The sequence below is a fragment of the Condylura cristata genome, unplaced genomic scaffold (assembly GCF_000260355.1).
Source record: "Condylura cristata isolate star-nosed mole 26May11 unplaced genomic scaffold, ConCri1.0 scaffold00015, whole genome shotgun sequence".
Lineage (NCBI taxonomy): Eukaryota > Metazoa > Chordata > Mammalia > Eulipotyphla > Talpidae > Condylura > Condylura cristata.
In genome coordinates this window covers 6987361-7054866 of record NW_004567116.1, presented here as the reverse complement: position 1 = coordinate 7054866, position 67506 = coordinate 6987361, and the positions used below count along the sequence as shown (strand labels likewise).

Genomic DNA, 67506 nt, shown 5'->3' with positions numbered 1-67506 from the left:
CCTCCGGGGCAGGCGGGAATAGAACTCATGTGGAAGTGGCTTTAGCTTCTCAGTGCTGTGCTTTAACCTGCTGTGCCACCAGGGAGGGCCTCAGATTGTCTTTCAATGTCATTTCAAGACAAATTTTTTTACACATCCCATTAATTTGGGTACCATCTAAGATGGTTCTAGAAAATCATAATTAATTTTAAAGTGTTGGTTTCCTGTGACATTTCCAAAGTCTTATTTATGTTTGATATTCTGCACAGGCTGTTTTATGATCAAAATTGTGTAATGAACACTAAATATTATGGTGTTTTTCAAGGAAAGGTCCATGAAACCAGCAGTCCACTTATTCATTCAGAATTCGCTGTGGATATTAAAGAAACTCCAAAATAATCTTCCTGTTTAATCAAAACTGAAAAGCAGAGGTGAGTTCATCAACATCTGTGTTCAAGAAAACATTTCTAATACATGAAGCCTCAACCACTGAGCTTTGATAATGCCTGGAGTCACCCAACCTCACCTACTGACAGTATTCAGTAGACCTCATTCATTTCAGTCATTGTTTGCACACGTGCTTTTTTATGCTCATTCACACAGTATGTCCCATGCTATGGCCAATCTTTCTTGAAAAAATGAAAAGTGAGTCAGTTCTTTCTTTAAAATATTCCTCAATATGGAAACGCTGATTCCTACCCAAAATATAGACCATTCCTCCTCTTCCTGCCTGGTGTAGCCTTTCTTTCTCTCTCTCAGAAATTTATTCTTTTCTTCCTGAACATCTTCTTGACTTTTAATAGGACAACAAAATGATAATTTACTTTACCATGTACAGCATTTCAGTCTACATATTAAAATACTACAAATATTTAAACCATGCCTCATAATTCCAGAATTTATCCAGTATAAGTTTGATTATTGGAATTGCAAAAATGTTCTGAGTCTCCAGAACGATCAGAAACTAGCGACTAATAGTCAAGATTACTAAAATACTATTTCAAGTGTAAAATACTATAATCAGTGCTCTTTTATTTTAACATTGCACCATTTTACACATGTTTAATGATGTTGGAATTTGCCTCTTAACTCAATCGAATACTGGATACAATCTAATGCTGAATGTATCGCCACATCATCCAAATGCAACTGCCTCATTCACCTTTAATAAGTGACTCCTGCCCTCAGAAACTGACAACTTTATTATTCTGTTTAGGAAATATCTCCACTCATTTTCCCATCCCCTCTCTGCATTGTCCTTACTCTTTAAGTAGGGCATATATTTGAAATACAAGCTGAAACTGAGGTCCAAAAGAACTTATAAAAAAGCAACAATATATAGAACTAACATCAAGACTGTAGTGTTCTAACCTAAAAATGTTACTTTTCCTGACTCAACTGTTAATTTGCAAAATGGAACAAACTTCTTAGGAGCATTCAACAGAATGCTCAATGTAAACCCATTTGAAAGGTGAAACATATTTCAAATCCTTTCCAAAGAATTTGGATTTTTTTCTGAAAAAAATCTCATCAAGAATAATTGTAATCTTTTACTGGTTGATTTTATTATAAGGTATTATACATTTTTATCTGTGATATAGTAACGAGAGGCAGAAAATGACAAAGACTAGTGTTTTGAGATTAGAAAAAAGACAACATTAAGGATTTTTTTAAGGAAACATACACTAACCCAATACAGATATTACTGTAAATGACAGTTTTCTGCTGATGCTATAGACTTAATTATTTATATCAAATCAATTTGAGATTGACAAAAATAATTCAATTATTACCTGAAAATGACCTTCTCGGAGCAAAATTAAGTACAATGCTTACCTTTATTATTGAGTTAAAGATATGAAATGAAACAGAGTGGTTTGCTTTGAGACTGGACAATTTACTTTTATTGAAACAGAGATTAAAAACTTGTATGTAGGTCCTATGGTGGTAATCAAGCCTGCTCTTTAAATAAAAATGTACGCTACCCTGGGGATCAGCCCCTCTCCCAGGTCACTTTCTAATGGAACTAAACCTTGCCTGCCACTCAATGACTTGAACACAAGCAAAACTGCCTGAACTTACCATGAAATAATGAACAGCTAGTACTTTTTGTCATCACTAAACATGTCAGCATAAAGATCAGAAGGAAATCAATTGAACAACTGTCTAAAACTTTGAACAGACATTGCAATAAACAGTCATATAATAATTTATACGTGGTTCTTACTTTCATCCAATTTAAAAACACTCTTTGTCCACTGGGAACTCTACTTCAAAGGTCAGCCTTCACTATTATGTGTGTGTGTGTGTGTGTGTGTGTGTGTGTGTGGTAATGCAGATTTGCAGAGTTGCTTGTATTTTTTCATGTAAATGACGGGTAAGACAGGGGGTAGTTTCTAGAGGCTGCCTCATGGTGAATGAACGCATTAGGAAGGCAAGGGGACAATCAATCCCAAACCTCTTATAAAATTATAAAGGTCGATGTAATTTGACATTTAATTGGCATACATTCATAGTAACATAAATGTTAGTTAATAATTTCTTTGGATATTACAAAGATTTAAGACCACATATTCTTTTTACATGAGGAAAGATTTGAGGAGCACATTTTTAAAAATGTAAACATATTACAAAGGTGAAAAGAAAAGAATACTTTTTTAGAAGCAAGTCAGTTTCCCAGCTCTCTATAAAATACTGAAGAAAGTCCTTTCCTTCAACAATAGTACTATATATTGTCTATTAATTTATATAACAAGTGCAGCAAAGTTTAAACTGCCAACACTTTAATTTTTGATGCTTTAAACTTTTCCAACACTTTTTTTAATGCCAGATAAATATCTGAGTCTTACAAGAACCTTACATGAAATAGTGTGTTTTTACCATTTCTTCATTGTAAAACATCAAGAATAAGATGCTAAAGAGGTACAAAATGGTGGAATTGCTTGTATTAAACCCACTGTTACCAAGCTGAATCTTCTGTTGGCTCTTTCAGAAAGTCAATCTTAAATCATTCAGTCAGATATTAGTTAAGTCATGTGCCTGACAAACACTGGCCATCCTCATAAAGGAAATTAGCATTGTAAAATCAGTTTATTTTTGTCTAGTATTATTTCTGGTCCCTCCTCTCTTTTCTCTATAATTCATACCTCTTGCCTTGTACAACTCTTCACATCATAATCACCACCATGGTCATCACCATCATTATGAAGTTCATCAGAGACCATGTGCACAATTCATTTAATATAAAAGTTGAAATGAGGGAGATATGCACACATATACTCCCATGAATAAAGTGCATAAGCCATTATCCCATAATATATAATGTTTGATGGTGCAGGGTTTCAAGGGTGTTATGGGTTTGTGAAGTAAATCATAGCTATGTATAGGACAACAGTAAGATAATTGGTAAAATACAGGATAACAGAATTTTTGAAACAACTGCTAACAGCAGATTTCAGAAATAGATCAAGCAATCTCTTTAAGAGTTGCTGATTCAAGGATCTGGAGTTGGGAGGGAAGAAGTGGTTCTATAACACATACAAACTATTTTTGAAAATACCAGTTCAAAGGTTTAATAATGCTAAACACTTTAGAAAGGGCCAAGTGCAAAAAAGACTAATTACATCACACTTTTTAAGACTGTGTGCATATAAGGTGATTCTGAAAATAATTTCCAACATTTCCTTCTGTGTAAAACTCACATGTGATAGTGTTTTTTAACCATGAATCAGTACATGATCAGCTGTTTGGAGTGTCATGGAGAATAGATGAAGTAATTCCAAGCAAATACTTTGGAGCTGGAGTTTCTACATGGGACATATAAATATATGCAGAGTAAACAGGTTGACCTGGGTAGGTGTTCTCTGTGCATCATGTGCTTTGTCAAAAGTTAATAGGATGAAAACTGTAACCTGATTAGAAATATTTCATAGAGGTACACAGCATGTTGAATGAATATGCTGAAATGTTAATTGATGCCCTAAGATCTCTCATTTTGCAGAAATCTCTAGGTTTTGCTAGGAATCTATCATAGGTCATAGAGACATTTATTTATGCATTCACACAATCAATTACTCACTCAACAAATATTCCTCTTAAACTGTTCTTGTCAGTGCCAGTGTGACAGAATCAAAGTGCTAAAAATATAACAAAGGTATTTCAAATATATAGGTAAATAATCTCACATTCTTTGTATATTTTCAAAATATTTAACAGATTGAATTCTATTTTTATTATGTTCAATTTGTATATGGACTATGTGATGTATATTATTTTATTTAGGAAGCAAGTAGTTCTGTAGGTGTGGATCATTGAAGACAGGTTGACTTATCTGGTATCAAAGCAGAATAGACTAGCATTGAAGTGTGTCTGAAAGTACATCACAAGCCGAAATGATTAAGTTCATAAAGGGGATTGTGGAAAGTGTGATCTATGAGATCTATCTATGAGATCTGTTTGGCAAGCAGAGAAAACACCACACTATTTTTTAAGGAATATTTTTTTCAGGGCTGCAATCACATCCTTGTTCCGAAGGCTGTAGATCAAGGGGTTAAACATCGGAGTTACTATGGTGTAGAAAAGAGAGAACAGTTTGTCAGTTAACGCAGAATGAGTGGAATTGGGCATGAAGTAGGTAATAGAAGCAGACCCAAAGAATAAAACCACAACTATGAGATGGGAAGAGCAGGTGGAGAAGGCTTTAGCCCGTCCGCTGGCTGTTGGCAATTTCAGAATCGTGGCGATGATTTTGCCATAAGAGAAAAGAATCAGTGTGAAAGGGATGGCAACGATCACTAGAGCTGCTACGTAAACATAGATCTCATGCAGGGAAGTGTCCCCGCAGGCCACCTTGATCACTGGGGGGATGTCACAGAAGAAGTGGTTAATTTTGTTAGAATTACAGAAATGCAGAGAGAAGATGAGGCTTGTTTGTCCAATCTGGATTGGGATTCCCGTGACCCAGGCACCCACAGCCAACTGGACACAGAACTTGTGATTCATGACCAGAGGGTAGTGCAGGGGGTTACAGATGGCCACGTAGCGGTCATAGGACATCACGGCCAGCAGGAAGCACTCAGTGGTCCCCAACATAAGGAAGAAGCACATTTGGGTAGCACACTCCACCTTTGACATGCTTCTGTCCTGAGTCCACAGGTTCTTCAGAATCCTAGGGAGGGTCACTGACACATAACAGATCTCCAGTGAGGAAAAGTTAGCCAGGAAAAAATACATGGGTTTCTGCAGTGCAGGGTCAATCCTGGTTACTGTGATGATGAGGCTATTTCCTATTAAGATAATTATGTAAATCATTGCAAATACCCCAAATAATAACCCTTGTAGTTTGGGAAGGTCATAAAACCCCATGAGTATGAATTGTGTCACAGAGGAAACATTGTCTTCTGATTTCATCTTGTCATAAGACATCTGTAGGAACAGCATAATAATAATAAGTGCAAGTTAGGTTACTTTCTATAGATTAGGTCTTTTATGTAACTAAGGATAGCGTAACACCAAAAACCTATAAAAATACCTGTAACAGACAGATGAGGTGATTTTGAACTGTTATTAAATGCTAACATGAGGAGAATATCCCCCTATTTTTTTCTTCTATGGGTCATCATATTTCTTTGTTTATAAGATGAAATACTAATGTAATTTTTTATTCATCTGGAACCTCAACCTTTTTTTGTGAATTTAAGTTCAGTCGTAACATTTCCAAACTCTCAACATTCATTTATCACTGACTTATATACTAAAGATCATTTCCATTCTTTGAGTTGATATAATTTTTTCTCACCCCTCATGTTTTTATTATTAATTCAAACCCAAATTTTATTACATTATTAGATACTCATCTAAAGTGATTTTTAGAAATGCATATTAGAAATTTTAAAATTGTTGACATTCTGCTAATATTTAAAGTTTTAATTATCTTTGTTCTTTTTAAAGATTTATGGGTACAAGAACTGAGGTACAGGCCAGAGATACCGAGGGGTGAAAAGATTTACCAGAGACAGAATGGGGAGCACAACAGGTTGACTGACTGAAATACGCCGCTGAGGGGAGCAGCAAATGAGACAGGAGAGGTCTGCTGTGCCATGTGGGTCAGCCCCTGACTGGGATTGAACTTGTGTTACAGTGGCATCCTATAGCTTCATAGTACTGCATTTTAACCTCTTGTACCACGAGGGAGGTTCTGAGTCTTTATTGTCTTTGAATTCTGTGTAGATTATACTAAAAATCAATGACCACTAAATATGATGGGATTTAATAAATCTTTAAAGCTGTTTATTTCAAAGAATGGTACATGAAATCAACAGTCATAACTTTTTTTCTGAGTCTGCTGTGGGGAGAATGTTCTAAATTAATCTTCCTGTTCAAAAAAGAAATTCAAAGCAAAGAGGCAGATTCATCACATTTATGTTCAAGAGAGCATTTCACACTAGCATTGCAGCCTCACTCACCGGGAAAAGGAGACACCCACAACCATGGAGCGTTGGTAATACCTGTTCCCCACATCACACCTATTGACCCAGTTCTGCAGACCTCATTTACCTCAGTCATCGTTGGCACATATGCTGTGTGTGTGCTCTCACACAGTGTGTTCTAGGTGTGGTGGCCAATCTTTCCCTAGTAAATAGAGTCACATTGTTCCTTTGGAATAGTTCCCAGTGTGGAAGCTGGAGTTCCTACCCAAATGTAGACCATGACTCTTCCTCCTCCTGCCTGTTGTCGACTAGAATCTACAACTCTCTCTCTTTCTCTGTCTCTCTCTTTCTCTCTCTCCCCCATCCTTTCTCTATCCCTTTTTTGTTCAGGATTTGTACTTTTATTCATTCAGAAAAATAACAGTGGTTTTCAGTGTGTGCTAGGAAATGTCCATCTTTGTGTTCACTGATTGAAAGGCAGTAGAGACTAACTTGTAGCAAAGAGAAGTGCCTAAAATTATTTTCTAGGAGTGTAAAATGGGGACCTTGGTAAGTATTTCTCTGCAAAACAGTGGACATCCTTAGTATTTTTAATGACTTACAGTAAGGAAATTAAGCAAGATTTTTTTTTTAACCATCAATAATATTTCAGTCTATGTCTTAAAGGGCTAAAGTCATTTAAAGCCTACTCCATAATTACACAAATCTCCCATTTGTAGAAATTTTAAAATTATTCTGTCTCTAAAATTGTCAGATGCTAGTGGCTACTACTAAGTAGCACAAAAATATGACTTTAATAATGTGACTTTAATATGATTTTAATAATATGACTTTAATTACATAAAGCCATACAGCCAGTGGTGGGTTGTTTTTTTTTTTTAACTTTATTACATCTTAACATGCTTAACCATGTTATTCTCTTAATTCAATATAAAATAAAGACTGGTATTTGGAAGTGATTACTTTTTTGAGTGAATCGATGTATCTGCCAGAGTGACCTCCACATGCACCCACCACTGACAAGCAGGCCATTGTCCTCAGAAACTGCCAATTTCTTATTCTCTTATGTTCTTTATAAAAGGCTTCCACTCATTCTCCCAGCCCCTCTCTCCATCTTTTCCTACTGTTTAAGTAGGCTGTACTATTGGAAAACACCCTGAAGTTAAGGTAAAAGAAATTGCAGCAAAGCAGCAAGAGCAGAACTAGTGATCTAAACTGTGTAGTGCTTCTTTTTTTTTTTTCCCTGACTCAAAAATTTTTCTTTTAAATGAACAAATATCTTTATGAACAATCAATGGAATGAACAAAAATAAAGCCATTTGGAAGTTGAGAAATAATTGTTTTCAAAACCTATTCAAATTACGTGTTTATCTTCTAAACAAATTTTCACAAAGATATTACTTCCTCAGATCTTGCCACATAGCCATTTTTTTTTTGTTATATGCTTTTAATTCATTAAATGTGGATAGTACATAAATTCCATTTATAGAACTCTGGAAGAAAAAATATGTGGTTCTGATAAAGATAGTGACTTATATTTTTATTCAAATATTTCCTGTTTATTTTTCTGGCCATCCCATAAAAGTAGTGACCTCATCTAATGTGATGAATATGCTACCAATTATAGCTGTTATTCTTCTGTTTATTGGATAATTTTCATATATTCTTGAATGAAGAAAAAAATAACTATATAAAAAATTGGCATATATAATGCAGAAGATTTTTCTCTCCCCAAATAACTCTCTAAATATAAAAATAGAATCATACCATAATCATGTAAGAATTTTTAGATCTCTCTTTATATATGTACATAACTTAATTCTCAACAAAGAATCCTTTTCATCCTAACAGGAAGCAAAGCATTTCAACAAGTCATTATCTTACTCTCCTTATTTATATAAATGGTCTTTTATGACATATGATTCTTAAATTCATGATAGTGATATATTTAAACATATACTTAACACACAGTAACCACTAAATTAATGTTAAAACATAAAATGATGATAACTGTAATGATAAAGAATATACACTGTATTGATTGATTGACTTTAATGTAAGGAATTTAGCATTTATATCTTTGAATGTAAGGACAGTACAAAAATTACAAAGACTAAGTTTTTGAAATTGAAAAATGACCACAAAAATTAAGATCATTTTTAAGGAAACATCTGCTTCCAAAATACAGCTACTTATGAAAATAACTTATCTGCTGATGCTAAGTAAAGACAAGTATGTGAAAAGTAGTTTGTTATTGACCAAAAAATTTTAAAAATGTCATGCTTACCTCCTTAGGTTGAGGTGAAGTATAATGCTTACCTTTTTTATTGAGTTAAAAGACACAAAATGAGAAAGAGTCCAGCTTTGAGGCTGGACAATTTACTTTTATTTAAACAGATACTAAAAAACTTCTAACATAGGTTCTATTGTCATAACAGATCCTGCTCTTTAAATAACAAATGTCCTCTACCCTGGGGATCATCTCCTCTCCCATGTCACTTTCTAATTGAACTAAACCTTCTTCCCTGCCACTCAATCACTGGAACACAACCTAAAGCTAAAAACCTAAACCTAAAGCTTTCTGACCTTACCACCCTTTGAATGATCAACCAATAGTACTTTGTCATCATCATTAAGAAATGTCATCATAAAGAATAAAAAAAATTAGTCATGTTAATTCTGATAAATGCTAAAGTGTTCTGAAAAATGGAAATTAAGAGTGTCTTAAACAAATGAGATTTGATTTATTGGTCATTTGTAATTCAGGAGTAGACTGGGGCTACTGGGCAGTTATGCATCTCCTACAAGTGTCTTCCACTCTACAACTACAATAAATGTAGACTGTGCCGCTCCTGTATGGACAGGGAGGAAAAGGGACCCAAGAGGACTCTCACTGGTTCTCTGTCAAATGTAAAAACTGAGACCCACACACAGCAAGCAGTTACAGGCATGACCCTTCATATCAAATTTAATCCTCAACTCACAACTGAAAATGAGTTTCTCACTCGTTGCTGTATGCCCAGTCAGGACCCATATTTCTATTTTGAATGAGCCTGATTTGTGAAACTTAAAATGTTCAAGTAGTTTTTGCATTTGGTTCCCATCCCTGGATGTCTTAGAGGGAATTCTGGCTCCTCTAAGTGTAGTCCTTGTGAATAATAGAATGAGTTTCACTCACATTGCTTAGAAAAAAATGTACACAAACATATAGCACACAATAAAAGACACACACAATGAAGCAAGACATTTTGGCAGTCCAATAGGGATTCATGGTGAGAGATGTGGAAGTTGTACTTTACAGTATCATGTAATGCAGTGAGACATACCACCATTCAAGGGCTTTATATTTAACACATTCAGACATTTATTTTACTTCATACTGGTCACTAAAATTCATTTGCAGCATAATCACATTTAAAATTTACTTGCAATATTATATTGTTATATGCTGAATATGTCAATAATTATTTGACTTCTTATATCCCACTTGGTTAAAATAGTCAAGTTCTATGTATTTGTTAGTAATGTTGTTACTTCTGACTTTCAGTTTCATGGAATTTTGTATCTGTTCTAACTACACTCCCTTTTTGGGATATATGAACTGTCATAGTTACCGTTTTGTCTGTGTTTTACTTCACAATCAATGTCAAAGTCTAGTATTATTTTTTTCCATTTTGACGACATCAAACTTTCAATATTAGTTGTATGAAGTGTCCTTATGGTAGTGTCTTTAAAAAAAAATTATGCCTAACTTAAAGTCAAAAGTAATTTTCTCCTTATAATTATGTATTATACAATTTTAAACTATGATACCTTTGATTCATTTTGCAATAGTCATGCATTTTAGGTGTTTCAATGGATATACAACTGCCTCAATGTCATTTGTTGAAGACAATCTCAACTATAAACATTATTAGCTTTTTCAAAAATGAATTGCCCAAACCTGTTTTATCATTTATTCTGTAAAATATATGATTAAATGTAACAATGACAAAACATAGGATACAGTAAAGATAAAAAGATATCCACATCACACAATTAACAAATTGTGTATGAAATACATGTGTCTGTGTGTATAACTTCAATGCATAATGCTAATACCCACTAAAAATGTGGTAAAATATGTGAAATAATATTTCTTTAAATAAAATATCAAGAAGGTAATTTAAAAAAGAAATTTCTTCATCGATTGTGTTTAGAGAATGAATAATAAAACTATATATATATATATATATATATATCAGCAAATACTAGTAGGTAACAAAAAATAAACTAAACAGATGAAAACCATGGCCAGCCAAGGATAACTCTTCAAACACTAAAGCTCACAGATATATGGTAGTAATACAAAATGGGAGAGCACTGTGGAGTAGGAACTGATAGTTCTTTGTAAATTATAAACTTGCCATCCACATTTATCCAGTTGTCCTGAGCCAGTGATTGTCAATCAGATGAAAACTTGTATTTTCACAAAAATTAATAAGCAGATATTCAGTAGTTTATGTGAACAGTAATGAAACACTAGAAACAACTCTAATGATTCATTCAGGGAGTGAGTGGGGAAAAAAAAATCAAACACGATGAGATGATTGTTCACTTCACAGTAACAAGAATGAAGAGAAGGTGCTGGCCCATCACAACATGTTCAACTCCAAATGTCGCCTGCTCAGTGAAAAGCCAACCAGAGGCAAAGCCTGTAGAATCACATTCCGTTATAAAACATTCTGGAAAAGGGAGATGTTTATGTGCACAGCCTGGTTCCCTTGTGATGGGGTTGATGGGAGTTGTGAGCTATAAAGACGCAATAGGTTGGGAATGTCCTGTCTCTTCAATGTGTTTGTGATTATGCAACTGTATGAATTAGTCCAACTTCACAGACTTGCACCAAGATAATATTTTATTTTTTCTATAATTTAAACTTAAGGTGTTATGAATTAGAAAATATTGTAATTAACAATCAAAAAAGAAAGTCATTGCTATGATGCTGGTGTGTCCCCTGGGAACTGAAAGATCCATTTGCTTATTTAAAAATAATTTCAATTAGGTTGTAAATGGGTCTACGTTGCTCCCTAGAGAATGATATTGTTTGTGGTAGACATTCTTATGCACTTGGCAAATACAGGCTACAGAGACAATACAGAGATGATGAATTACCATAAACAAAAGATGTACTTTGTTAGATCACATTCCAACTTGGATGCAACTGCAGGGTGTGATGCAGAAGAAGGGAGAAAGACCACATGATGCTCATATATATTGTTTCAATAGTATATATTGAAAATGAAGGGTCAGCCAGAAACAAACCATGGAACTTTGACTGTGGACAAGATTATAAAGTGAGGAGAGGAAGGACATGATGGATGATGTTTGAGATCTATGGGGGGCTTTGCTCATTGGGGTGATGTGGATGTATCTACATCTGAGGAGCTGTGATCCTTTGCCTCTCAATCATATAGGGTGTTGTAAACAAATCATTTAATTTTGGCCAATTTCTATAAAATACAGTTAAAACAATAGTAGGAAGCACTAATGTAAAGTTTTCTGAAGTTACTTAGATGAATAGTTTTGTATAATTTTATTTTATCAAGACAACATTCTTAATAGATTCATTTTGTTTTTGGTTGTTACATTGAGTGGATCACGATATTACATTGAGTAATATCATAAAAGATATTACTCTTTTATTCATTGGGAAGTATATTCTTTAAGGTTAGAACACTGGATGAGAGATAAATTGTAAGATATACCAAAGCAAAGTATATTTTAAAGTAGCATAAAAAATATCTATATCATTTACTGGAAGTAGTTAACCCTGCTAATGGTTAACCCTAATGGGTGGATGTCAAGATTTATATTTCCTTGATAGTGGCAATAAGAATAACATTTGAAAATAAACAAATGACACTAGTTTTTAAGGAAGAATTTTTTCAGTGCTGAAACCACATCCTTGTTCCGAAGGCTATATATTAAGGGATTAAGCATGGGAGTCACTATGGTGTAGAAAAGAGAGAGCAGTTTGTCAGTTAATGCAGAATGATTGGACTTGGGCATGAAATAGGTGGTGCAAGCAGACCCAAAGAATAAAACCACAACTATGAGATGGGAAGAGCAGGTGGAGAAGGCTTTGCACCGACCTGTAGTTGAGGGTAATTTCAGGATGGTAGAAATGATTTTGACATAAGAACTAAGTATCAGTACAAAGGGGATTGTGGCAAAAAGCAGAGCAACTAAGTAGACACACAGTTCATTAAGTGACGTGTCCCCGCAGGCCACCTTGATCAAAGGGGGGAGGTCACAGAAGAAGTGGTTGACTTGGTTGGAGTTACAGAAATGCAGAGAGAATATTTGACATGTTTGTCCTATCTGGACAGGGATCCCGATGACCCAGGCGCCAACAGCCAGCTGGACACACATCCTGTGGTTCATGACCAGAGGGTAGTGCAGGGGGTTGCAGATGGCCACGTAGCGGTCATAGGACATCACGGTCAGCAGGAAAGATTCTATGGCTGCAAAAATAAGGAAGAAGCACAATTGGGTGGCACATCCCAGCCTAGAAATGGATCTGTCCTGAGTCCACAGGTTCTTCAGGATCCTAGGAAGAGTGACTGACACATAACAGATCTCCAGTGAGGAAAAGTTGGCCAGGAAAAAATACATGGGTTTCTGCAGAGCGGGGTCAAGCCTGGTTACTATGATGATGAGGCTGTTTCCAACTAAGATAATAATATAAATGATGGTAAACAGCCCAAATAGTAACCCTTGCAGTTTGGGAAGGTCAGAGAATCCCAAGAGTACAAATTGAGTCACAGAGGAAACATTGTCTTCCACTTGCATCTTGTCATAGGACATCTGTAAAATGGCATGATAGATTTCAAATAATTTCTCTTTCTTTTGATTTGTGTTCTCATATATAAATTCAAGACAGCATGGCATACAACTTCCTATTAAAAAAAGAACTATATTAGGCAGATGCTCAAAAAGAACTGTGAAATTCATTTTTCATTATTATTAAATAGAAATGTAAGGAAAAAAACGCTCATTCTTTTTCCTGCTCATTGTCATCATGTTTCTTTGTGTTTGAAGAAAAGTTATGTTAAAGGACACAGGAAATTTTAGTGATTGACAATAAGAAAATTAACTAATTATTTTACTACGTACACTTCATTTACTTCTGCATGTTAAAGACATTTAAACTCTGTTCCATAATTATACAATAATTTTTTTTCAAATTGAAAAAAAATACAATAAATTCAGGCTCCTTTTAGTGGAAATAAAGATATTTCTGAAAATGATTTTTCTTTGCTTTTGCTAAGCAAAGCCAAGTATATGGAAGTTAATTGGTATTGACAAAAAAAAAAAAAAAAAAAAAACATGCTTACTTCCCTGGATTGAGGTGAGGAATAATGCTTACCTTTATTATTGAGTTCAAAGGCAGAGAATGGAAAATGTGCTCTGCTTGAGGCTGGATAATTTACTTTTTTAAACAAGGTTAAATATCTTCTAACACAGCTTCTATTGTCATAACAGATCCTGCTCTTTAAATAACAAATATCCTCTACCCTGGGGATCAGCTCCTCTCCCATGTCACTTTCTAATTGACTAAACCACCTTGCCTACTACTCAAGGACTTTAACACAACTGAAAGATATCTCACCTTCCTATCCTCTGAATTATCAATCAATAGTACTATTTTGTCATCAATAAGAAATGTCAGCATGAAGAATAAAAAAATTATAGTCATACTAAGTCTGATAGAAATTATGGTGTTCTGAAAGAAAGGTAAATGAAGAATGTCTTAAAGTAGTGAGACTTGAATACCTTGTCATTTAAAATTCACAGGTCCAGACTATTGGGCAGGTATGCCATCTCCTACATGAGTCATCCACTCTACCTCTGCATTAGAGTGTAGGCTGAGCCATCTCCTGTATGGACATATAAGGATTAAGGAGGAGAGTTATTGAAAAAAACAGACATATAAGGATTAAGGAGGAGAGTTATTGAAAAAAATAATTGATAGCATCATATCCATGCAGTGAGACCTACCTCCACTCAAGGATTTTGTATTTACTAACCAATTTGAAATTATATTACATGAAGCTTTATTTTCTTTAATTCTGTTCACTAAAAAAACACACGTGTTCATTAAAACACATGTGCCAATTCACTGTGGCAGGTGGAGATGAACTGCTGAGCTGATATCACAGCAACCACAGCAATAGTCTGAAGACCTGGTTGGACAAAAGCAGACTCTAGATCATATAGCAACAGAGGCGACAGTCCTGCGGGGTGGTGTTTAACATTCAGAAGCAATAGTATCTCCCAAAGGTGACCAGGCACATTATGGGTCACCTGTTACACTGTGTCAATGGTTTGCTCACCATCAGTATCACACTCACCAGTCTTATACTCCTTATACTCTTGTGAGCTACTGACACAGTCTAATGGATAAAGCTCTCTCAGTCACTTGGCTGACGATAACAGCACTCCTTGCAAGAAAGTCAGAGATAAGGCTGGAGGCAGGGATAGTGGCTGGGTCTCTGCGAAGGTCCACATGGGTCTGGAGGTTTTGGTTGTCTGCCTGGCCGTGGAGGTTGTGGGGTCTGTGGAGATCCACTGAACACCTTGGACATCATCAGCCAAATCCAGCTTCTCTCTTGGGAGACTGGCTGCTGAGTGAGTGAAGCTGACTTCCGCCCTGTCTTACAATCTCGTCATGGTGCAATTAAGCACCAGTCAGTTCACTGAATTTTTTCCTCACTTAATGAGCTCAAGCCCTTAACTAACCGCTGAAGAGTTCAAAGCTGATTGATCCATTTACAAACCCAGCAACTGATTTAACAGGGAAAAGCCCAGGGCCTGCACAGAATTGCTTACCACAAGGGTAGGACAGGTTATATGCTAGTGAGCTCCAAGGATCCCTGGCAGCAGCTGGCCTCAATAAGGTCAACTCACTCTGCTTTTAGATGCCCTCAGCGGGGTGGTGTTTAGGAATTCAGGGAACACAGCTGGGGTGACAGGACACAGGTGCCTGTTCAAGGTAGGTGGTCCTGTCAGCCAGGCATGTTGGTCTTGTTACTGTTGCTGCCCCCACACCACTCTCTCAGTGACCTGCTCTTGCCTGCAACTGCACACATGGAGACTGGGGAGAAGGAGAGATGTAAGGGTGTGTCTGAGGTGTGAGCTGAGGTAATGCATCTCTGTCTCCCCAAAACCAGCATACACTGCGACTGTGTGGAGATCCAGTGTCAAATGTACTTGTCTCTGAAATATATCTACACTTTCAATGTTCAATACTAAGAAAACCAGGTAAAAACATAAATAATTTGAACAGATATTGCATCAAAGAATAAATGGAGTGGTAAGCCAGAGAAGTTGCTCCATCAATTGTATTTAGGGAAGTGAAAAAGAAAACAAAATCTCTTTCTATATTAATAAATACCTAATCGAATGCCAAAACAACACACAAAAGATAAAAACCATAGCCAGCTACTGAAAATTCCTCAAGCTGGGAGGCTTGACAGCAGCTAGAACTCATAGACTTGTGGTAGGAAGCAAAACAGGAGACCACTCTGGAGAAGAAGCTGGTAGTTCTTCGTGAAGTTAGTTATAAACTTGCCAGCCACATTTATCCAGCTCTCCCACTCTTGGAATTTATCACACAGAAATATAAACCGTATGGCGTTATTCTAAGGAAAGTGAGCTAGAAGGAGAAAAATGAATACTGGAATGTCTCAAAAATGGGTGGGATCTAGAGAACCCAAGGAACAGAGAAGCACAAGCTGTGAGACGGACCCTTGAAAGAAGATCTTAGATCTGAGGGCGGAAGGGATAGCTCAGCAGAGGAGAGAGCACTGTGGAGTGTGGTGGAGGACGGTGGGCACTTCAGTGGTGGGGAAAATATGGCAACCACCTCTGCGGGGTGATAACAGGGATGCTTAGTAAATAAATAAAATGAATGAAAAAAAAAAGAGAGAAATGGTTACTTGTATTTACACACACACACAAAAGATACAGATATTCAGGAAGTCTATCTGTATAGTAGAGAAAGGCTGAAAAAAAGTCTAATGCCCTTCATGCAGAGTTGAACAACTCTCACACACAACAATTACTCACTTCTCAACACCAAGAGTGAGAAGCACTGGCCCATCACAACTCGGTCAACTTCAAATGCCTATTGCCCAGTGAAAAACCAACCAGAGGCAAAGCCTGTAGAATCACAGTCCATGTAGATGGCGTTCTGGAAAATGGAAGAGTGCATGGGCACAGCCTGGCTCCCTGCTGATGGGCTTGATGGAAATTGTCAGTGATAAAGACAACAGGTAAAAGGTCTAGAGAAGGCCAGGTCTCTTCACTGTGTTTGTGGTTGTGTATGGCTTTCATAGACTTGCACCCAAAGAGTATTTTTATTTTGTCTGTAATTTAAACGTACTATGTGAGAACTGAAGAATAGATTTTAACATATCAGCAAAGGACATGATCCCATGTGAGTCCTTACCCTCATCCAGTTGGAAAAAAAAAAAAAAAGAAACAGAATGTGTTCTCCCCTGGGAACACCACTTCAAAGGCCAACCTGTTTATTTAAAAATAATTTCAATTAGATACTAAATGGGTCTATGTTGTTCCCCAGATGTCAATTTCGTTTGTGGTAGACATTCTTATGCACTTGAAAAATACAGACTAGGAGGAAGCATAGAGACCATGTAAATGATAAAACAAAATATGTATATTTTGTTATGTGCATGTTATTTGCAAGTGTTATTACAAAGAAAATATCAAAGAGTTGTTCAGAATGTGGAGAAAAAGAGCTATCTTGATGGGAATACTGATGGATCCATCAATTGTGGAAAACAGAATGGAGGTTTTTCAAAATATTAAGACTAGGTCGGTATACCATATCATCCAGGAATTCGCATCTTCAATATAAAGCTGAAGGATATAAAAGCAATGACTTGAAGACAATATGCACCCCTATATCTACTGCCACTCATTTACGTAGCCAAGCTGTGAAAACAGCCTAAGAGCCCCACGGAAGACACATGCAGTAGAAAGTGCAGTAGATACACATCATGGAATACCACTCACTATAAAAAAGATGAACTACAGCACTAAGAAGCTAAAGCCACTTCAGCTTGAGTTTGATCCCCGGCTCTGGAGGTGGTTCACATGACGCGGCCTCTCCTGACCTGTCTGCTGTTCCCCTCAGCAGTGTAATTCATCAGCCCACCTGTTCTGCTCCCCACTCTGTGTCTGGTGAATCCTCTCACCGTCCCTGCACCTCTGAAAGCTGACTGTGGAAATGCTGACTGTGGAAGAGGAGCAGGAGAAGAAAGTGGGGAAAGGGCTGAGCATAATTGGTGGAGTCTGTGGGTGAGTTGTGTGACGTACAGCTGGGAGGTATGGTCATGTGCCTCTGAGTCACCTGGTCATCACTCAATGCCACTTCAATTAAAACACATAAACAAATGAATTCCTTTGGGGCTAGCTCTGTGAAATAGAATTTAAAACTAAACATTAGGAAACTGGCATAGAGTTTTCTGAACTCTATTAGGTAATTCATTTTCTTTGATTTCATTTTATTTAAATCAAAAATCTTAGTAAATTCACTTTAGTGTTTAGTTGTGCAAATGAATACATGATGCATACTATTATTTTGCTTATGCAAAAGTTTGTTCTTTAGGCCTGGAACAGTAAAGCTAGATAAATCTGTGTCTGATATACCCAGGTACAGTATATTTTAAGGTACTATTGAAAGTATCTGTACTACAAAATCTAGCAATGATTAATTTCTTTAGTTGGGGATGTCCAGATTTATACTACTTTTCTGATGGCTGTGGTCATCATGAAACATTCCTCATAAAAAAAAATGCTATTTTCTTGAAGAACAATCTTTGCAGTGCTGCAATCACATCCTTGTTCCGAAGACTATATATCAAGGGATTAAACATAGGTGTCACGATGGTGTAAAAGAGAGAGAGCAGTTTGTCAGTTCCTGCAGAGTGACTGGACTTTGGCCTTAAGTAAGTTATAGTAGCTGATCCAAAGAATAGAAACACAACTATGAGATGGGAAGAGCAGGTGGAGAAGGCTTTGGCCCGTCCGCTGGCTGTTGGCAACCTCAGAATGGTGGAGATGATTTTGCCGTAAGAGATGAGGATCAAAATAAAGGGAACTGCAACAAATAACATAGCTACAACATAGACAGACAGCTCATGTACAAAAGTGTCTCCACAGGCCAGCTTGAGGATGGGGGGGATGTCACAGAAGAAGTGGTTGACTTGGTTGGAGTTACAGAAATGCAGAGAGAATATTTGACATGTTTGTCCTATCTGGACAGGGATCCCAATGACCCAGGCGCCAACAGCCAGCTGGACACACATCCTGTGGTTCATGACCAGAGGGTAGTGCAGGGGGTTGCAGATGGCCACGTAGCGGTCATAGGACATCACAGCCAGCAGGAAACACTCAGTGGCTGCAAAAATAAGGAAGAAGCACAATTGGGTGGCACATCCTAGCCTAGAAATCATTCTGTCTTGAGTCCATAGGTTCTTCAGTATCCTTGGAAGGATGACTGACACATAACAGATTTCTAATAAGGAAAAGTTGGCCAGGAAAAAATACATGGGTTTCTGCAGAGTGGGGTCAAGCCTGGTTATAATGATGATGAGGCTATTTCCAATCAAGATGATCATGTAAACAGTGAAGAACAGGGCAAATAATAATCCTTGGAAATTTGGAAGGTCAGAAAATCCCAGGAGTACAAATTGTGTCACTGAGGAAACATTGTCTTCTGCTTTCATCTCTTTATATTGCATCTGTAAAAATAAATTAATTAGAGGTAATGGTTAATTCACTTTGCTTTGGTTTAATATCGTATTATAAACTGGGAATGATATGACTGATGTTCTGTAAAAACAGAAAATCTCTATAATTTTGGTTAAGTGTATAGGTCATTAATATTATTTACTAGTAAATGTGTTAAGTATTAAGTAAATATATCTTTTATTAGTATGTGTTAAATTTTCTGCTATGGGTTGTAATATTTTTGTTTATGCATATATGATATAATTTTAATTTTTCTATTTAAAGGATACTCAAAATGCATAATTTGAATTTATGTACAATTGTATCTGCTTTCTCTCTTTATTTGACATCATTTTCTCCCCTCACCTCTGATCTTATTTTGGTTATTATCTCCAAATCAATTTAATTATAAAAGTCAGTAATTTATGAATCACTTTAAGTAGTTTTTGAAATGTATGTATGTTGTTAATATTATTAAAGTGATGATTTTGTACTTCCAAAGTCTTGTCAACATTGATTCTGTCCATTATTAGTGACCACTGAATAACATGGAATTCACTTTAGTCTTTCAATCTGTGTATTTTCACATAAGACCTACATCTTTTTACTCAGACGTTAGCTAGGGAAGAAAGGAACTTCGAGCTGGACTGTCTTTCCAAGAGCAGTCATGAGTTAAGATGCTGTTTCATGTAACATATTATGGTCAAGGAGGCAAGTCTTGCTACTCTGAGCACCCCATCATTTAACCAAGGAGAAGGCATGTAGGCAACAGATCTCTGAATTCTTCCAAAGTTACCCACATCCTCACTTCTTTTTGTACATACCTCATTTACTTCACCCTGTATTTTCTTTGTGCCTGGTATTTACTCAGGTTGACACGGGTAGCTGTGGCCCTGTGCTGTATGACGTTGTTTGTCATTATAACAATGGAAAGGGTTTGTCCAATAGTCACCACAGATAACAACTAAAAGTGGGGAACCTAGCTGGGGACTGAGGCCAAGGACTGCTGCAGGTGGTATCCCCCCCCCACATGGGGGGTTCGTTAGACAAAACAGCCTCAGAGAATGTTAAAAAGAATTGATTTTGAGGAGGGGCTACCTTTGAGAGGAAATAGGAGTGGCTGGGGCAGAAAGAAAGAAGTAGAGAGAGAGAAGAGGTTGTCTGTCCAGTCTCCAGGGTTCAAGGTATGAGTTCCAGGTTTGGAGAGGCCTCAGCATTTTGGGGGCCAGTGGATTTGAGCCCTGGACCAGGCTGATTTTGGAGAGGATGCTGTGGACTAATGAAGGTGGAGAGTCTCAGTAGCCAACCTTGGAAAGGAACAGGCTTTGCAAAGAGCCGAGCTACTGAAACGGTTCCTGGTTTTGCTGTGGGCACAGCCTGGCTTAGCTGCAAGAGTGAGGCCTTTTGCCCAGTCATTTGGTGGCCATGGCTGCGGTCCTGAGTGTCCCTCATCTGGTGCTGTGCTGGAGCAGCATGCAGCTCTGGCAGAGTCTCCTGTCCTGTCCCAGACCTGGAGTCTGATTGCTGTGTGCACCGTCAGCAGAGGCAGAAAGACGCCATCTTAGACATACAGTCTGTTGTTTGGGAGAGAAGCGTCACATCCTCAGTGGCGGGAAGACGCCATCATAATGGTCTTTGTGTGGAAAAGTACTGGACATGACTTTGGGTCAAGTATATGGTCATTATTGGCCTAAGTAACTCTTTTTTATCCCATTTGTTAAATAAATCCCTTTGTCGTTGTTTCCTAAGTCTGAGCAGCCTTGCGATTGTGTGTGAGGGTGAAGAACCCAGACAGAATTTGGTAAAGTATTTGGGTGGTAAGACCTTGGTTAGTTTAGGCTCCCCTGGCACCCAGTATCACAGTGAGTATGTTATGTGGTCACTTTTCCTTCTTTAATAAGTTACAAGTGACTTAAAACAGTTCTTTCTCTGGAACAGTACACAAGATGTGTCTGAAGTAGATCAATTTTGCTTAGTCCAGCTCTTTCCCTCTCTCCTCCTTCTTTCTTGTCCCCTCTCTCCCTCCCTACCTTCTTTGTGCTCTGCGTCTCTCTCTCTCTCTCTCTCTCCCCACACCCCAAGAATTATGTAGGTATTCATTCTTGCTAAAGCAGCATATTTTTTTTCAGTTTGTGAAAGGTAATGCTCAAATTATGTGTTAACCAATTTCAGCACCAATAGAGATGAAAAAAATGTAAATATTTCCTCATATTCTAAGGTGTTATGTGTAAAATACTGACTGCATAAAGATATTCCAGGCTTGCCCCATAATTATGCAATTATCATAATAAAATTTTGATTGTAGGAAATTGTAATATTAATTTTATGAATATTCAATGGCAATCTCAAAACCACTTGTAAACTAAGAGATAAAAAGATGTATTTGTTTCCCAAAGAAAACATCACCAATAAAAGCTTCCTAAACTCTTCCAACACAGCTGTTGTTTCTTTTTTTCCCCTGATTTATGGAAAGTTTATATCATTCCATTTATCCAACTCTGAAAGAAAACCTCTATAGAATTCAGATAAATGCAGCTCTTTGGCTTTTAATCAAATATCTCCTTTTTCCTGGATTTCACAGAAATTATTATTTTCTTTGATTTTGAGATTAGATTATGATATTAATTATACCAACTATCATTCCAATATAGAATAACTATTCAGACAATGGTTATTAAATCCAATCAATGATCAAAGTAATCACCACAAATCAATAAATTAAGATTTTTTTTCCTTTAAAAGAAGCTTCTAAATATATAAGTAAATCATGCCATAATCTCTTTAGGGTTTTCAGATTCATTTATCATGGAGTTTGCCCTTTTACAAAGAATCCCTTTGATACTAGTAAGATCAAAAACATTTTAATAAAGCTCACTATCTTCTCCATTATACATACTTCTCCATTATACATACTTAGATTTTTGTCTAAATTTGATCCACAGATTTAATATATGAAAAATACTAAGTACATGCTTTACACAAACCTATCACTCAATAAATTTTATTACCTAAGATAACGCTACTGATGATTATTCTCCTTCTGGTCAAGATTATATGACCTTTGCATTTTTTTCTTTTGATAGGAGTCAGAAAAGTACAAATGCTATTTGAATCAGTATTTTAAAAATCAAACAAGAAAGGCAGAAACTGTTCATTTTAAATTTCTGTTCATTTTGAATTTAAAATTCTGTAGATCAGTATTCTATGCTAGTGCTAAAGAAGTATAGAGATATATAAATTTCATATTTACAAAAATGTCTTCATCCTTACCTGTTTGGATGGAATCTAAAAGTTTTGCTTACCTTTACTAATGGATTTAAAGTACACAAAATGATAAAGACATTTTTTAAGGCAGGTAAATTGGTTTTATTAAAATAGAAGCTAATCTCTATTTCAAATACATGTGCTGTAAAAACAAACCCTGCTCTATAAGTAACATGCCCTTTGCCCATGGGATCTCTTTCCCCATGTCACATTTTAATTGAACTAACCATTCTATCTGCCACTAAAGAAGTCTGGAACAATCCAAAGTATATATGACAATAACAATCCTTTTCACTCATCCACTCATTCATTCATTCATTTGCACAAGGAGATGAAAGACTGGTGCACAAACCAGAAATTGGCCCAAAAAGGTTTCAAATTAGGGGAAAAAAAGCATCAATATAAAAATTTGAGAACTCCATAGCCCCATAAATTGTTATTTAATTTTTTTTTTTTTAGCAAAATAAATTAGGCACAGGGAATTTTATTTTCCTGCCACCAAACCATCCATGTCCATGCCCCATCATCCTTTAAATCTTATTTTTTGGTGACTATTAAGCAATAAAATCTTTAAAAATCAGAAAGCCATGATGACTTAATACTTATATAAAGTCCTCAATTGTGAAAACACAGTTTCAGGTAGTTACTGCTTCAAGTTAACAACAAAGTGGCCTTCAGTTTATCTAATCTTCTTAGTGTGAGTATTTGCAAACACACAATTCACAAACACTCACAAAATGCTATGAAGACTAATATTAGGTCTAAATAACAGAAACAAGAGGCTTGTACTTATACATATATCACTGCAGAGATTTAAGAAACATCATTTCCGTACATTCAAACTGTCACTAATTATGGGTTATATATTTATTTCCCTGTGTAGAGTTGTGTCTTTTTGTGATTTTATTTTAATTGGAGCCGCCATCATTATAGCAAAGTCACCTTGGTTCTAATTCTAATACTGAGTAATGGTGATTATTTCTCAGTGATTATTTGACATCTGTATCTCTCTATCACTAAAGCAGATATTCAAGACTTGAGCACATTTGCTAGTGAGATTACTTTTTTTTTTACACTCACTGGACTTTTGGGAGTTCTTTGTGTGTTTACACATTTCCATTTTTGGAGACCAGATGTTTCTGATCATTGTCCCAAACTCCTTGAGTGGCAGGAAGGATGGTTCTCTTCAATTAGAAAGTGGCATGGGGAAAAGCTGATCCCCAGGGAAAAGACATTTCCTAACTTAAAGGACATGAAAGAGTATAATCTCAAATGGCATTAGAGTATATAATAGATTGTTAACTTCTGTAGTAATGCAAATAAAGTACTTGCCTATGATAAGGCTCTTCTTTATCATTCTGTGCATTTTAACACAATTATAAAGGTAAGCATCTCATTTATAATAATAAGTTTTGTCCAAGTAGATTTATTTTTGCATATTAGCATATTTTAGAGCTAATATTTTTACATACTAGCATATTTTTGCATTTAGCATATTTTAGGAACAGCCATTTACATGTTATTTTAAAAGAATAATTTGCAAGTATAGTTGATATTTAGTGTCAAATGCATTGATTCAGGCAGCATTTATGCCTTTTATCATAAATGATGAACATGTCTTGAGAAAATGTAAAGTTATTTGTAAATAAAAAATCACTGTCATTATTGTCATCATCAGGGTATTTTCATCTTAGATATGAGCATCCATTAAATGATCACTACAAGATATTTGTTCAGGGTTAAATTCCATGTCAAATGAATCTGAAAATACTAACCAGATTACAGTTTTCATTTTTTCCTTAGTGATTTAGTAGGAAAAGCCATCTGCTTTGCATCACCACTTTCTGATCTTTTTTTTTATCTTCAGCTTGATTTCATAAAAGTGTTCTGAATAAGAATATTGTAAACACTGAATAAATAAAGTTGGTTTAATTATTACCACACACTCCGTATCAAAGAAAATCATTATTTCTACCAGAAGACCAAATATACAGACAATAAATATTGACTAAAACATAATATGACTACATTCAGCTAAATTATGTAGTGCTCTTTAGTATTAGAATTTTATAAATAGAAGCATCTATAGTTTCTATCAGTCAGAAAAATCTTCAGCTATGTGGTAAGATTTTAAGAAAATATTTTCTGGGGTGATACTTTGTTTTGTAGATACATGATTTGGTAATCATAAGATTCTTATTTTCCAAATGTTTAAAATTAAAATTAAGGGTGCCTTTTCTTTTCTTTTATTGTCTTTTCTTTTCTTGCCTTTTTAAGATAAGGGTGGTCCATTTTACAAATAAAATGGGTAGAAAAATGATTTGAGCAGATGTAATAGACACATTTTTTTTTTAGCACATTATGTTTTTGGGAATATGTTGCTCTGCTTTCCAGCAATGTTCATAACAGTTTGCTCTTCAAATGTACTTCTTTACTTGAATATAAGGGAATGATGTACAAAAGGGAGGGAGAATGAGATATGCTATGTGCAGAGAGCTAAATCTTCAAAGAGAATACAGAGGATGGCAGTTTCTGAGGGTGGTGATTAACACCTTTAATGTGGGCAAAAGGTATAGGAAGATCTAGAAAAATTCAATCATTCATTCAACAATTTTCATCACTATCTAAGAAGGAAAGCTTACATAGACTTAAATAAATAAGTATATTTAAAGAGGTGTAGGATGGGATGATGCTCAGTGGCATGTTTTATAGTCCTTTGCATATGCAACTACCTTAGTCATGTAACCCAGCACCACTACTTCTGGACCAGTTCAGAGGATGTGTTATGGCTTTTTCATATTCTCTAGAGTCAAGTTTTTATTAAGAGAATTGTTCAGTTATGAGACAAAATTGAAAGAATGCTAGAATTTGAACTGTAGTCAGAATATTGAAGATACAAAATAAATTAATCCATAATTCTTTACTCATTCACAGAAAATCCTCAAGGCACCCAAGTGTTTATACACAGTTGATCCTCCTCAGTTTGTATCTACATTTTTGTAGTTGAAATCTTGACCACTGTCCAGATTTAACACCATTAGATTTTAGGCCCATGTGTCTCCTTTGCAGAATTATTGTCTATTGGCTTTCACATTAGTTAACATATAATATGGATGTGTGGAGCGTATAATGAAGTAATGGAGATAGAGGCTATCTCTGCAAGATTGAATGAAAGTAGTGTAATTCCTACTTACAGACACACACATATATACACACACATATACACAAAACACATACACACAAAGCCCCCTTGATCTGCGCCAGGAGGGAGATTAAGGGAAGTCTGCATTTTTGGGTTTCAAATATTTTATAATAGCCTAAGTTGTATGATGTCAAAGAAAAACAAGAACACAGCATGAAGGTGGTTAGTCAAAAAATCAACTATTTGCATCTGTAAAATTATTTTAGATGATTTATAAATTATAGTCTTTTGTAATACATTAATTTTGAATTGCTAATATATTGAGGAAAACATGGAGACTGGTACAGCTGAACAAAATAAGTGGCAAAGATACAACCACATTAACTTCAGAAACAAAGAAATATGTAAAGAGGCAGCAAACAAAGGAACAGGTCATCTTTTTTTCTTTTTTATTTCTTTTTAAGAACTTGTAATGATGATAACATATACAGATACCAATATCAGGTATTTTTATTATAAAGAACTGGAAATTTGGAAGGGATAGATAGCATCCATAGATTTAAAATAAGAAACCAAAGCCAGGAAAGTTAACTAATTTATTTTTCTGATTAATCATCCATACAGATGAGATATAACGAGATCAAAGCAGAAGAAAATGTTTCCTTGGTGACTCAGTTTGTACTCTTGGGGTTTTCTGAATTTCCAAATGTCCAAGGGTTACTATTTGCCCTGTTCTTCGTTGTTTACATGATCATCTTAATTGGAAATAGCCTCATCATCATAGTAACCAGGCTTGACTCTGCACTGCACAAACCCATGTATTTTTTCCTGGCCAATTTTTCCTCATTAGAAATCTGCTTTGTGTCTGTCACTGTCCCTAGGATTCTGAAGAACCTGTGGACTCAGGATAGAACCATTTCTATATTGGGATGTGCCATGCAAAATTGTTTCTTTATTATTCTGGGAGTCTCTGAGTGCTTACTCTTAGCCGTGATGTCCTATGATCGATACGTGGCCATCTGTAACCCCTTACACTACCCTCTGGTCATGAACCACAAGTTCTGTGTCCAGTTGGCTGTGGGTGCCTGGGTCACAGGAATGCCCCTGCAGATAGGACAAACAAGCCTGATCTTCTCTCTGCATTTCTGTAAATCTAACAGAATCAACCACTTCTTCTGTGACATACCCCCCTTGATCAAGCTGGCCTGCGGGGACACCTCAGTACCCGAGAAGGCCCTTTTTGCAGCAACAACATTGTTTATCGCTGCTCCTTTCACGTTGATTCTTATCTCTTATGGCAAAATCATCTCCACCATCCTGAGGTTGCCAACAGCCAGTGGACGAGCCAAAGCCTTCTCCACCTGCTCTTCCCATCTCATCGTTGTGATTTTGTTCTTTGGATCCGCTTGCATCACCTACTTCAAGCCCAAATCCAACCATTCTGCATTAACAGACAAACTGCTCTCTCTTTTCTACAGTGTACTGACACCAATGTTTAACCCTTTGATCTACAGCCTTCGGAACAAGGATGTGATTGCAGCCCTGAGAAAAGTGTTCCTTCAGAAATAGTGTGATCAGTTTAAGTGTAATGTTTTAATGACTTGCCAAACATTTATCCCATAATCTATTAAAATCTCTATCTCCCTCCTTTAAAAAGTTAATTCCTTCTGGTGTACAATATACTTGAAGATACTTAGATCTTATCTTAATATTTATACTTCTTGATATTTGTTATATCATTCAATCAGACTTCAATATTCTTTGCACAAAGCAATAATCTTGCTACATCAATATAATAGTAATGCACAGCAGATTCCCTCTGAAAGTGAAGACAAGTAAATCTGTTAAGACATTTGACTCAGAGTGAACGTATACAGGATGATTTGCCTAGACAATGTTTTAAACTTTGCACTAGAAATATGTAGCATTTGCCATAGTGCAGAAACACTATGAAGGTCATTTGATTGTGAATATTAGCTGAGTAAATAATGAAGTGACTGAGTAGAAAAGTGATGTTTGCTATCACCTACAGAGATCCTGGTGAAAATTAAAGGGTTTAGAGCATCCTTAAACACTGGAAACAGACAAATTTAATATGTTATCCCAAGAAAAAATAACAACAATTATAATACCAAAATAAAGCTCACCTGCTTTTCTCTTCCTAATATATGTCAGTCAGTGCACTATATAACATAGAACACTACTATCTGTTTCACTGAAACCATTCATGCATAGAATGAGTTGCCAATATATATATATTTTTTTTTTCTACTGAGAAATTATAGTACTAAATTAATTTTCTTTCACTTACTTTATTTTTAATAACTGTACTTCAGACATAAATTCTTATATAGTGCCTCATATTTTAAGCAGAAAATACCTATGGTGAAAGTGGATTTAGATTTTTTTGCAATGAGCTTAATGTATATGCAATGAGCTCAATATATATGTTGAGTCTCAAAAAAAATGACAGAATTTATTGTAATGTTATAGTGCAATGTTACTTAGAATAGTAAAGTGTAAAATTAAAGAAAAAAAAATCTATGAACTTAAAGAAAGAACTATTAGAAGTTTTCTAAAGATCTCCCAAATCCCACACAGGTGCATTCACCCTGATATACATAATCTTCCATGTCTTTAGCCTTACTAGAGTTTTTGATATCATTAAACTTTACCAAGGAAAGTTTGTATATATCCACAAAAACATTAATGGTTGTCTTTGTTCCCGATTCCAGATTCTTAATTTAAAATTTATGAAGTGATTACTCATGCATCTGTAAACTTTAGTGAGCATTCTTTTGACATGTTCACACTCTGTAGTTTCATTTATTATTTTGTCAGTGTGTTTAAGGTGAAGTTGTCTCCTGTTCTATACCCGCATTGTCTTCACCAAACCATTTGCATCCTTAAGAAGCTACCAAAGAACCTTCAGAAGTAGTAAACAAATACACTAATGCTTCAAATTACACATTAATATGCAAAAATCTTGTTGCATTTCTACATATAACAATAAACTAGAAAGCGATATAATGAAAACCATACTATGATGACAACATCAAAAAGAATAAAATACCTGGGAATAAATCTGACCAGGTCATGGAGGACTTTATACTGAAAAGTATAGGACAGTGATGGAAGAAATTCAAGGGGATATACAGATACCAAATAATCAGATGAAAGATGTTCCTCATCACCAATCATTGTTATAAAGCAAATTAAAATAAAATGAGATTATGCCTCACATGTATTTTATTTACTAGAATTAAAACAAAATAAAAAAGCTCAAAATTGATGAAGAAATATAAAACTCTGCAAGGTGACATATTTCCGTGCATGGCCATAATGCGTCTAAGATCTGCTTTACCGCTTCTTTATTCTTTCATCTTTATGCAGGTGTAAATCTATTCCTGATTTTCTTAGAGGTAATATTCTCCTCCACCGTAATTTGGGAGGGTATATGTATGTGTGTTTGAGGTCTATTTACAAAAATCTTATTTTGTTTTGTAATCACTGGATTGAGAGTAACCACTGTAAACTGGAGAACGTCGTTAAGTGGGAACTCCAAGCAGTAACTAAGGGGGTTTTAGGTTTTGACCACTGGAGGTAATTAATGGCACAAAAAGTAAGTTTCAGCAGGCTTCATGGCATTGCATTATAAAGCCATCACACACTTCTAGTTCAGTGCTTTGTAACTAAATTCGATGTGACACATTGTGCCTTGAAATCTTGTATAATGTTTGCAGCTTTTTCACCTACAAAGAAATGAGTGTTCCCCTTTACTGCTCTTTCCCAAGTTTCTGTAGTCTTAGAAAGATGAGGTGCATCTGGCTAATAAGGATGTAAAAATGGAAGACTCATACTGAAGATGACGTAACTATCCAAGAGACTTAGAATGATTAATTTTGAAGTTAATTTCAAAACACTAATTCAGATAGCTTCTGTGCTTTTCCAATTTTCATTACTGTATCATGGAAAGAAAATACAAAAGTTCCTTGTAATACAAGGGGTCAACATACCAAAAATTGCCATCATAAACCTAAGTTTTGGCATTTATTTGATGAAACTGTCTATTTAAATATATTGCTTGCATTAAACCAGGGCTTTAAAGATTAGGTTTTTACATTTGTGTCTGATTACTTTTAGAGGAAAAAGTCTTCTAAACTTCTTTCACTAATGTGTGGATTTTATTTCCAATTTCCAGTTCTATTTTATAAATTTGCTCTTAAGAAATACATTGCAATAGTAAAATGTGTAACTGACGTGTAATTTCCAACTCAAAGAAAATCATTATTTCCATGGGAAAATCAGTACAAAAATTATGAAGGCCTGGAATAAATAAAAAGTGGCTAAACTAAGCTGAATCACATAGTGGGTTTTCTTTGATAATTAACCAATAAGGTTTCTAAAAATTAGATAACTAACTGCTATTTTATAAGATTTTAAGGGCTCTTCTACTTAATGAGATTGTATTTATAAAATAAGCTGGATATAAATTGAGAACTGATAAAAATCACTTCTATACCTTCAAATTGTCACTAATTAATGTGTATATATTTATTTACCTATGTAGAGTTGTGTCATTTTGTGATTTTATTTTAATTGTAGCCACCATTATTATAGCGTAATCACATTTGTTCTGAGTAGCGGTGATTATTTTTCAGTGATTATTCCATGTCTGTACATCTTCTTTGCCAAAACACTATCAAATCCTGAGTATATTTGCTACTTAAATTGTCCCCCCACCCATCACTATAGTTTTGAGACTCCCTTGTGTATTCTTTACACATTTCCATTTTTGGAGACCAAATGTTTCTGAATATTTTACCAAACTTCTTGGCAGGAAGGATGGTTCTGTTCATTTAGAAAGTGGCATGGGGAAAAGCTGATTCCCCAGGGTAAAAAGCATGTCCTAACTTAAAGGACATGAGTGAGGAATTGAAGAATACATTAGATGGTTTACCTCTGTAGTAATAAAAATAAAGTACTTGACTTTGGATTTATCATTCCGTGCTTTTAAACACAATTATAAAGGTAAGTATTTCATTTATAATGATAAGGTTATACATAAGATTTATTTTTGCATATAAAAGTATTTTTAAGTAAAAAATAGTCACTTGTATATTAATTAAATGAATATTTCTGCAGTTTGTGCATATAGCTGATATTTAAAGTCAAATTCTTTAGTTTAGGCAGCAGTTACACTTTTTATCATAAATGCTGAGCATGTTTTGAGAAATGCAAAGTTATTTGTAATATAATAGACAAATAATTCAAATATTAGTGTCATTATTGTCATAATCAAAATATTTTAATCTTAGATATAAACATCTATGAATTGATCACTACCTGTAAGTATGCAAATAACATTATGTGTGTATTAAATCTGGAGATCATATTTCACAAAAATTCACATACAATACATGAACCGATAATAACAGACTTTACTGAAACTGATTTATTTTACTAGTTTAACTACTAGTAATAAAATGATTTCTTTTCCAGGGATAAATTCTATGTCAAATGAATACTAGCCAGATTACAGTTTTCATTTTTTCTTTTGTGATTTAATGGGAAAAGCCATCTGCATTGCATCACCACTTTCTGATCTTTAATTTTATCTTGATCTTGATTTCATAAAACTGTTCTGAAGATGAACACTGTAAACACTGAATTAATACAGTTGATTTAATTTGTACCAAACTCTCCATATCACAGAAAGTCATTATTACTACCATAAGATCAGAGATATAGAAAAGAAATATTGACTAACACACAAGATGACTACATTTAGCTAAATTAAATAGTGCTTTTTTTGTTTTAGAGTTTTATAAATAGAAGCATCTATAGTTTCACAGAAAAACCTTCAGCTGCGTTGTAGGATATGAGGAAAATATTTCCTCGGTGATATTTTGTTTTGTAGATACATAATTTGGTAATCATGAGAGTATTATTCTCCAAATGGTTACAATTAAGCATCCCTTTTTATGTTTATGAAAGGGTGGCCTATTTTGCAAATAAAATGGGGAGGAAAAATTATTTCAGTAGGCATATTTTTGAGTAAATTATGTTGTTGGGATTATCTTGCTACTGTTTTCCAGCACTGTTGTTAACAGTTTGCCCTTCAAATGTACTTCTCCCCTGAAATGAAGGGGTTGATGTAGGAAAGGAGAGACATGGAGCGCAGAGGGTTAATCCTTTAAAGAGAATACAGAGAATGGCATTTTCAGGGCAATGATTAGCACCTTAAATGTGGGCAGAAGGCAGAGGAAGGTCTAGAAAAATTCAATCGTTCAACAATTTCAATCACTATCTAAGAATCAAAACTTACATTGAATTAAATAAACAAGTATATTTAAAGAGGTGTAGGATTGTATAGTGCACAATGGCATGTTTTATTGCCCTATACATATGTAATCATCTTAATATTATGTAATCTTTTAAGACTACTTCTGGACCAATTTAGAGAATCTGTTACGGCATTTTTATATTCCCTAGAGTCAAGTTTTTTTTTTTTTTTTTTTAAGATTATTTATTTATTCATACAGAACTGGGGTACAGGCCAGAGATGCAGAGGGTGAGAGGATTCACCAGAGACAGAGTGGGGAGCAGAACAGGCAGATCGACGAAGTACACTGCTGAGGGGAGCAGCGGGCAGGTCAGGAGAGGTCTGCCACGCCATGTGGTCACCTCCCGGGCAGGCGGGAATCGAACTCATGCGGAAGCAGCTTTAGATTCTCAGTGCTGTGCTTTAACCCTCTGTGCCACCAGGGAGGGCCCCTAGAGTCAAGTTTTTAATAAGAGAATTGTTTAGTTATGGGACAAATTTGAAGGAATGCTGGAATTTGAACTGTAGTCAAAATATTGAAGATACAAAATAAATTAATCCATGATTCATTCCTCAGTCATAGAAAAACCTGACTCAGTTTGCACATTCATACACAGGAAGTTTAAATTACATATTTTTTTTTTTACTCTCTACTACAAATTCAGAATAAACTTTATGTGCATAAATATTTATATACACAGGTTAAATATAAAATTGCATCCCATAACATTTAGTGGTCACTAATCAAATATTTTATAGTAAAATAAAGTTGTACATTGTCAAAGGTAAACTAGAATGCCACGAGAAGGTAGTCAATTAAAAAATCAATTATTTCGGCCCTCCCTGGTGGCGCAGGGGTTAAAGCATGGCACTAAGAAGCTCAAGCCACTTCAGCATGATTTCGATCCCTGCCTGCCCCGGAGTTGACCACATGGCCCGGCAGACCTCTCCTGACCCGCCCGCGGCTCCCCTCAGCAGTGTACTTAGTGATCTGCCTGTTCTGCTCCCCACTCTCTCTGGTGAAACCTCTCACCCTCCGCATCTCTGGCTTGTACCCCAGTTCTGTATGAATAAATAAATAAATCTTTAAAAAATCAATTATTTTCACCCCTAACATTATTTTAGCTGAATTATAAATTATAGCAATTTGTAATAGATTTAATTTCAAATCACAAATAATAGAACTGAGAATTGAGGGGAACATGTCAAGGAGGAGAATGGAACATTTGTATAATTGAATAAAATTCATACTTTCCTTTTTGAGTCTTCACATGAGTGGCAAAGTCACAACCACATCATTAAAACAAAGAAATATGTTAACAGCAGCAAAGAGGAAGGGGTCCTCATTTATTTTAATTTATTTTTAAGATACTTTTGATGAAAATGACATGTGCTAGTCACTAGACACAGGTATTTTATTATAAGGAACTGAAAGTTTGGAAGAGACAGCATCCACAGATTTGAAATAAGAAAACAAAGCCAGGAAAGTTAACTAATGTGTGCTTCTGATTAATCATCCATACAGATGAAATATAACGAGATTGAAGCAGAAGACAACGTTTCCACGGTGACTCAGTTTGTATTCTTGGGGTTTTCTGATCTTCCAAATGTCCAAGGGTTACTATTTGCCCTGTTCTTCATTGTTTACATGATCATTTTGATTGGAAACAGCCTCATCATCATAGTAACCAGGCTTGACTCTGCGCTGCACAAACCCATGTATTTTTTCTTGTCCAACTTTTCCTCATTAGAAATCTGTTTTGTGTCTGTCACTGTCCCTAGGATTCTGAAGAACCTGTGGACTCAGGATAGAACCATTTCTATACTGGCATGTGCTACACAAAATTGTGTCTTCATTACTCTGGGAGCCGCTGAGTGCTTCCTGCTGGCCGTGATGTCCTATGACCGCTACGTGGCCATCTGTAACCCCCTGCACTACCCTCTGGTCATGAACCACAAGTTCTGTGTCCAGCTGGTTGTGGGTGCCTGGGTCACGGGAATCCCCCTGCAGATTGGACAAACAAGCCTTATCTTCTCTCTGCATTTCTGTAACTCCAACCAAATCAACCACTTCTTCTGTGATATCCCTCCTTTGATCAAGCTGGCCTGCGGGGACACCTCAGTACCCGAGAAGGCCCTCTTTGCAGCTTCGACATTGTTCGTTGCCATCCCTTTCACTTTGATACTTTTCTCTTATGCCAAAATCATCTCCACCATCCTGAGGTTGCCAACAGCCAGCGGACGGACCAAAGCCTTCTCCACCTGCTCTTCCCATCTCATAGTTGTGATTTTGTTTTTTGGATCTGCTTGCATCACCTACTTCAAACCCAAAACTAGTCATTCTGCAGCAAATGACAAACTGCTCTCTCTTTTCTACACTGTGCTGACACCAATGTTTAACCCCTTGATCTACAGCCTTCGGAACAAGGATGTGATTGCAGCCCTGAGAAAAGTGTTCCTTAAAAAATAGTGTGATCTGGGCCCTCCCTGATGGCACAGCAGGTTAAAGCGCAGCACTGCAAGCTAGCTGCAGCTGCTTCAGTGCCAGTTCGATCCCTGGCCCCTGACAAGGTGATTGACATGGTGTGGCAGACCACTCCTGGCTTGCCCACTGCTCCCGTCAGCAGTTTACTTTGTCAAGCTGATCTGCTTGTTCTGCTCCCCACTGTGTCTCTGGTGAATCCTCTTACCCCCTGCACCTCCGGCCTGTACCCCAGTTCTGTATTCATAAATAAATAAACCTTTAAGAAATATGTGATCAGTTTAAATGTAATGACTTGCTAATCATTTATACCATAATCTTTTTAAGTCCCTATATTCTCCTTTTAAGAAGTTAATCCCTTTTAGTTTGTTATTATTTTCATGAACATATATGTTACCTTGATATTTACCCTTTTTGGATATTTGTTACATCATTCGATCAGACTTCAATATTCTTTGCACAAAGCAGTAATCTTGCTACATTCATACAATAGTCATGCACATCACAGTCCCTCTGAAACTAAAAACAATTAAGTCTGTTAAGACATTTGACTCAAATACAGTAAACATTTTCCTAGACAATTTTTAAAATCGTACACTAGAAATATGTAGCATTTGCCATAGTGCAGAGACCATGATGGCATCTTTCCAAACCCCAGTTAACCTGAGAACATCCTTGAGTGGGAACTCCAAACAGTATCACCAGAGGTGAGCAACATGGCGCAGCTGTTGGGGATTTTAGGTTTTGACAAGTGGAGGTAATTAATGGCACAAAGAGGGAGTTTCAGCTGGTCCCACGGCATTGAGCTAGGGATGCCATTGGGCTCTTTCTAGCTCAGTGCTTTGTAACTAACTTCCATGTGACACACCGTGCCTGGAAATCTTGCATAATGTTTGCAGCTTTTTTACCTCCAAAGAAATGAGTGTTCCCTGTTAGCACTCTTTCCCATGTTTCTGTAGTGTTAGAAAGATGAGGTACACCTGGCTAATATGGATGTCGAAATGGAAGACTCATGCTGACGATGACGTAACTACCCAAGAGATTTAGAATGATTACTTCTGATATTTTTAACCATGAAATAAGCTTCTCCAATAAAGACACTATATCTCAGCATCTTTTTGGAACATCTAATGTATTAATAGTAACATGTAATAAAAATGTATGACTCTTCAATGTTTATATTCCTTACAACATCACAAAGCAAGAGAAGTTGAGAATTTATGGAAAGAGTAATGTGGCAAATTGTTTTTTGATTGTATCAAACTCCTTGAGTGGTGGGTTTAGTTCATTTAGAAAGTAACATGGGAAAGGAAATGATCCCCAGAGTACAGACTGTACTCTACTTAAAGAGCACTATTTGTTGAAATACGAATTTATATTAGAAGACATTTAACCTGTTTCACATAAAAGGAATTTACATAACCTTCACAGGGGAAAAAAAATAACCTTTCTTTTCATTGTTTCTGTATTTTAATTCAGTTGTAAACATACACTGTATACTTAACTTCAATCCTAACAGGTAAGGATATGTTATTTGTCTCTAATGCCTAATTTACATGTATCTGAATTTTATAGCATCAGCAAAGAACACTCATTTTCAGAAACTGTGAAAAAGAATCCTATGTTGTTTATTTTTTTCAGGGTTAATTTCAGAACACTAATTCAGATAACTTCTGTATTATTCCAACTTTCATTACTGTGACATGGAAGAAAAATACAGTTTGTCAATGTATCTAAGTACCTTGTAATATAAATATATCAAAGATTGCCATAATAATATCATCATCATAATCCTAAGTGTTGGTATTTAGTTGGTGAAACCACGTATTAAGAATGCATTTAAGTATATTGTATGAATCAAGCTAAGGTTTTACATCCTATAAAGTTAATTTTATGTAACTAAGGAGTAAGATTGTGGTGGGATCTGTTGAAATGGTTGCAACTTACATCTGTCAAAGGGAATACTCTTGCAAAGATTTAAGAGTTATGATAAATACATCTGAACATACTAAAAAGTTATTGGCTTGTTTTCAAATTTGTCTCTGTATTCCTCCACAGGAAATAGTTTCTGAATTGCTTTCACCAATGTATGGATTTTTTTTTCCAATTTTCAGTTCTCTTTTATAAAATTGATGTGAAGAAATACATTGCAGTGGTGGATTGTGTCATTGATTCCAACTCAAAGCAAATCACTATTTCCATGGGAAAATCAGTTAAAAATGAAGTTTTATAATAAATAAAATGTGGCTATATTATACTGAATCACTTAGTGGGGTTTTCTTTGTATATTGTACAAATAGAGGAATCCAAGGGTTTCCATAAATTGGAGAAACTAACTGTTTTGTTACAAAATTTGGGTAACTTTTTTCCATAGTGAGATTGTATTCATAAAGTAAGTATAATCTAGATAAAATTTGAGTACTTATAAAATATCTTTCAATTGGGTTTTTATTGAGAAATCATTAAACTATTTAGAACTGGTATTCCATTTGACAAATTTAAAGCTTGAAACCAAAAAGAAATTATTTCTGTTGATGTAGAATACTAGGGTCTTGATTGCGAGTTATGTGTTACTTTTCCATGCTATCTTAGTGTCAGTTTGCTTTTTTACATGTGCTTTTCCTCTTAAACATTAGTGAAGGATGTAGAAAGGAAATGGAAGGGTGAGAGAACAGCTTACAAAACTATGGATCCACCAGCGAGAAAAAAGAACTTAGCATTGTCTGCGTTTACTGGTTAGTTCTTCAAATGTGGGACATGATGTAGGTCATTCCAATTCATTCTACAAATAATTTTAGTCATCAACCAAGTATCTGAATGTGCATTGAATTAAAAAGGTGAAAAAAATTGTTAAAGATTTGTGGGATGGTGTATTGGTGTAAGGCTTTTGTATATAGTCTCATAAACATAAAAACTTCTCTCAGGAATGTCACTTCTAGCCACTAGATTTTAATACTATGGAGACTTGGGTACAACATTTTTACATCCCCTACAATCAAAATTTCAATGGGTGAATCATATAACTGTAGGAAAAGTTTTCAATGCCACTAGCACTTCAACATGGGATGTGAAATATTACCTTTGGGGAAAGAGAAATGATTTCCAACTCTCCCTTTTTGATCACAAAATACCCTCAGGATGCCCCAGGTATGCTTGCACTGACGTTGCAACATTTGTGTCGCCATTTTTGTATATGAAATCTTGAACACTGCCCACGTTAAACACCTTTGTATAAGGTGATAGGATTTTTCTTCTTTGCAACAAGTTAGACTTCATCAGATTTCAAGTTAGTTAACAAATACTACTGCACAACATGAGAGAGAGGGAAGAAAAGGAGACATAGAGGGAGAAAAGACATGTGAGATATCAGAAGGAGGAGAGGAGAGGAGTAGAGAGGAGAGGTCTCATCATTTTGGTAGGAATCCATGCTTGTGCTTTGCCAGCTCTTCCAGAGAGGCACCATTTGACTCACTTGAAATTTAATAAGAAAAATGGGCAATCATATACCAAGACACTCAGGTGTTTGAACACAGATCGTGTGCACGTGTCTAAGGAAAATCCTGAATGAGTAAATGAGGTCTGCAGAGGAGTAATAATTAGTAAGGATGTGAGTCATTCTGGAGAATCTCAGAGACCAGTTTTTGATGATGTCTCTCTCATATGATAGGTACAGGAAGACCACACTTTCTAGGTAGAGCGCTTTCTGGATGTAAAGGCTACATGAATTGTCACCTACCTGCTGCATGTTCTTGGAAAGTATCTTTATTTTTAATCCCAACTGCAAAACCTCAATGAAAATCATTGCTGCAAATCATTTATGCTTTACATTGACAGACTACAAAACATACCATAATATCAATAGTTAACGTCCAACTCATTAATTTTCTTTTTTTTAATTAAACTAGCCTTTATACAAAGTGTTTCAAAGTGAAACAAGACTTTACAAATGTCACCAAAAATAAAATATCACTTTGGAAATTAACTGTTCCTAAAATTATTTTAGATGATACAAAACAAATACTTGAGGAACAAAATTAATTTTCAACTATAATAAAGAAAACCAGAATGAAGACATGAAAAAATGAACTGTCAGCTAAAAGGCAGAAGTCATTTTTGCAATGGAATATAAACTCAGATTTTGCATTCTTGAACATTCAGACAAAGAGCAAAAATTCAATCAGTAATGTAGAGCCAAAACAAAGAGATAGAGCACATACCAGAAAAAAAAAAAATACTAATGAGACTTTGTTCTTGTAGACACATTTAATAATAATGAACATTAAACATCACAATACTTGCAGGGCACAGGGAAATTATAATTGTTTGCATAGGGAATTGGAAATCTTGGAAAGGATGTTATCCTCAGTTTATAGCTAATAAATAAACTTAAAAACAGTTAAGAAAGCTGAGCTAAACTATACTTTTGATTAAATCATCCCAACAGATGAAATGGGAAGAGATGAAAACAGAAGACAATGTCTCCACTGTGCTGGTGATGCAGTTCACACTCCTGGGATTTTCTGAATTTCCAAATCTCCAAGGGTTACTGTTTGCACTGTTCTTCCTCATTTACATGATTGTCTTAATTGGAAATAGCCTCATCATCATAGTAACCAGGCTTGACACTGCCCTGCAGAAACCCATGTATTTTTTTCTGGCCAACTTTTCCTTTTTGGAGATCTGCTTTGTGTCGGTCACTGTCCCTAGGATTCTGAAGAACCTGTGGACTCAGGACAGAAGGATTTCAAGGCTGGAGTGTGCCACTCAAATATACTTCTTACATATGCTGGGGACCACCGAGTGCTTCCTGCTGGTCGTGATGGCCTATGACCGCTACGTGGCCATCTGTAACCCTCTGCACTATCCTCTGATCATGAGCCATAAGAAGTGTGTCCGGTTGGCTGTGGGCGCCTGGCTCATTGGCATCCCAGTCCAGATGGGACAAATAAGTCAGGTGTTCTCTCTGCCTTTCTGTGATTCTAACCGAATCAACCACTTTTTCTGCGACATCCCCCCCATGTTCAAGGTGGCCTGCGGGGATACGTCCGTTAATGAGCTGTGTGTCTTTATAGCAGCTGTATTATTTGTCATGATTCCTTTTCTGCTGATACTTAGCTCTTATGTCAAAATCATCTCCACCATCCTCAATTTGCCCTCAGCTGCAGGTCGGTCCAAGGCTTTCTCCACCTGTTCGTCTCATGTCATAGTTGTGGTTTTATTCTTTGGCTCTGTTACTATCACATACTTAACACCCAAATCCAACCATTCTGCAGGAAGTGACAAAATGCTCTCTCTTTTATATACCGTTGTGACCCCGATATTCAACCCCATGATATACAGCCTTAGAAACAAGGATGTGATTGCAGCTGTGAAAAAATTACTGCTTAAGAAAACAGTGTGATGATCGTAAAAACCAGATATTACACATTTATACACTTATCTTTACCACAGAAATACCTTCATTTCACTCTATGGAAGTTACCACTAGTGTGATCATTTGCAATAATTATTTACCTCCATAAGTGCTTTCATTTTTATATTGATGTTTGATTCAGAAATGTAAATTTTAATGTTTAAGAGCTTATATCTTAATTCTCAGCAGTTAACATTATGTCATATCATCTTTGTTTTGTATGCTTGTGTGATTCTACATGTCATCTACCTCATTTCTATTTTTCTTTTAAAATAATTTTTATTCATGGAGCATAACATTATGGAGGTGTGCATAGTTATAAATCAACACTGCATTTGCTACACTAAGTTCACCACTCAAATGCAATTCTACCCTTCACAACACCACAGTTGCTGCCTTTGACTCTCTATACTAACTCTCCCACTTTCTCTCCCACTTCCTCTCCCTCTGTTAGCTGCAATTTGGTCTTGTAGCCTAAAAGTTCAATGTTACATTATTTAGTTGAATCAGTTGATATGTGTCTTGTTTATATCAAAATTAAATATATTCTTATAGTGATGATGATCCTGTCAAACATAATCACAATATTTATTGAGTGCTTTATTTCTCTTATTTGATAAGCACATCATGGAAAAAATGAAAACATTGTTAACTCAGAAATTAGATTACTGATCTTCACTTCTTATTTACTTTAAGTTTCTAATTACTCTAACTTGTTCATTCTCAATAGCTTAATAGGACTTGTGTCAATGACATAATGTCTAGTTCTGTCTATACAAACAATAATAATATCTAATGCCAGTGTGTAGCACACGATAATTTTATGAACATATAATCATAATCTTAGATCCAAGGAGCTTTGTTGGAAAAATCAAGAATGTTGGAGGAGACATTTCATAAATTTAGTTTACCAGAGAATAAAAGCTACATTTTAGCTCATGGAAATTATTTTAATTTAAACAATGTTTACCCAGCTCTCTACAAATTCTTCTAAAACAGCTTCCAGCTTTCCCTGGTTCCTTAAAACTCTGGTATATTTAAAATGTTTTGGTGTCTCAACATATTCATGAAAAAACAGGATTTGTTTTCCTGGATTTCTGAGGCTTATTATTGACTATATACATGGAACATAACTAAGTTTTATATGTCCATATCATGTCAATTTATTTCATTTCTTAGTTTATCTTGCTGATATCAGAATTGACTTTCAGAGATTCAGTCTAGAAATATTTTCTAGTTAATTACATACTTTGAGTTTTCTCCATTATCACCTTGTGTTATTCTTTATGACAGAAAGAAAAACCTTTGTCAAATTCGTAAGCCTCGTTTGTCTAAGTATTATTCCATTAAAAAAAAAAGAAAACTACAGGGCCCTCCCTGGTGCGCAGCGGGTTAAAGCACTGCACTAAGAAGCCTAAGCCACTTCCGCATGAGTTCGATCCCGCCTGCCCTGGAGATCCACGTGGCATGGCAGACCTCTCCTGACCTGCCCGATGCTCCCCTCAGCAGTGTACTTCGTTGATTTGCCTGTTCTGCTCCTCACTGTGTCCCTGGTGAATCCTCTCACCCTCCACATCTCTGGCCTGTACCCCAGTTCTGTATGAATAAATAAATCTTAAAAAAAAAAACCCTACAAAGATCCTGTTTCTTTTTATTAGAATTTGGATATGTACCAGCTGTTCTATTTATTTATATGTACTTTTAATCCAGAAAACAAGCTGACGGTATTCACTATATAGTTACCCATCATTGGGACAAAGTCTTGGCTGTCATAGGATAATGAACCTCAAAGAAATATCACACTTATCTGTATACATATATCACAACCTTTATTATCATAAATATAATGGCTGTGTAAAATATCTAAAAGTTAGAATCAATGAGTATGTTCTCACACATACAAACTAAATCTCTTTGCCATCTAGCATTTATATACCTTTGTATTTACCAACCTTCTGTCTTCTATCTTATTTTTATCTGCTTTACACACAAAAGATGAAGCTTATATATGTACCTTGCTATATAAGATTCTTTATAACAAAGTTCAACAATTCTCCTGTGAACTTTTTGGCAATATTTCCCTGTTTGATGTGATCTCCTTCATTTTATTTCTGATTATAAAGTTATATTTCCATATGTGCTCTGAATCAATGATTTTTTTCTTAATGAAATGTGTACTTTGAACTTGTCGATGATTATGAGCTCTATATTTTTGTACAGTCAGAATTCAAAACAACAAATGAAGGTTTAAATTATAGATATATTTATTTTTCCTTCCCCAACTCAAGCTGTGTAAAAATTCCATATACACTGCTGATCTCTTCCACCCATAACAGCTGGCTAGAAGGGAAAGCAGTCTTCTTCCCCTGAATCACACACACACACACATACAGAGCTACGTCAAAAAAGTGTGTATAAAGAATTGAATTAAAAAAAAATCATTTTTTGAGCTTGTGAATCAATTGCTCTAAGAATAACACAATAATATAATTTATCAAGATTATTTTCATTATAAAATACACATAATATAAAGCACATATATTAAACATTAACAGTGTATTGTCATTATGTTTAAAAAATCAGAGGCACAAATACATTTTATCACTGAAATCTGCAACTACATTTTTTGTAAGTTATCACATTCATTGATTAAATAATTTTTGATAATGTTCACAGTTTTAGGAGTACAGAAGTGGCATTATATAGACAAAAATGTCATCAACATTCTCTAAGAACATAACAATTATTTGTTCTTCTAGAAACAGAAATTGATTAATTAGTATATTAAATATTAATATTCAAAATATGTTTTCCTTATTATTTATTTCTTCTCTTTAAGCAAATTTCTATATTATACCAAAGTAACAGTGAAAATGAAAATCTTCTCAACCACTATTGTACCTCATTCCATACATAATAGCTTCAGAAGTTCTCCAATTACTGCTTGGAAATTTTCTTAGAATTTTGTTTTTGTCATTGATATTTATAGCTTTTGATAGTCCTGTCCCTATACATGAGTAGAACTTTTTCACTTCTGCACTAAAGCATAAAAACAGACAAAGCTTTTGGACTCTACTAAACCTTAATTATTGGTCATATATGATTCCCAAGAATTATTTTCTGCATATACATAGCTGTTTTTACATAAGCATGGATATTGGAAAAAAAAAAAGCTAATCATACAACTATAGTTAGAGCAAATACCAAAAGCAAAGAATCTTACTGATTTTCCTGTACATTAAATGCAGTTGTATTGATTGTTTTTTTATTGAGTAGAAAAACAATACAGGTTTATTGCAATAAACTGTTAACTGTCACTAAAACAAAAAAGAAAATAATAAAATAGTTTATTCCAAAAGATCCATTATGAACATTATTGTATTTTTTTTAACTTTTTCAATATTTTATGTGTATGTGTAGTGCACAGGTTTATGTGTATAATGTCTGTATTTATGACAGATTTTAAAAATAAAAACTTTACATAGTTTTCCCTAATTTTCTCCTCACTACTATAATCACTAAGAAAATATATTTAAAAATATTCCAATAACTTCCTCCTTTCTTTTTGTTTTTTTTTATTCAATCTAAGAATTGCCTTCTACAGAAACAGTAATTCTGATGGAAACATGAATCTTTCATACATATTTAAAACATAACATAAAAACCAGTGAATACTTGGCATAACAAATGATTTATAAAACTACCCTAGAAAAAATGATTTACTCTTCAAATTTGATTTCTTAGCATAAAATCAAAATGTATGCATATTTTTATTTAATGCCCATTTCCAACTTGGTTGTTAAAATGGATTTTACAGTTCTATGGATATCAGTGATATGATAGCTAAACAAAAATACAAAAATTGCATCAATCATGTTCAAAAGTTATTAATCAGAAAATACACTGCAAGATAAATTTATAGACAGATCAATGGAATGATTGAAATTTCATGACTTTACAAGAAACCTTAGCAGTTTCTACTATACTCTAATTACCACTGTATATGCATCATTTGTCATCATTCAATGTGAACAATATTCATTTATTTGCAACACATCCATTGTTAAATTGTAAATTTGTGCATTTCTACTAAAGACCTATGGTTAAAGATCTTTCCTTTTTTTTTTTTTTAAAGAAATGCTTGTAAATGTTATATATTCTAATTCAGAATTCGAAGTCAGTGTTGGCAAGGCTCTGAGGAAAAACTTTCCTTGTATCCTCCAGTTTTGGGTGGTTCTTGGACTTCTGGAACCTTGTCTGCATTATCCCTGTCCATCTTCTCATTTCAATCTTCTCTGTGTCTCTGTATCTGCTTCCTGAACTTCCTCTGCCTTTCTTTCTCTTATGCAGAAGCTGGTCATAGAATTTAGTGCCTAGCTAAAGCAAGATCATCTCATTTCAAAATCCTTACCTTAGTTACATCTGCAAAGGCCTTTTTGGCCAACATTCAACATACTACATGTTGATTTGGATAGTGTGTAGTGGGAATTCCAGAAATTTCTAAAATCAAGTAGATATTGCTGATGTGAAGCTTGGAGCTACAAGGGATTGAAATGATAACACCAGAGAACAGTGACTGTTGGATAACAGAAGGAAACACCCTCAGGACTTGTTTTCTGAAAGACATAAAGGGTAACAAGAGAAAGAAACAAAGAAGAAAAACAAAACAAAAAACAGTAAGGTTCTTCTGCTTCTAAGTTCTGGATGCTGATAGATTTTCTTATAGGCTAAACCCAATCATAGGTATAGAGAAGAAAACAAATATATCTGAAGGATCAGGAAATTTATCAACAGCATGGCTCAATATGTTTATAGGACACATTAAGTTAAATACTATTTCTCAGGCACAAATCTTAACACACTCACTAGTTTAGAGCAAGAGAAAACTGGATTTCCAAATTAGAACTTTGCAATTAATTTGACCAAAACACCTAATTGACTTCACTACAAAGAAATCAACCTATGAAAAAGGGCCCCTTAACATTATATGGGTTTCTACAATGCTACTAATCTTCATTATTTTGAAAGACAAGAATGATACCAGCAAATGTTTTTTTCTGATGCAGCTGCATACAAATATATTAGGAAATTCTTTCTATAATTGCCAGTCTTTAAGTCATGTTAATAACTTAGCTAAAAGTTTCCTTAGTGCCAACATGATGTCTTTGTTCCTCAGAGTATATATGATAGGATTCAATGTTGGGATCAAAACTGTATAGAAAAGAGAGATGAGTTTTCCGGTTCCTTCAGATTGATTTGGTTTGGGTTGTAAATAAGTGATAGTGGCCGTTCCATAGAATAAGACTACGACAGTCAGGTGAGAAGAGCAGGTGGAGAAGGCTTTAGCCCTGCCACTGGATGATGACAACTTCAGTATGTTGGAGATGATTTTTCCATAGGACATGACAATCAGCAGAAATGGAACCATGATAAATATCACTGCAACTACGTAGACCGCGAGTTCATTCACAAATGTATCCCCACAAGTAAGCTTGAGTATTGGGGGGATGTCACAGAAGAAATGATTAATTGTGTTGGATCCACAAAATGGCAAAGAGAAGATTTGGCAAGTCTGCCCAATTACAACTGGAACAGCACTGGTCCAGGCAGCTGTTACCAGCTGAACACAAGCTTTGTAGCTCATGACCAGAGGGTATTGTAGAGGGTTACAAATGGCCACGTAGCGGTCATAGGCCATCACAGCCAGGAGCAAGCACTCAGCACCTCCAAGCATTAGAACAAAACACATTTGTGTAGCACAGGCAAAGAAAGAAATGGTTCCTTTCTGTGTCAATAAATCCATGAGCATCCTTGGAATAGTGACTGTTACATAACAGATTTCTAGAAAGGAAAAATTGCTGAGGAAAAAATACATGGGTGTCTGGAGAGCAGGGTCACTGCTGGTTAGCAGTATGATGATGCTATTGCATGTCAGGATAGTTAGGTAAATAACTAAAAATACCCCAAAAAGAATCCACCGGACATTAGGAATGTCAGAAAAGCCCAAGAGAATAAATTCTATCACTGTGGTAACATTTGAGTGTCTGTTTTTAATTTGTTCTCCATCTGCAGATATGGTAAATTAAACAAGGTTAATTCATCAACATTTTGAAACTACATGTCCTTCTTCTGTTATCTGGACTTGAGGCAGGAATGTATTCCTATAATCTCTTAAATTGCATTTACCCTTATCTTCCTCATTTTCTAGAAATTGAGATTTGAAGCTTCAGAAACTGATAGACATTTAAATTAATTCAAGAAATACAACCTTAATCTGTATATTTTCTTAGATGCAATGATACTGCAGACAATGAGAAATGTGGTTATTTATATAAGACAATGAGAAACGTGTGTGGTTATTTATATATTCTTTCTAATTATATAAGAATAATAAATTCCACCTCTACTAAGAATCAAATTTTGAAACAGGCTTTTTCTTTCCTGTTTGTCTAGGAATCGCAATTTTTTTTTCTATGTTGATTTGACTTACTTTACCATTTTTCATTTTGAAATTATTTCCTTAAAATTCTTTTTATTCTTGGGCCCTCCCTGATGGCGCAATGGGTTAAAGCACAGCATTATGAAGCTATTCACAGCCATTACCACACAAATTCAATCTCAGGCCAGGGATATGACCCACATGATGCAGCAGACCTCTCCTTTCTCTCCCACTGACCTCTCAGCAATGTATTTCACTTGATCTGCCTGTTGTGTTCCCCACTCTGTCTCTGGTGAGTCCTCTCACCACCGCACCTCTGGCCTATACCCCAGTTCTTGTGTGCAATGATAAATAAATCTATAAAAAAATTTTATTCTTATTCAAATGGAAATAATTCCTCCCAATTTTATCTTAGTCAGAATCAAATAAAGCAATCATTTCATACTGAGAGAAAATATATGCAATATTATTGTTCTACTTTATGTATATCCTATTCATTGTGATAAATACAATAAACATTAATCTTGCTATTCTCTTTAGTAAGTTTCTCTCTAAACCCACCCCCATACACCAGGTGATATCTGTTACTCTTTATCTGAGCCAAGAAATTGTCCTTTTCTTTACACTTTAAAATATTCTCTTTCTTTTCTAGGTAAGATTTATATATCCATTACCATAAAATTTCCTGACCATCAACTACAATTTCCTCTTTATGTTTTTAATTTTGTATAATAAAATGTACTTTCGATTAAATCCAATTATTACTTACTCTCATCATGCAGATAACCAAAGCAAAAAGATGGAACAAAGTCAATCAAAAAGATTCTCCCACATAAAATTTTGTTCATTATATTTGTTCTCCAACCTCCCCCAAAAAATATGTATATATGTTACCCTATATAATTAAATATTCACCGATCTCAATTCTAGTCTCATATCTACATGAGTTATTTTGAGTAGTTAGGTCACTTTCAGATAAATAGCTCAGTATTACATTATTTTTTATTGCACTCTTTGCATCTTGTTCCTTAGATTTTTAAATAAAGAGTCAAAGATTACTAGTACAGCTTACCTTTATGGATTTGCATGATGTGTACTATACTAATGTACTTATTTTTTAGCCTGCAAACATTAATTTTTTTTTTTCCTTTTAGAGCTTCACTGTATTCTATAATACTCTTGATAGTCTTACACATTAACTGTCCTTAAATAGAAGTACCCATGTTCTCTATGGGGAATATTTTCTCTCATGTATCCATTTAATTTCTTAAAGAGTCCTGCTACTTGACAATCATCTGAGTTGACTTTCTAAAACTACTTTCCCTGTGGAAAGCAGGTCCTCTTCAGCCCTTTCTTTGAATAAAGATCTCCCTTTGAGGGTGGGGGATGCCTGGGTGAGAAAATCCACTATTTTCAAGTATTACTTGAAGAAAAAGTTAAAAATATCTAGCTGTTGTAGTTGTTTTGGATTTGACTTTCTTATTTATTACAGTTTGTTGATCTATTTATCATTTTACCAATTTTCCATTGTTTTTATTGCAGTAAATTTATAGTAAGTCTTCAGAATAAATAGTATCCTTCTTCTAAATTTATTTTTATATAAAAAATGTTTTGTGGGCCCTCCCTGGTGGCGCAGCAAGTTAAAAGCACAGCACAAAGAAGCTTAAGCCACTTCTGCATGAATTCGATCCCCGCCTGCCCCGAGGAAATCCACATGGCAAGGCAGACCTCTCCTGGCCTGCCTGCTGCTCCCCTCAGCAGTGTACTTCATCGATCTGCCTGTTCTGCTCCCTACTCTGTCTCTGGTGAATCCTCCCACCCTCCACATCTCTGGCCTATACCCTAGTTCTGTACGAATAAATAAATAAATCTTAAAAAAAAAATGTTTTGAATCTCATATGCTTTCAATTTTATGCAATTTTAGAACAAGACTATCAATTTCTATAAAGTGCTATATATTTTTTTCTGTTGAAATTCACTTTTATAGTTAATTTTGAATAGAATTAACAATAATAGAGTGTATAGCAGATGATAAAATATATTTTCTTTACATTATCTAATTTACTTCCTCATCTATTTTTAGTTTTCTTAGTTGAGTTCACCCTTTCATTGCTTTCTCAATTACATTTGTATTATGGTAACACTCTGACAATACTATGTGATTCAGAAGAATGTCTCAAAAACTTCTTAAAGTATGAAAATAGCTGTCTATAAACTTTCTCATTTTCCTTTTGAGACTTATTTATTCTTTACACAACTTCCCACCTGTATTTCTGTTTGAAAATATGCTGATGATATATTTTTCCTTTTAGTTTGTATGAAAAAGATGATTAGTTTCACCTATATTTTGTTGAATAATTTCACCAAAAACATCATTTTTATTTTTAAAATTGGTATTCACCTATTTAATACATACTGAACTATACAGGCAATAGGGGCAGGTGCAGAGAGCGGATTCACCAGAGACAGTGGGGAACAGAACAGGCTGACTGATGAAGTACACTGCTGAGGGGAGCAGCCAGAGACAGGATCGGTCTGCCCCGCCATGTGGATCACTTCCGGGCTGGGGATCGAACTGTGGCCAGTTCGAATTGTCTGTGGCCAGCCTGAAGTGCTGCAACCTAACACGTTGTGCCGCCAAGGAGCGCCAACATTATTTAATTTTTAGCCGGTCCTCTGAAACTGTAACTCCACTTTATTTTTTTTGTCTTAAATAGCTTCAAATTTATATCTACATTAATCAAATCTGTTTCATTATCATGCGATGCCTTCTTTGGTTGTTTCATTTTTTCACTGAATTTTATTATTTTTAAATACATTTTACTGGCTCTATTATTTGTGTATATGTCTGTTGACGTTATTAGGTCAGGAGGATTATAGTTTAATGCTTTTCAAAATACATTTGATGACTATTATTCAAATACTTTTTGTCAGCATGTTTCCATTACTTCAGGTCCCCAGTTTCTGAAGTCGTGTCCTTGTTACAGAATCTGCTTTATATCTTGAGTTGACTCTGCTTATCTGCCTTCATGTTCTTTAAACATTTCCTGTTATGTCTTGTCTGCTATTTCTGTTACTGTGTTCATCATCTCTAACAGTTTTATTGGGTTCTTTTTTTGTTTTCTGTATCTAATTTGGTTTGTTCCTCTTTTAAGTACAGTATGTTTTAATCACTCTGTCCTTTTCCTTTGTGTGAAACCAGCACAATTATCTTTCCATTTTAATTTGCTGTTTACTGATAATGTCCCTTGGTCCAGATGTACATTTAATTCTGCTGGGCACATCTGGGAAGCAGGATTCTCCAGATGAAGGCAAGCTCTTTTCTAAAATGGGAAAACAATTCATATAACAGCTTCCAGGACATTGCCATAACTCCACATCTTTTCTTTTTTTTAAAGGTTTATTTATTTGTGCATACAGAGTTGGAGTACAGGCCAGAGGTGCAGGAGCAGTGAGAGGATTCACCAGATTCAGACTGGGGAGTGGAACAGGTCCACTGAGGAAGTTCAGTGCTGAGGGGAGCAGCAGATGGGTCACGAGAGGTCTGCCGCACAATGGGGTCACCTCCAGGGCAGGAGTGAACTCATGCTGAAGTGGCTTTAGCTTCTTAGTACTGTGCTTTAACACACTGTGCCACCAGGGAGGGCCTAGTTCTATATCTTTTTTACATTGTCTGTGATGACTTTTTCATTGTTTTGTTATTCTGATGGGCACATTGTGAACCTCTGTAGGTTATTTATCTTTTTCTGGTTTCAAATAAGGCATCTTCTTTAGTTATGACGAATAAACTCACCTGCAGAAAGAAATCAATTTCATAAAAAGCTTAAATGTTAGATTTTTGTTTTAATTAAAGCAATAAGATCCATTCAGCTACATATTTTCATTTAATCTGCAGTCAAAGGGGTTAGAGATGTACTACTTCTTCCACTCAACCATGGGTCCAATATTCCCTGTCTCCCCTACTCATCCTTCTTTCTTTACCTTATTTTTTTTTTTAATTTTCTTGAATAATCTCACTCTTGTAAAGACTTGTCTATGTATACTATTTTTTCCAGCTTCCTAGAAGATTTTCTGTCTTTATAGTGGAAGGATGCTCTCTACAGGTAAATTTCCAGCAGTGTTTTAAAAATCCCCCTATATGGGCTCTCCTGATGGCACAGCGGGTTAAAGCACAGCACTAAGAAGCTAAAGCCACTTCAGCATGAGTTCGATCCCCGCCCCAGAGGTGACCCACATGGCACGGCAGACCTCTCCTGACCTGCCTGCTGCTCCCCTCAGCAGTGTACTTCGTCGATCTACCTGTTCTGTCCCCCACTCTGTCTCTGGTGAAGCCTCTCACACCCCTGCACCTCTGGCCTGTACCCCAGTTCTTATGAATAAATAAATAAATCTTTAAAAAAAAGTTAACCCCCCCTATATTTTTTAATATAATAATCCTTTCAAAAACAGTTTAAGAACAAAAAAATTAGTTTAAGAACATCATTACAACCCACTCATTTATATTTGATAATGTCTTTGATGGTGCTCAAAGAACAAAGATACATTTTGGAAAAAGTGAATTTTTTTTTTTTTGTATTGGAAATAATTTTTAAGGGTTATTCTCCCATGTTTTCTTGCTTAGCATGGAATTTTATGACAAAAATAGTTATGCAGATACTTTTGAGGTAAATGTCATTACCTCATAGGGATCTCTGATCATCTATGTGACATTAATAATGGTTTTAGAATAAGAGTGAAGATTTCTGTATTAGAAGAAAATTTATAAATTAAGTGAAGAATGAGAGTCTGCAGGGGTGTGATGACAGACTTACAGAATGTGGATCATGGAGAAGAAAAAATGATATGTAAAACACAAGACTAAAACTGTATCTTGCGGAAACCCAAGGGGATTGCAACTGAAATGGAAAAATGCACAAAAATATGTAAAAATAAACTATTATAAAATTTAAAAAATGTATCTTGCCTAATTAAAATTGGAATTTATTTTTCTTGAAATGTACACAGCTATTTTACTCAGCAAAACCTATGAAATTGCTTAAAGAAAAAAATTAGAATATTTGATTTCCATATCATAAGACAGTCAGGTAAAGTAACTCACAACCACAGATAATTGTTTTATTTCATCATTCAAATACTAATTCACTGTCATATTTATGCATTCTTTATTTACACTTAAAAATTGTAATATTCAGGGCTCTCCCTGGTGGCACAGTGGGTTAAAGCGCCACATTATGAAGCTGTCAGAAGCCACTGCAGCACGAGTTCGATCCCCAGCCAGGATTCACTTTTTCCAAAATGTATCTTTGTTCTTTGAGCACCATCAAAGACATTATCAAATATAAATGAGTGGGTTGTAATGATGTTCTTAAACATCACGATCTCCCACACGACATGGGAGATCTCTCCCACTGCTCCTCTCAGCAATGTACTTTGTCAATCTGCCTGTTCTGCTCCCCACTCTGTCTCTGGTAAATCCTCTCACCCACCACACCTTTGGCCTGTACCCCAGTTCCATAAGCATAAATAAATAAATCTTTAAAAATTGTGTAATATTGTGGCTGAGTTTGATCCCAGCCAAGGAGTTCACCCATATGGCACTTGGGGAATTACTGAGTAATCAGAAGTAAGAGCAGATGGGAATTTCAACTTTTTAAAATGTTAAATGTTAGTAAGGATATAGGACTTGAAACCTTTATGTCTATATCACTCTGTATGATTTTAATGTAACTTGGGAAAAAAATCAATAGTTAACAACAGTGCTTTAAACATTTTTGGGCACCAAATTTAATTACATATGTTTGTTTTCCAGGCAACATATTCGTTCAAGACTTAGGGTAAATATATTTTCATGAAAGAATATATGATAAAGGTATATGGTATTTAAAACAATGGTATTAACAAAGTTGAATGACTCCATCAGATATTACAATATTTCTAAACTTTATATTGAGTATTGCACTTAATACTCAATATATGCAATGCTGGAAATTGCACTTAAAAATAACAGGTAATTTACATTGGGAGAGAAAAGGCTATGAGGTTATTCTTTCTGAAAAAATTCAGGTTTTTAATAAAACTGATGAAAAAAATTGGACAATATGTAAAATAAGGAACAACTTAAAAAATGTTATGTTTCTGAGTCACAGGAAAATCCATTTCTGCAGGAATTTCTCCAAGGCCACCATAACATCTTTGTTTCTCAGACAATATATAATTGGGTTTAACATTGGTATAAAGATAGTATAAAAAAGAGACAGGAATTTGTCCACTCCTGTGAAGTGACTGGTCATGGATTTGAAATACACAACGATGCCTGAGCCAAAGAATAAAGTCACAACCGTGAGGTGGGAACAACAAGTGGAGAAGGCCTTGGCTCTCCCAGTGGCTGATGGCAGCTTCAGGATGGTGGAGATTATTTTCACATAAGATGCAACTATTAGAAAAGAAGGGATGCTAACAACTAACGTAGAAATCATATACAACAACATTTTAATCCTGAAAACATCCCCACAAACAAGCTGGACAACCGGAGGTGCATCACAGAAAAAGTGATTCAGCTGGTTACATCCACAGAACGTTGAAGAGAAGAGCACAGAGATGAACATTGTATGTATTGGAATAGCTGTGGTCCAGCAGACAGCTGCCAGCTGAATACACAGCCTATCGTTCATGATGACAGGGTAGAGTAAGGGGTTGCAAATGGCAACATACCTGTCATAAGCCATGGCAGTGAGGATGAAGCACTCAGTGTCTGCCAAGATCAAAAATAAAAACATTTGAATAGCACAGGCCAGCAGTGAAATATTTCCATATTGTCTACAGAGATCTAGTAATAATCTGGGGACTGTAACTGACACATAAAAAATTTCCAACAATGAAAAATTTGTAAGGAAGAAATACATGGGAGTCTGCAGTGAAGGATCAACCTTAATTACCATGATAATAAGGTTATTTCCCATAAGGATAAAGAGATAGATTAAGAGAAATATGCCAAACAGAAATCCTTGAAGGTTGGGAACATCAGAAAACCCAATCAGGATGAATTCCATCAGTGTAGTGTGGTTCCCCTGAGGGGAATTTTGTCCTGTGCATTCCATCTATGATCGAAATGATTTCACACCTGAATAGTCAGTTCATCCTTTGGTTTGTGTTGAAAATCAGATGTATCCTATCACAGTTTCAAATACATTAACATGGGATAGATGTCATTTTCTTCTTTGCTTTATATTTTGTGGAATACATTCCAAACTCAATGTCCTAAAAGAGCAAAATATTAAAAGAAATAATCTGTTTTCAGAAACATATTGAAAATTATAGTTTTGTCACTAACATTACAAAATAGATGACAACTGAAGATAAAGTAAAGCATCTGGGAGTCTCTTCACAAACAGCTCTAGGTAACCTGGGAGTTTCTCTACTGACTAATATTTCTCATTCCTGATAAATTTAGTCTCTTCATTTTTTTATACTTTTGTTTCTGTCTACCATCATTGAATTTATAGTAACTTTATGTGATCTTGTACATTGATTTTGATGTTTCTTCTGTTTGTTACTCTCAGACAACCCAGGGACAAGGTGATCACTAACTCCCCAAGCCTGGCCCACTACAACCAACCTTCCACCCACCAGTATTAATATGGAAAATACTGCAGCTTTGAAGCTTATATGCATATAATCTCCAAGACATAGAAAAAAAAATAAGATCGTATTATATTACGCCTTTAATTCTAACATATCTTGACCTTTAGAAAAATTCTAAGATTTTTACATCAGATCAGTTCAGTAATTTCCCCACTCTGCTGAACCTTACATCCTAAGATTTTGTGACATTCATTTTTTTGTGGCATTTATTCATGAGAAACAAAGATCTATTTACAGATTGTCACATAGTCAGAAATCTACATTGTCATGGGTTTCAAACAGCCATTTCCATTTCTGTGCAAAACAATTCCCCTTCCTTCCTCTATGACACAAGCTCCTCCTTTACCACAAACCAAACCCATGAAGCAATTAATATTTTGTACATTTTGTATCCTAGTTCTTCTAACTCTAATTTCTTACCTTTCAACTCAAAGAATTCTTTAGTTTCTCAAGTCACACCCTCAAAACAACTGTCTCTGTCTCCTCTGTGTGTGTGATTCACATTTCTGAACACAAGGGTTCAAGGACCTGGGACATTTAAGTTTCAAAGAATATACTCGATAAACTAAATCATAGTCTTTTCTTTTATCTCCATGTTTGTTTTTCTGCACACTTATTTTCTCTGAATTTATAACTTGGTGGTAGTTTTTCATATTATGTTTTCTCATACTTTGAATATTTATAATTTGTTTATATAAGCTATCCCTTTGAAAAACAACTACAGCAATAAGAGAAATGAGTTTTCACTGACCCGAAATGTTTCAAATGTATCAGTCAATCAAACAATACGTATTACAATAAGAAATACTACAGCTTATTGTGGATAAATATGAAGTTCCTGATAAATACCAGAATGTCCATTGGTAAGGATAGTAATAATAACAGTGATAATAACAGTGATGAAGCCTGTGATTTCAGTCATGTTCACAGAGCTCACACACCAGTGGTAGAAGCAGGAGGTTAGATGTCACCCTAAGAAGTGCAGATCTATGTGGGGACAGTTACCTGGTCTTGCAGGGGGAGTCACATTCCTAAGGAAGTGACATCACTCTGAGATTCTGTGATAGTGCAGAATCAAGCTGTTATTATCACCTTTAAAGAAACAGAATAAAACATTATTTCCAGAAAAAAAATAGGTCCTCATGCTTATTCAGTTCTATGTCCTAAGTGTCTAGTGTTTGCAATGTGAATGTTTTAGAAATATCTGCTGATGGGTCATTGTAAATCATGTCCCTCTGATGTACAATATTGGCTAGATAAGTAAAACTAAATCAATGAGCAAAGAAATGTATATTCACCTACATAAAAATGAGAAGTACTTTGATATAGGCATTTTTTCTAAATTATCAAGACATAAATTCCCTTGTTGAGAATATAAAAAGTCATAATAATATGCAACTAAGTGCATTAATTTGAGAAGTAAGAACTATAACCCATGCCAGAACCTGGGTCAAATGATGCAGTTGTAGTTCTGTTCTGAGCTGTTAGGATGCTTGTCATACATGTTGTATTTATCATTAATACTTTATATTATATCCTTTTTTTTGGTCTTAATTTTTGCTTGACTTATATTCAGTTCTCTTTATTAGGATTTCCTCACTACTGCATCTGATTTCCTAAGGCACTGTTAGCATTCCCATTTTGCCGAAGTTCCCAGTTATCAGAGATGTAAATAGCATGCCCCAGTGCCAGAAGCTGGTGTCTGGCCCAGGTGACCTAACTCAGCAGTGATCAGACCCCGTATTCCTAATCAGAACTCAGTGGTTGTCATAAAGCACTCAATGGGAGTAATTTTGAATGCAATATTCTGAAAAAAATAAATAAAACAAATGCATAAAATTTTACAGGAGCAAGTTAATTTCATCTCCATTTTATATATTCTATGCTGATATAAAATTTGAAAGCTGATTATTATTTAGCTGGATATTTGAAGTTCAGAAAACTATATAGCAAGTTAACTTTTATAGCAAAATAAAATATATTTTCAATGTATCTTGAGTATTGAGATAAAAAAATATACCATAATAGAAAAAACAGCATAAAATAATTGCTGATTACCTTTACCATATTTTGGAGAAGTCACTGAGCTGCACTTTTTATAGTATGAGGTGTGATGTCATATGAACTTGTGGTTTTAAGTAAGAGCAAGAAAATAACAATTGTTATTCTAATTAGGAATAACAATAACTTTACTTAAATCAACAGGGCACTAATGAGTGTCTCTTTTACCCTGGGGAATGCATGCTCCAAATATTGTCGCATTTTTAATTCAAAGGTGTTTATGAGTTGGTAACTAGGAAATAACCAAGGCTGGTCTTGTTGGATTAGCAATGTCTGGAAGGTTCTCTCACTGGGAATAAGAGTGGAGATCATTAGTCCCATGGCCACTCCTTATCCCTGGCTCCCCACCCTCTTGTCTCTGGGGTTAGCAGGTGTAGAAGTTGTTCACAGTCTTAAGTTTGGTGAAGAGCTAACATGAAATGTGAGGATACTACATTTAATTAAAAAATATATTTCTCTGCTCTGAAAATATCACTTGGAAAGACTCCAAAGGTCATGCATCATTGTTTGCTGTTATGGCATCTGATAATGTGAGGATAGAACTTAGCATTATTACAGCATTTATGTAAGAAAAAAAATAACTTGGTAAAGAGGATAGCACACTATGTCTCGAATTTTATATATTGAGAAGGTATAAATGTGAAAATGAAAAATCGGTGTCTGACTTGCTGTGTGTGACTGCCTCATACGATTACACATTTTCTATATTTTCATTGTTGCTACACGAGCCTCAGCATACTTTCTGGTCTTGATTGAACAGCTCAGACTATGGGGAAAATAAATAGAAAATCCCTGCAGGACGACCTGACTTGCTGTGTATTTCTTTATTCCATTATTCACATACATATTCCCCACCACATTTTAGCATTCTCCATGGGCACATAAAACCTGTAGTTTGGAGGCTGAATTTGACCCCAGTCACGGGGCTGGCCCACATGTGCAGCGCATCTTCCCTGGCCGCCCTCTCGTCCCCTCAGCAGTGAGTCTCAGTCGATTCACCTGTTCTGCTCCCAGTCTGTGTCTGGTGAATCCTTTCACCCACCCACCCCACCCGCGGACCTCTGGTCTACACTTCAGTTCTTTTACACCAAAAATAAATAAAAATATAAAAAATAAAACCTGTATGAAAAATGTAACTGAGCTTTTGAAATGAATGCAATGAAAACACATGGAGTTATGTCACATTCTTGAGAAAGACTGGATTCTGGAATACGATAGTGTGAACCTGCACACATGCGTGATTCCTCTTTAAGGAGTTACTGAGGAATCAGAAGTAAGAGCAGATGGAAATTTTGACTTTTGAAGATATTAATTATAATAAGATTATAAGACTCCAAACCTTTAGATATACATCACTTGTATGTTTTAAATGTAATAGGGTGGGGGAGGGGCATAATCAATAGTTACAATTATGCTATTAGTAATTCTTTTGGAGCAACAAATTTAATTATGTATCTCTGATTTCCAGACACTGTATTGGTTGAGGCCTTACATAGTAACTATTTTTGATGAGAATTCTAAATAGATAATATGTTATAGTATTTAAAACACTTGGATCAACAAACTTTAATGACTCCATGAGATGTTAACAATATTTATAAACTTTATATTGAGTTGGGTATTTCTCTTAAGAATAACAGGTAACTTACTTGAGGAGAGGGAAAAAAGGTAAGATTATTCACCCTGAAAAAATCATATTTTTAATTAAATAAATAAATAACAAATTGATGTAAATGAAGGAAAAACTTTAAAGATGTTATGTTTGTGAGTCACAGGACATTCCATTTCTGCAGGAATTTCCCCAAGGCCACCATAACATCTTTATTTCTCAGACAATAGATAATGGGATTTAACATTGGTATCAAGATAGTATAAAATAGAGAAAGGAATTTGTCAATTCCTGTCAAACGACCAGTCATAGACTTAAAATACACAATGATGCCCGAGCCAAAGAACAAAGTCACAACCGTGAGGTGGGAACAGCAAGTGGAGAAGGCCTTGGCTCTCCCAGTGGCTGATGGCAGCTTCAGGATGGCGGAGACTATTTTCACATAAGATGCAATTATCAGAAATGAAGGGATACTAGCGACAAGGGCAGTAATCATATACAACAACATTTTAACCCTGAAAGCATCCCCACAAATAAGCTGGACAACTGGAGGTGCATCACAAAAAAAGTGATTCAACTGGTTACATCCACAGAAGGTTGAAGAGAAAAGCACAGAGATGAACATTGTATGCATTGGAACAGCAGTGGTCCAGCAGGCAACTGCCAGCTGAATACACAGCCTATCGTTCATGATGACAGGGTAGAGTAGTGGGCTACAGATGGCCACATACCTGTCATAAGCCATGGCAGTGAGGATAAAACACTCAGTGTCTACCAAGATCAAAAATAAGAACATTTGAATAGCACAAGCCAGCAGGGAAATATTTCCATATTGTCTACAGAGATCTATTAATAACCTGGGGACTGTAACAGACACATAACATATTTCCAACATTGAAAAATTCATAAGGAAGAAATACATGGGGGTCTGCAGTGAAGTATCAACCTTAGTTAACAAGATAATGAGGCTGTTTCCCATAAGAATAAAGACATAAATTATCAGAAATACACCAAAAAGTAATTCTTGAAAGTTGGGAACATCAGAAAACCCAATCAGTATAAATTCCACCAATGCAGTGTGGTTCCCCAGTGAGGAATTTTGTCCTGTGCACTCCATCAATGATCAAAATTATTTCATGCCTCAGTTCAGTCCTTTGGCTTGTGTTGAAAATGTGTATTATATCGCTGGTTTCAAATCCACTGACATGGGATAGATGTCATTTTCTTCTTTGTTTTATATTTTGCAGAATACATTTCAAACTCAATGTCCTAAAAGAGCAAGATATTAAAATAGATGCACTATTTTCATGAACATATTGAAAATCATGGTTATGTCACTAACACTACAATATAGATGACAATGAAGATAGAGCAAAGCATCTGGGATCCTTTTTGTAAACAGCTCTATGTAAACTGGGAGCTTCTCTACTGACAATTATTTCTTATTCTTGATAAATTACTCCCTTCATTTTCTTCTTTCTAGTTTTGTTTTTGCCTAGCATTATTGAAATTATAGTATTTGATGTGATTCTGTACATTGATTTTCCAAATTTTAGGCTTTTACTAATAATTAGATAAGTGTATCCTTTTGGGGAGCAATTGGACAAAGAAAAGGAAAATGAAGACATGTCAGAAAATTTGAGCAGAAAGTTCAAACATGAGACAAGCTGTGTCTGAAATCTGCCATTGTATCAGTTGTTTCTATGTTTAATAGGAATTTTGAATATTTATCACATATTATTAATACACAATATATAATATATTACAAGTTATATATCATGAACAATATATGTTGTGCATAATAAATCTAATTATATATAATTATCTAATTACATAATTTACACACTGTTAATTGGAGTGTAACTTACCCTAATCACCTCCTAAAATACAAGCCTTTTTACATCAGATTATGTTCAGGAATTCCTACACTGTGCTAAATACTGTATCTTAATTTTTGTAACTTCCAGCCATTTTTGTGGCATTTGTTAATGGAAAACATTGTATTCACAGATTGTCTCATAGTCCGAAATCCACATTGCCATGGGTTTCAAACTACAACCATTTCCATTTCTATGAAAAAAGAACTCCCATTTCTTCCACTGAGACACCAAATTTCTCCTTCCCCACAAATTCAAACCAATGAAACAATTTAAAGCTTGCACATTTTGTGTTTTAGTTCTTTTTTTTAAGATTTTATTTATTTATACATACAGAACTGGGTTACAGGCCAAAGGTTCAGGGGTGAGCAGGCAGGTCAGGAGAGGTCTGTTGTGCCATGTGGTCACCCCCAGAGCTGGGGATCAAACTCACACTGAAGTAATTGCAGCTAGCTTGCAGTGCTGTGCGTTAACCCGCTGCACCACCAGGAAGGGTCTGTATCTTTGTTTTTTTATAACCTTAAATCCCTTTATTTTCAGTCCAAGGAATCCTGAATTCTGTATGATATTCTCAAGTCCCATCTCAATACAAACTTCTTAATGGTCCATCTGTGTTTAAATCATATTTCTGGAGAAGGGATCAAAGACCTTGGATGCTTGCTATTCAAAGAGTATGTACTCTCTACATAGAAAATAGTCTTCTCTTGGAGCTCTATGTTTGATTCTCTGCACCTTTATTTTCTCTGGATTGATAATTTGGCAGTTATTTCTCCATAATATGTCTTCTCAAACTTTGAATATTTCAGCACCCTCCTTTTTTATATATTTAAGCCATTCCATTGACAAACAATTATTACAATAAGAGAAATGAATTTACACTGAACCAAAATATTTCTCTTGTATCAGGTAGTAAACAATACATATTTAATAAGAATTACTATAGCTTATTTGGGTAAATCTGAAGTGTATTTTAAATGCAAGTGTGTCCATTGGTAAGGACAATAACAATAACAGAGGTGAATGCTATTATTTCAATCATGTTTAAAGAGCTACCTACCAGTGGTAGGGGCAGGCAGGAGTTCAGAGTCACCCGAGGAAGTGCAGATCTATGTGGGGACAGTTATCTTGGTCTTGCAAGAGGTTCACATTCCTAAGAAAGTGACATCACTGTGAATTTTTTGTCAAATCATAGAATCATGATGGCGTTATCACCTTTAAGGTGAGAGAATAAACATTATTTCTGGAAAATATGTTCTCATACACATTCAATTCTATAACACAAATGTCCAATGTCTGCAATGTGTTTTTGAAATATCTTCTGGTCAGTAATTGCAAATTATTTTCCACTGATGCACAACATTGTCCAGGTAACTAAAAGTTCACTAAACAATGAACCCTATATACAATTTATAAAAAAAAAAAAAAAGAAATATTTTAATAGTAGGTTTTTCTCTAAATTATCAAGGCTTAATTTACCTTGTTGAAAATAGTCATAATTATATGTAACTGAGTGAGTTATTTTGAGAAGTGAGAACTATAACCCATGCCAGAGCTTGGGTCAAAGATGCTGTTGTAGTGCTGTTCTGTGCTGTTATGATGCTTGTCACACATGTTGTATTTATCATTAGTACTTTATCTTATATCCTTTTTTTTTGTCTTAATTTGTGCTTATCTGACATTCAGTTTACTTCACCAGGATTTCTACACTAATGCTTCTGATTTCCTAAGGTACTGTTAGCATCCATTTGCCTAAGTTCCCAGTTAACACAGATGTATATAATCAGCCCAGTGCCAGGAGCTGGTGTCTGGCCCAGGCGATCTAACTCAGCAGTGATCAGACCCCTCATTCCTAATCAGAACACAATGGTTGTCATAAAGCATTCAATTAGAAATGATTTAAATGCAATATTCTAAGAAATTCGAGTAAAACTAAGTTATACAAAAATTTTAAAACAGCAAGTTGAAACATCTTCATTTCATTCATGATTTCATCTTCATTCTATGCTGTTATAAAAATAGGAAGCTGGGCCTCCCTGGTGGCTCAAGGGTTTGGGGTGCAGCCCTATGAAACTATCCAAAGCCACTGTAGCATGAGTTTAATCCCCCGTCGGGGAGCAAGGGAAATGACCCACATGGCACAGCAGATCTCTGCTGTCTTGCCTACTGTTCCTCTCAGAAGTTTATTTCAATCAATCTGCCTATTCTGTTCCCCACTCTGTTTCCGGGGAATCCTCTCAACCCCCCCTTCTTTTGTTTTTTCCCCCGTTCCTTTTTTCTTAATTAATTAATTTTTTAAAAAAAATTAACAAATGAGAAGCTACTACTTATATAGTTTATATTTGAAATACATAAAACTTTACTACTTTGAATACCAAAAGAAAATGCATATTCAATGATTTTTAATTATTAAGATAAAAATACACTATATTAAAATAAGCAGGGTAAAGTAATTGCAGCTCACCTTTCTCAGATTGTGTAGAAATCATTGAGCTGATCTTTTTCTAAGGTGCTATGTCATATATATTGTGCTTTTAACTATGCATAAGAAATTAACTATTATTTTCTGCATCAAATTCGTCCTTTAACGTAAATCAACAGGGCGTCTTTATAGTAAAGAAGGTCTTTGCTGAGGGAAAATTATGATCCAAATATCGTCTCATTTTTAAATTTAAAAATGATTATGAGTTGGTAACTAGGAGATAACCAAGGCAGTCCTTGTAGGATTAAGAATGCCTGGAAGATTCTCTCACTGGGAATAAGGGTGGAGGAGCAAGTGTGCCCGGGGGTTAGAGCAAATCTCCACGGGAGAGCCAGTAGAAGGTGTCCACAGCCTTAAGTTTGGTCTCTACCTATGTTTGAAATGTGAGGATATTAAACTTCAAATTATCAAAAAATTATTTTTTCTGGTCTAAAAACATCACTTGGAAAGACTCCAGAGCTCATGCATCTTCTGTTTGTTCTGATGGCCTCCAATCGTATGAGGACAGTGTTTATTTAGCATGTTAAACAAAATTCGGTGTCTGGCTTGGTGTGTGTGACAGCCACAGCTGAGTACACAATTTCTATATTTTTGTTTTTGCTAAATGAGCCTCAGCATACTTTCTGCCCTGCAGTGAGCAGATAAGGTGATGGGGGAAATAAATAGAAAAGCCCTGCAGGAGCTCCTGACCTGCTCTAATTTTCTCCATTATTGGATTTAATGTCACTAACTTCCTAGAAGAAATTTTATGTGATGTTCCATACCTGCTGCCCACACGCACACACACACACACACACACACACACAGCCCATGAAGATTCAAGAATAAAAGTTTGAGACCTGAGACTGGTATTTTCTTTGTCAAAATATATTTAAAATGGGTGTAATTTTATATTGTATGTGCTTTAATTTTCTTTTACATCACAAATCCCAACATCAATGACCTTTACTAGAGCCTATTATGAAACAAAATTCAATAATCTTGCTTCTAACCAATCCACGTTGTAATCATCCACTGGTCAAAGACTAGATTCCTGCTCTGAATCATAGTCTGTTTTTAATATTTTGTCTTCGTATTGCAGAGAAATCTCATTTAGTTGTCATGATACTTTCCCTTTAGGTCATATTTGCAACATTCATATTATTCACTCTAATCACATAGGACAATACACCAGATCACTTTCATAATAATCTTGGACATGTGAGGGAGTGTGGGAACGAGCCGAGCACACAATCAAATGCTGTGTTATGGGCACATTCAGCAGAGGCTCCTAGTTAAACTGGGCTCTGCAGGTCAGGATCAGGCCCAGAGTCACGTGTAGAAGGTTCACTGCTCCACAAGTGCCGTTAACACAAGTCCTTACAGATGCGAACTTGTACCTGCAGAAATATGCAACAGGACCCTCACACAGGCAGTGTGTATCAAGCTAGTGTTATATTCAGTGCCCAATAGTGAGGATAATTTACCAGCATGAATGTTGAGTTCTAGAGTCTACATTATTTGATACTTTTAGAAGATAGGGACGTAGGTCGAACATCACACAGTCTGAGTCAGAGCTCTTAACCACTGAAAATAAGCACACGTGATTCCTTCTAAATTATTCGTTGATGATGCAACTGCCACATTTTGTGGTCAAGCCTGTAAAAACAAACTTGGAAACACCATGTCCCACCAACATCTAGTTTCTTCTCTGTGGCAGGCGGTTGCAAATGTTGCCTAGTCAAATTTGTGCTAGAGTTGAAGAACATCCTCCTGACCAGACATGACACATGCTAGCTAGAACAGAGTTTTGAAGTCCTCCTCATCCAATGGATACAGTCATTATGCCTTTTCCAATTGCTCTGTGGTGTTTGAGGAGACAATACTGGTGAAAAGTGGCCTTTTAAGTCTCTACAGAAAGTGTCTTTGGTAGTTCAAGCCCTCATCCTCATCACAGGGCCCCACCTTGCCATGGTGCTCTCCTCCTCCAGAAGTAGCTGACCTTGGTCTGCCTTTCTCCATGCACCCACATGATAGGGCCACACTCTGGGTCACAGGCAGGATTGAGGCTTTTCATAGCCTTATGACTACTCTTGTTTCCTTCATCCTCCTCAAGCTGAATTTTCAACATGGGGGTTACTAGTACAAAATTCTAAGGTAATATGTATCTAGGTATGCTTTTTCTTAATTAAAAAAAAAGTCATTTTGATGGTGGCAATAGAGTTTAGAAACTATAATTTTCTCTGGCCCTCAATTTCATAAAATTAGATATATATTCCCAGACTGCATTCATGATTAAAGCATTATGAATTATGTTAGAAGAACATAAAATTGGGATGTGCTGATGTTGACCACATATATAATGTAGGTACATGTGTTGTGTTTGCCAATATTTAACCCTCTACTTTGGCTGAGGGATCTTTGATCACTTCATTGTTTTCTGCATGTCAGGAAGCTTTGATGTTAGAGGAAGGAGGATTTTTACAGGTCAATTATTGGCAATGCTTTAAAAATCACCCAAACAATTTTTTAATATAATAGCTCATTAGCAAATATTTTTTTAAAATCATTTCAACATAGTCACACATTGCATAGTATCTTTGACAGTGCTCAAAGAACAAAGATAAATTTTGTAAAAGCTGAATATTTTTGGCATTGGACTTATTTTTTAAGGTTTATTCTCTCACACTTCCTACTTAACAAGGATTTTATGTCAGGATATATTTATGCAGATATGCAGATAGGACATCCTTTTCCCTAACATTTTCACTGCCATAGTAAATTCAGAATTTAACACACACACACACACTCACAAACCTCATGAACATGGGTAGGTTTTATTATACTTCATTGAGTTTTGACTTCATATTGAGGAAAGCTCATGCATGTTATCATGGTATCAGATGGCTAGTATGAAACAAGCTTAGTGGTGAGTATAGATAATCTATAATAGATAGCAAGCATTGATTTCCAGTTATACAATGGCAAAATTAAATAAGAAATCAAACAAGGGTTCAAATCAGCAGCTAACACATTAAATATTAAGAAAATAATTTTCTCAAGGCCATCATAACATCCTTATTTCTTAGTGTATATATCATGGGGTTAAACATTGGGGTGACAGTGGTATAGAAGAGAGAAAGAAGCTTGTCAACCATAGAAGAATGTTTGGATTTGGGCCGTAAGTATGTAATGATTCCGGATCCAAAGAATAAAGCCACAACTATGACATGGGAGGAGCAGGTAGAGAAGGCTTTGGTTCTCCCTGTTGCTGATGGCAATTTCAATATGGTGGAGATGATTTTGGAGTAGGAGCCAAGTATCAACAGAAATGGGGTCATAACAAAGAGCACAGCAACTGTCAAGACCAACATCTCATTCAGGAAAGTGTCCCCACAGGCCAGCTTGAGTAATGGGGGGATGTCACAGAAGAAGTGATTGATCTGGTTGGATCTACAAAAAGGCAGAGAGAAAATTTGACATGTCTGCCCTAATTCAATGGGGACACCAGTGATCCAGGAGCCAGCCACCAGCTGGATACAGAACTTACGGTTCATGACCAGAGGATAGTGCAGGGGGTTACAGATGGCCACATAGCGGTCATAGGCCATCACTGTCAGGAGGAGACACTCTACGTGCCCAAGCATAAGCACAAAACTCATTTGAGTAGCACAGGCAAAAAAAGAAATGTTTCTTTGCTGAGTCCAAAGGTTTTTGAGCATTCTAGGAAGAGTGGCAGATACATAGCCAATTTCCAAGAAGGAAAAATTACTAAGGAAAAAATACATGGGAGTCTGGAGAGCCTGGTCGACCCTAGTAATGAGAATGATGAGGCCATTTCCCATCAGAATGATCAAATAGACAAAGAAAAATACCACAAAAAGGAGCATTTGTAGATTGGGGATATCAGCAAATCCCAAAAGGATAAATTCCATCGTTGAAGTGAGATTTACTTCTACTGAGCTTTTTTGGTGTTCCATCTGTGAAAATAGTGAAATAAACCACTCATCTATTTTTCTCTTGCATGGTTTCTAAAGGCATTTGAGGGAATTGCACATACAATTCTATTCACCAGTGATTTTCATCATCTTGCGTTCAAAGGGCAGAGCTAAAGTTTAATGGAAACTAAATTCCAAATATGTATTTGGAATTCAGCATCAATTATTCAGTATCTAAATATATTCAGTATCTAATGCCAGATTTGAATTCTAGAATTACTTGCTATCCATTTTTGTATGTATTGAGCAAAGCAAATTAGTCTTTTTTGTCAAAGTAAGCCACATCTAATATCAAATTTGCTGAGTGGAATGTCCACTCAAGACACTTTTTGAGTCATATTTTGTAATATATAAACTACTCCATGAATTACACTTGGAATACTTTTTGTATTATAATTTTACAAGAATAAGTATGTCTTTCTTTTTATATGATAGAGCTGTAACTCTTACAAGAGGTGCCTGCACACTACTGGAATCCATTCTGGTTTCATTTATCTAGCAGGATAAAATAAGACTAATATCATCATGCATTATGATAGAAGATCTTGTATTTTACCTTATCCAATACATGTAGTCAATGTTGATAAATGTTTTTTGATAAATGGGTTATATAATTGGTAATTTTGAAGGAATTACACAAATTATGTAATTTCTGAAACTTTACTAGTAAAATATATCCTCAAGTGACAATGTTCATTTATTACAATATCCTCATTTAAGTAATGTCTGACGTAAAACTAAGGACATCAGAATTAAACACTGTAAATTATAAATTATAATTGCTGCTAACTTCCTAGAAATATCATAACAAACTATATATATACATATTAATTAAAAAGTATATAAGCAAAATATTGGTTGTGATTAGTAAACAAGGTATACAGACAATAACTCTCATAGTTCAGATATCAGTGGTCAGTATAGGAATTACAGCAAAAAAGACAATTGCATATGACAGCATTAATTACCACTTGGAAAAGCAGAAGACAAATTATTTTAACTAAATTACCATTATGTTATTCAAGTGCTTATAATAGCATTTTCTCATTAAATCTAAAATGACCTGGAATTAAGGGTTAATAATATCTCCTCATGTTATATTATATACAAGGAAACAGAGATGCAAATATCCAATTGATTATACTGTAAAAAAAAAATTGTTCTCTACAGGTACCAAGGTTTACAGACATTCTGGGGGAAAAAACTGATAAACATCAGACCTCCATGAAGGGAAATTGTCAAGGAAGAAATAAGCAGGAGTCAGGAGAGCAGGGACCAGTTTAATAATGAGGAACATGGGCCCTCCTTGGTGGCACACGGGTTAAAGCACAGCCCTGAGAATCTATAGCCGCTTCTTCAGCATGAGTTCCATTCCCACCTGCTCCCGAGGTGACCACATGGCGTGCCAGACCTCTCATGACCCGCCTGCTGCTCCCCTCAGCAGTGTACTTCGTCGATCTGCCTGTTCTGTTCCCCACTCTGTCCCTGGTGAAGCCTCTCACCGTTCCTGAGCCTCTCTGCATGTACCCCAGTTCTGTATGCACAAATAAATAAATCTTTAAAAAAAAAATAACGAGGAACATGGCCCC

The 67506-nt window shown here is 35.4% G+C and overlaps 10 protein-coding genes across 10 annotated transcripts; 3 read left to right on the top strand and 7 right to left on the bottom strand.

The window, feature by feature from the left end:
• Positions 1–4458: 4458 nt before the first annotated feature.
• On the bottom strand, positions 4459–5403 carry LOC101637218 (olfactory receptor 10AG1-like). Its single transcript, XM_004682789.2, has one exon. The coding sequence runs from the start codon at positions 5401–5403 to the stop codon at positions 4459–4461; it is 945 nt and encodes a 314-aa protein (XP_004682846.1).
• Positions 5404–12311: 6908 nt separating this feature from the next.
• LOC101621333 (olfactory receptor 10AG1-like) lies at positions 12312–13256 on the bottom strand. Its single transcript, XM_004683508.1, has one exon. The coding sequence runs from the start codon at positions 13254–13256 to the stop codon at positions 12312–12314; it is 945 nt and encodes a 314-aa protein (XP_004683565.1).
• Positions 13257–18244: 4988 nt separating this feature from the next.
• On the bottom strand, positions 18245–19219 carry LOC101621092 (olfactory receptor 10AG1-like). The gene has a single exon (XM_004683507.2). It carries the CDS (start codon positions 19217–19219, stop codon positions 18245–18247), a length of 975 nt encoding a protein of 324 aa, XP_004683564.1.
• Positions 19220–26238: 7019 nt separating this feature from the next.
• LOC101636989 (olfactory receptor 10AG1-like) lies at positions 26239–27183 on the top strand. Its single transcript, XM_004682788.1, has one exon. The coding sequence runs from the start codon at positions 26239–26241 to the stop codon at positions 27181–27183; it is 945 nt and encodes a 314-aa protein (XP_004682845.1).
• Positions 27184–33464: 6281 nt separating this feature from the next.
• Positions 33465–34409, top strand: LOC101636755 (olfactory receptor 10AG1-like). The gene has a single exon (XM_004682787.1). The coding sequence runs from the start codon at positions 33465–33467 to the stop codon at positions 34407–34409; it is 945 nt and encodes a 314-aa protein (XP_004682844.1).
• A 4456-nt stretch (positions 34410–38865) lies between these two features.
• On the top strand, positions 38866–39822 carry LOC101620854 (olfactory receptor 10AG1-like). Its single transcript, XM_004683506.1, has one exon. It carries the CDS (start codon positions 38866–38868, stop codon positions 39820–39822), a length of 957 nt encoding a protein of 318 aa, XP_004683563.1.
• A 5128-nt stretch (positions 39823–44950) lies between these two features.
• Positions 44951–50972, bottom strand: LOC101620622 (olfactory receptor 10AG1-like). The gene is given in 4 exon segments (XM_012725177.1): positions 44951–45894; positions 45897–45948; positions 49510–49596; positions 50952–50972. Coding segments are annotated over 4 exon segments (1104 nt in total).
• Positions 50973–52413: 1441 nt separating this feature from the next.
• Positions 52414–53370, bottom strand: LOC101620391 (olfactory receptor 10AG1-like). Its single transcript, XM_004683505.1, has one exon. The coding sequence runs from the start codon at positions 53368–53370 to the stop codon at positions 52414–52416; it is 957 nt and encodes a 318-aa protein (XP_004683562.1).
• A 4374-nt stretch (positions 53371–57744) lies between these two features.
• On the bottom strand, positions 57745–58701 carry LOC101620153 (olfactory receptor 10AG1-like). The gene has a single exon (XM_004683504.1). The coding sequence runs from the start codon at positions 58699–58701 to the stop codon at positions 57745–57747; it is 957 nt and encodes a 318-aa protein (XP_004683561.1).
• A 6259-nt stretch (positions 58702–64960) lies between these two features.
• Positions 64961–65899, bottom strand: LOC101619923 (olfactory receptor 10AG1-like). The gene has a single exon (XM_004683503.2). It carries the CDS (start codon positions 65897–65899, stop codon positions 64961–64963), a length of 939 nt encoding a protein of 312 aa, XP_004683560.1.
• Between the last annotated feature and the right edge of the window lie 1607 nt (positions 65900–67506).

What these genes read in the sequence shown, in the direction of transcription:
- LOC101637218 (XM_004682789.2), bottom strand. Translation starts at nt 5,403, where the DNA reads ATGTCTTATGACAAGATGAAATCAGAAGACAATGTTTCCTCTGTGACA.
- LOC101621333 (XM_004683508.1), bottom strand. Translation starts at nt 13,256, where the DNA reads ATGTCCTATGACAAGATGCAAGTGGAAGACAATGTTTCCTCTGTGACT.
- LOC101621092 (XM_004683507.2), bottom strand. Translation starts at nt 19,219, where the DNA reads ATGCAATATAAAGAGATGAAAGCAGAAGACAATGTTTCCTCAGTGACA.
- LOC101636989 (XM_004682788.1), top strand. Translation starts at nt 26,239, where the DNA reads ATGAGATATAACGAGATCAAAGCAGAAGAAAATGTTTCCTTGGTGACT.
- LOC101636755 (XM_004682787.1), top strand. Translation starts at nt 33,465, where the DNA reads ATGAAATATAACGAGATTGAAGCAGAAGACAACGTTTCCACGGTGACT.
- LOC101620854 (XM_004683506.1), top strand. Translation starts at nt 38,866, where the DNA reads ATGAAATGGGAAGAGATGAAAACAGAAGACAATGTCTCCACTGTGCTG.
- LOC101620391 (XM_004683505.1), bottom strand. Translation starts at nt 53,370, where the DNA reads ATGGAATGCACAGGACAAAATTCCCCTCAGGGGAACCACACTACACTG.
- LOC101620153 (XM_004683504.1), bottom strand. Translation starts at nt 58,701, where the DNA reads ATGGAGTGCACAGGACAAAATTCCTCACTGGGGAACCACACTGCATTG.
- LOC101619923 (XM_004683503.2), bottom strand. Translation starts at nt 65,899, where the DNA reads ATGGAACACCAAAAAAGCTCAGTAGAAGTAAATCTCACTTCAACGATG.